Below are 72,089 nucleotides of genomic sequence, written 5' to 3' on the forward strand. Positions count from 1 at the left end.
TATATTTATATATGTGTAACTTATATTTATTTTACAACTTCATTATTTTACATTTAGTATATATTCGTAGTTTTTTCTGCCATAGAATAATAGAATATTATATTAATAAAAAACTTTTTCTCGGAAATCAAACACTTTAAAGTATAGTTTAAACACTTTGTGTTTGTAAACACATGGAACTAAGAATTTAAAATGTAATATTTTGAAAGTACACAATGAGCTAAATACAAAATTGATAATATTTAACTTAGTGTTTTTCTACTTCACATTTTTATTGTGCATGTAGGCTCATTTCCCGTTACTTTTGTTATCATCGGTACACTTCAACGACTTTAACTTGTAAGCATCCATCATCTTTGATTAGAACTTTCTTGAAATTACTCATATTCGCGTCGGAAATGTCAGGAATTTCACTTCGGGAACTTTGGTCCTTCTATTGGAGAATATTCGGGTTTTCACTTGGAGATTGCTTGGGTGTTTTTTCTTCGGGTATGTTAGGGTATTCACATCGGGTATTTTCCAGTCATTTCTTCGTGTATATTAGGGTTTTGACTTCCGCAATGTTCGGCTATTTTCGGGAGGGTGTTAAAGAGACGCATCTCTGCCGAATTTCCAGTATAGTCCGGGTTTCAAAGTGATATCTACTTTATATTTCCTGTGATATTTGTAATACACCTAAGGTCGAAGTTATCATTTATTAGCAACTACTGGAATAATTCCCGATACTTCAGCTATTCTCGGAAAATAATAAATTATTTGTATCATTGTACTTTCACTGACAGAATTTTTCAATGTATAGCCTGGCTACATTTCAAAATATGCACTTATTTATACATATTAAATATACTTCAGTGAAACTTTAAATTATATGAATAAAGGAAATTAAAGATTAGATAATTGAAGTTACTCGTTTTAGCTTAAATTCTAAAGTATCTTAATCAGAAATCTAACAAGATAAAGCAGATTCGGCAATTAAAATGTTGTCTTAAATTAGTATATATGTGGATGTTTGATTCAATTTTATCTTATTGTAGAAACAACAAAATATTTGTTTCTTTCTCTTGTAGATTTTGTATCATTACGAGTCATCTCGAGTCAGACTGAGTCAATGTCTTAGTATAGCGTAAGTAATTGTTTGATTTTTTAGACGCATCTCTATTTTGCAAAAATTTTAATTTATACTTGATTAAAATTACAATTTTTCCGTTATATATTAAATATTTTATTTACTATTACTAGCTGAACCTGCGCTCTCTACACAGCGTATCATTCGCATATGACCATAAATCTCATTCCTCACAACATCTGTACATGTCCCTTTACACACACAAGTAAAAGACGTACTGATTTAAAAAAAAGCCAACGGGTAGCATAATGGGAGGCTTCTCGATTATTTTTTCTCAATATCTCGCACCGTTTGTAAGATTTGAGTCTATTTCCGGTTGGAGTTTCTAATTCATGTATGACGAGTGTTTTCTTTTTTCTTGCATGCAGTATCTAATAAGGAAATACATTACATACACAATTAATTATAGTGTCAGTTATATATGGTGTTCATTGGCAAAACACTCTAAAAAGAAAGGTTCATCTTAGACTGGGGATGTGGTTACCCTTCCTTTTCCATTATTATTTGGCCATGAAACAAACTCCTGAGACATATACAACCCCTATATACAAAAATGTCGTGTTGGAATGTGTAATGCACAGGATGTGATGTTTGAGTGTTTTTTTTTTAAATTTCAACACTTCGAATGTACGTGTAAAAATGTAATAAAGAAATAGTGGCAACATTTTTTAAATATTTAATTAGAAATGTACAATTTACATAAAATTTTTAATCGATCAGTGAAAATGTCATCCTTCTAGTGCCTGTAGTTTCCGAAATCTCATTGTCGAAAGGATCGACCACAAACATATAAACGTCCACAACATATAGTTTAAAAGAACTCGGAAGGTGGAAGCACAATTCACGTGTTGATTTTAGAAAGGCTTATTAAAATACAAAAGCTTTGAACAGTAATTTTAAAACATAAACTTTATTAAAATGATGTATTGAACTAATTTATTTAAAGTACACATACTCAAACATTATGTTTGTCTCTGTTAAACTTGAAATCACACATAACCATAAAAGAAAGATTTGAAAGCCAAAGTTATAGGTTGGAGCTCAGTCGCTTTTAATTGCTGTTGTAGCACTTTAATAGATAGATAGTTCTAATTATTGTTCAATTATTTTGTTATTACCATTACGAATTTAACAAATATTTTCATTAATATAGCATATATTATCCGCTTATCATTTTTCTTATATATATATATATATATATATATATATATATATATATATATATATATATATATATATATATATATATATATATGATTAATTTATTCTTTCAGATGGATGGATCTATACCAATTGGATTTCGTAGAGTATCGAAACCACTTTCACGCTGAAAAGTATTTTTTCAGGTGAAATTGTGACACGATGTCATGCCACTGGTGTTAGAAATGAGAGTCGTAAATATTATAAATTGCGGCTTGCGTTATATATACACTACTATGAAGCTCAAGAAGTGTTACTGAACAGTTGTAAGACCGCGAAAGATATCATTGATCTCTATGAAGCTATTTTTTAAACATGTAGATATAGGGGAACAGGCACGCGAAAAGGTAATGCAGTTGATATCGGATTATAACATTTCTGGTTTATCTCTATCCGACTTTGTTGAATATATGAAGGACACTGAATTCGTCTAGTACTACACCACACACAGTATTGTTTGGTACGATTCCATCAACATCTTCACAGTACGGTACTGGTGGTAAACAATCTGATTTTCATGTTGTCAGAAGTACATCTAAGCACCACTCCTACGTTGGTTTACAAGGAAAGGAAGTAACTATTAGGCCTGATGCTGAACGAATCAAAGACCTAGAAAAGCACATACGAAATCTATTTGATTTCGTTATTGATACTACACTTAGAGGCGTTGATAATGACAGGTATATAGGCATAACTATTGAAAGTTCTGTTTGTAATCCGAACAAATCCATAAACATGACATGGTGTCCAAAAGCGGAATTGATCCCTGTTGTTATTTTCTCGATAGTGGAGAACACGTTAACAGTAATGAAGAGTTTCTTTTCGCAGATGTGGTTAGATTTAAGGTACATATCGTTGGCCATAGTAAAGGAAGAGGACGAACCCTTGGTATTAAGAAAACACTAATTATACTTTCCTAGAACAAAGCGCGATTCCTATGGAAAAAAGGTGTGTACTGTCTTCCCAAATGCATTATTCTTGTGAAGACTAAAGCCGATCGTAATTGCCAGTAATTATATCGTCTTAAGACAAACGCTAAACTATTTTTGAAACAAGCAGTAAAGTTATGTTCCACTTTAAATATAGACATTGTAAATAAGAATGGATGTACTTTGGATGACAAGTTAGGATTCAAAGTCATCTGTTACCAGAATACTAAATTATTGTCTACGAGAAAAATGCTATGACACGTGATTTTAAAGTCTTATATCCAGGAAACCATGCTAAAAAGCAAATTTACATTTTATATGATGATCAGCACTATCAGCTGATTACGAACATCAGATCACTCTTAGAGAAATAAGGATACTACTGTCACTGTTTAAAAGCTTATCATCTTGTACAAGTTCACAAATGTATATTCAAGTGCACTTACTGTGAGAAATACCATGAATATGAAACGCGAATGTACGATTGCCACAGATTCTTTTCTACTGAAGAATGCTATACAAAAAAATGTAATTGGGAATTGGAAGAGTGTTTGTGACAATGTCAAAGTTTGTATTGAATGTTGTGTTTTATATGATCTTCGGCGACGAAAACCTGTACACTAATGTGATGAACGATTTTGTAAGACATGTTATAAAAACGTCAAGTGGGATCACGTATGTCTCGTTCAAAAAGGAACACTAACTCTTGTATCTACATTTGTGTATATTATATTTGAATTAGAGATTATATTAGTCGATAAGAATGATCAAGATGAACAAAAACACATTGTTACTTTAGTATATGTAATACATATTTGTTCAGATTGGAAGAATAAATCCTGAGATGACCCGTGTCGAAAATGCAGAGACAAAGATGGAAACTACGAGTTTTACTTTAAAAACTTGGAAGACTTTATAAGTCACGTGCTCATGGATCGACCCACCTTTAAATCAACCATAGTGTGACAGTATGAAACAATGTGTTCATGCCAGAAATAGCATGAATGGTTTTAAAATGAAGTATGAGATGAATGCGTACTTATACCTTAACTCTAGCTCACTGCGAGCATCTTACACACCAATGTATTCTCCACCAATAAAGTTATTGGAATGAAAACAAAAAAGTACAAATTTAAGCGACGAGAATGAATAATAAAGCATGGGGATGAAAGTAGAGCTAGTTATAAGTCTAAGATATGTAAGATATAAAATGTTAAGTTGTCCTGTTTGTGATATATAAGACAAGGCTTATCCTTACGACAGAATGAAGTTCGACGTGAGCTGCGACGGTCTCTTCTCCTCTGTCTGAATAGATCTGACCAACATTTACGAAAATTATAAGATTTTATTGCTTTCGAGTGCAACCGGTTGTTGTCCTCACTTCGTAATATTTTTCTGATGAAAATCGAAATTGAGCTCGATGACGACACAAAGTAATGGTTACGATATATGGAACTTACCAGAGGTAAAAAAATCGAATATTCCGTGAATGGATTGGAAAAACGATGTAGTAAATACAAAGTCGATGGGTACGAGAGTAAACCAATTTGTTATATTAATGTAGTTTGAGTAAAATTTGTTATATTAATGTTCGTCATACAAGTGTTGTTTCATCTTCAAATCATCGTGCAACCACACAGAATCGATGTGGATCCACGATCACAAAAATCAAGTACTTGAAGAAACGAAAATTTAATGTTATTGGAATATGGGAATGTGAATGGGATGCCAAGGTAAAATCAAGCAAAACAATACAAAATTTTAGTAGAGACTAATGTCATGGTCTTGTTGATAATTTTGTCCCTAAGGAAAGTTTTCACGATGGTCGTGTAGAATGCTAAAAGGCACTGCATGAATGTAATGATGAGGGAATTATTTCTTACCTAGATATTAAAGGTCTTTACCCCACATAAACATCTCCCAATAGGTAAAACAAAAATTCACAAAGGGACATTTTTTCCAGAAGTTGAAAAATCCATAGTCTCGTAAAATGTACTGTTCTCCCACCCTCCTATTTATATTTTCCAATCTTCCCTTACACATGGAATGGAAGATCGTTATTTGGTCTATGTCAATCGTGAATGCAGGAAAGTAATATTGACGAATTTACACATTGTTAAAGCGATCGCGCCATTAGAAGTACGTTTTGTACCTCCGAATTATATATGGCAATGAAATGCGGATATAAAATTCAAAGCCTAAAATAAATTTGGGAATTCGAGCTTATGGGATCTGAAGTTGGCCATTTAAATAGTTTGCTTCGCAGTTATGTAAATACATTCATTCAAATGAAGCAGAATGCTTCTATTTTCCTGCCGAATGCAGTACAAAAGAGAAACAAGAAAAGTACATTGAAGAATATTTTACAGATGAAGAAATACAACTAAATTATGAGAACATAGAGTACAATTCCGTATTAAGATTTTGAATTTGCTATGGAAAATAGGAGCAAAAAACATGTATTTCACAACCTGCAGTCGTCGATACTCCTGCAAAAATTTATGACGTATCTATATACACCACATAATGAGGTGCAGTCAGTAATTGCCATAGGAGAGAGGCATTTTATTGTAACGTATTAAGACAGAGAAAATATAAACACCCAACAAATTTTCGAATGTTATGCTTGCAGCATTCATAACATCATGGGCGAGGCTTAAACTTCACTACCTTCTGACCATCGTCGTACCTGCCAACGTACTGTTCTGTGACACAGATTGTATTATATTTGTTCAACACAACATGAAAAATCTAAGCTTTCGATAGGGTCTTACTTAAGACAGTTAACAAACAATGTTCCAGAAGGTTGGGTAATAGATGTCTTTATAGGACGTGAAGAAAAGAATTATGCATAGAGAATGAAAAAATCAAACTGGGGAGTTCGATTATGTGTATGAAATTAGAGGAATTACTTCAGATTCCAGGGCACATCAAATAATTACCTTTGATCATTATTATAATTTAGTAAAGAAACAAATTGAAAGTAAAACATTATTGAATGCATGTATGATTACTCGTAAGCCTTGATTTACTATAGTTACAAGACCTGAAACTAAGCAACAAGAGACGACGGTTAAATCCACACAGTAAAACACACTATAGAACATTACTCTTTGGATACCGAAGTTCAAGTCTTGATCAATGAGTCACAATGCATTTATGAATGAGAATTTTGATCCATAAAGAATGAAAATATAATTTTACACATGAGAAAAAAGAAAGCGTTTGTGATAATCTTACATGTTGATTCCGTGCATAATACATTACAAAATTACCTGAACATTGATATATATTAAAATACGTAAGATAATTAATATTATTGTTACTCTATTGTTCATCATTATATGTATATACATATGTTGATTACGGAATTTATGTACCATAAACTGTACTCATAATGGTAAATGACAAACACATATTCTCTCGTACAACAGTAATTACTGATATATATTTAATAAATATATACAATGCTATGTAGGTGTCACTGTATGAATAACTAGATATGTAACTCCTTTTTCACTTTCTAACGATATAATTTCAATAAAAATTGTACCTTGTAATTTTTTATTTATTTCAACCTTATAGATAAAGCAAAACCATCATATCCATTTAAAACATCATATTCTAAGTCTGTATATAAATGAAAAAAAAATATTCATAAAAACTATATTTATACAGAAGGTTAACATCGCGCTAATTAGTTGTGGATTTACGTAAAGATCGTACAAAATACGATATTTTCTACCAGTTACGAAAAAAAGAATCAATGTTTCGTATATACAAATCAATTTCATATATAAATATGAGAGTACAAAGCGATTAAAATAATCAAGTTTGACCTTGGAATTGTTCTCAAATAAGAATGTTTACCTGACGGCACATCCGGAAAGGGGAAGTAATCATTATCCTTACGGTATTACCAATGCAATAGTATACAAAACGTAATAACAACTTTAATTTAAATAAAGTTTACGTAATGCGTACTCGCCGAAATTAATGACAGTCCGACAATGATATTACACGCGCTGAATGCTAAGTTACATGCAAGTAATTAGAGTGTATATCTTCAAGGTTATTATAAATACAAAAAATTACTGTAATGAAACTGTTAGTACAAAACAACTAAATATTTTCAATGTTACATACGCAAAAATCAAGACTGAATTAATGAGACTACAGCCCGGTTTGTTGGCGGCCCTAAGACATTTCCACTCTAGCATGTGCTTTCTGGTAGCATAAAATTACAATTAACACTGATTTACGATTGAAGATTTATTAGGCTATTTCCGTCCAATAAAATAATTGTTGTAGTCTATAAGGTGTAAACATCCCACATAAACCTACCCTGCCAATTTGAGCGAATTATTCCGTTATCCCTTTTCTAAAAACAAATGTTAAAGAACCCTACAATATGGGTTTACCCCACGAGTTGGTATCATTCGATCGAGTGTTAGTGGTGGTAGTTGCTTCGAATACAAAACGAGTAATGCGTTTGAGGTATTACATTAGTGTGACACTTGTCATATAGGCTAGATGCTAAAAAGGGAGATTCAACTCCAACCAATCGATCAATGAGCGTCGTAAGCCATTAGTAATCTTCATACATTAATGGATAGAAAACCTAGAATAATTGAACCTAGAATGATTGAAACCGTAGTGATAATGAAAAGTCATTTATAAAGTAAGCTGTCTTGCCGTAAATCTCCGTGGGTTGTAATATTAGGACTTTTATTCTTATTCAGACACCTAAATTAAGTACTTCATTTTTAAAAATAGAAAATCTCTTCTACATGAAAACTTATATGAACTTTCCGTTTTTAATGATTATCCTCCCGGTTTCTCAGCAATTTACTTATTACACTTATAGGTACTGCTTTATGACGTCTCCTCATTATATTTATTGGTTGTACCTAAGTATCTTCCACTTCCTTGCAATTCTTTTCCTTTTCCGTTTCCGTCTATGTCCATTTCATTACTTTTCTTTGGAAATAGTTTTTGTTTCACTTCTAAAACAATCTCAGACGGTCATTTTTTACTTTTTCCTTTCTGACGAGGAAGGAGGAAAAGTATGGCGATCCTGAAAAAAATCGAGAACTCAAACGATTTACATCTTAACGAAAATATTATTTTTTATATTCGCTTGTACGTCTGTTCGCTAAATTTTCTTTATATTACAGTTGGTTACTGAAGCAATCGAGAAACACGATTTTCTCAGAAAAGGCTCCAACATTTTTTTAATGTTTCATAAATCAATATTTAACCCTTTTAAATTATGACCTTTTTCAGGTATTTTATAGACATTTGTTCAAATCAGCTATTGTATCAAGAGTATTTATCGTAGGAAAGGGTTTATACCTCTTTTGTTTCTAATGAACCAGCGTTTCCAACTGTATCCATCAAAGATTCTTAATGTGTACTAAATGTGGTAAATTTCGGCTCAAACTGGGAAAAATGGACTTTCTGAAAAAATCATTTTTTTTTATCGCGAATATCTTCCCTTTAGTACAGGACACGATCATGCCAATGCTACTAAAATTACTTCATTTTGAGGAGAATGAGGTACAAGGAGTAGTCCTGGGATGGGTAGTTTTAATGCTACAGCCGATTTACATATTTTAACTTTATAATACATTTTAGTCAATTTCTATGCTATCAGCTTCATCATCAAGACTGTTCGTTGTGAGAACATGAATTGTACATCGTTCTGTTCGACGTAAAGCAGTCTTTCAAACGTTCCTATCCACATGTGTGTTCCTGTAACATAGTGGAGAAAATTTCTGAAAAAAAGGAAACATTTGTTTAAAAAATCCATTTTTCAGCGATTTTGGGCCCGTATTACTGCCCAAAAAAATCTGAAACATACTACATACCATATGTAATTACTTTACGAAGTTTCAGTCTTATATGTTAAAAACTAAGAGAGAGAAAAATATTACCCGATGTGCAACCAATAGCAACTATCCTCTATATGAGAAATGGAAAACAGACTTTTATATAAAAATTTCCTGTCCCATTCCGGGTTATCGTAGAAACATGATTGGTACGCCGTTTTCTTTGGTGGAACGCATCAGTATGGTGGTGGCACTAGGGCTTGTTTCTTGACCTACGGCTCATGCGCAAGGTGTACCGGTTCCTGTCCCGATTCCTGTTCCGACTTAAGTTCCAATACCTGTTCCCGTACCCCCGGAGAAGACTACGCACAACAAGTAGCCTTTTACACCGGACTACGCATGCGCAGAAAGATTACAGTTCGAATTACAGCAAACAGCAGGATTGAACATAGTAGAATGACCATGACATTGCCTGTAGTGTCTTTCAAACATTATATAACATCAATCAGGTATTCGCTGTCTTTTACGAACACTTTTTTAATGTAAAAAGACTAGAGCAACCTAGTAGAGCAGAGATTAAAGTAAATAAGAGCATTCAACAATATAGCATAAGTCTGGTTAGTCACACACATACACACACACACACACACACACACACACATATATATATATATATATATATATATATATATATATATATATATATATATATAATGTACGGAGAACTTAATCCTGATCCAGTAAAAAAAATGAAATGAAATCTTTGAGTTTTACGTCCCACGGTTATGCCGGTTAGGCTAAAGGAGACGGTGATAATGAGTAATGAATGAAATGGTGGAATGAAGCAAGTGGGAGGAAACGGGAGAACCAGTAACCAAAAATACCCACACACACACCTGATTACTCATGCGCAGTTAAATTAAATTTCCAATGTAGTAGACACTTCACGCATGCGCAGAGAAAGTAGAGTTCCGTTCCCGACTCCTGTTAAAGTTGCGGTGCCGATACAACACAGTAGCAGCAGGAGCAGAATACCCACATAGAAGAGCTAATAAAAGAGAATGATCAACTTTTGTACCCGTATGTAACATTACCCAGACAGCATGCTTGCTCGCCGCAAGCTTGCCTGTAGCTTTCATTTGATATGATTTCGTTTTCACATATACATAAAAGCTTATTTTTGCTTAGCGCAAGCTGCAGTGCGGGCAACCCAAACTTCACTTGCGAGACGCTTTTCTTTAAGTTGAAGTGAAAAGCCAGCGTGCGTTCGGTGTTCAGTTGTTCTAAAAAAGAACGCGAAACTGTCCTCTTAACTTACGGCGAGGTAGTGAGCCGCGAGATTGTTAGCTAGCGTCGTTTTAGCATTCACCTTGAATAAAGGACAAAACTTTATTATTTTAAAAAAATGTGCCATCTAGTTCTCTAGTGCCACGTACCTATAATGTCACTTCTTACTTACTCATATTTCCGTAACCATGAGGCATAACGAATTGTGGTATTTATGTTAAAAGCATGAATCTAAACATAAATGGCAACAGATTTGAGGGTACTTAGATCGCGAAAGAATGCAGAACTTTTGAAGATATTTTAATATGAACTTACAGCATAAACTGTATCTGAATACTTAGTTTAAAGCATAAACATTTTTCTGCGTTTTTATATAAGAAGATAGAAATTTTAAGTACTCGCAGCTAACAGAACAAGATATTGGATATTGGTAAGAAGCAACGTCACCTGATGTTTATCACAACAAAACCGTTATGTTTATTTATATTATTATTTTCGTACAATCGGATCAGATTCACAGATGTTTTCACGGCTTGTGAATTTGCTTCAGTTAATGGAAAGGTGAAGGAACATTTATATGTCATAGACGTTTTTGATGTGTTCAAGGATTGTTGCATGGATTTAGTTAGACGACCGATATATACCCATTTCTTACATTTTTATGTTTTGTCTAAATTCGCTTGACGCAAGCTCCATATGGCTTGTTTGGCGTCTCTTTTGCTTGCAATAAGCTTAATAAGGCATGCCATTGATAAGTCACGCTTATACTTGAGATAATTTGACTCGCGTTTCACTTGTGAAGACAAACTTGCCGCAAGCCATGCCCTGATGTCACTAACTACCTTACCGCAAATTGGCTTGCATAGTAGAGCTTGCGGTCAGCCAAATGAACTGCAAAGGCAATTTTCCCGATAGCTTGCAGCAAGTTTAAACTCGTATCTGGATAGAACAATTTAACCCTTACATGCATAGATGCTTATAACGTAACGGCACATTTTCGCTTGGGCCGTATTTTCCAGCCCCCAAAACATCCTTCTCTTTTCTAATCCCTATTTAACAGGGCATATATTCTAGCACATACGTAGCATAGCAGAGGTGTACTTGTGCTCTTTAAAGACCGTCAAAATTTAAGATTTCAAAGTCCTGTTTGGCAACAAGTGACAGATTTTGGACTCTCGAAATCGTGCTCGTCGAATATGACATCAGTATTAGTTTGGTGGTCAAATTCGAAATCTCAAAAATCGTGACCGGAAGTGGGGTTTTAAGGATAAAGACGACCTCGTCCCGACTCGGCGGTTTCAGATTCGTCAACAGAGTATATGGCATCCATATTAATCAGGTGGTGTCGAATTCGAAATAGCAAGTCTCAAAAACAGTGATCACAAGTAGGGTTTTATGGATCAATGTGACCACGGAGCGACTCTGTGGTTTCAAATTAGTAGTCAACACACCGAGTTACATACAAGAAAATGTTTTTTCAAAGTTCAATTTGGCAACGATTCACAGCAGCTCTCACTCTCTCCCACACCACACACTTCGTTTAAGAAGCACTTGGTGGCAGGTGTACAGTTTTCATTCCTGTGCCAGTTTCGCTTGAACACAGGAGTAGACTACGCAACGAGCTGGCAGAAATTACACGCATGTGTAAACTTTTCCGGTTCATGTTCCAGTTCCGATTCCTGTCCTAGTTCTGATTCCGATTACTGTTCCAACTCAAATTTAAATAGGGGCCGCGGTGGCTCAGTGGTAGAGCGTTCACCTCTGGTGATGGGCTTCCGGGTTCGATCCCAGCCCCCGCCAAGTCAACTTTGTGGTGGAGAAACACCGAGTGCGTGGATTTTCTCGGGGTTTTCCCGTTTCCTCCCACTTTCTTTATTCCACCATTTCATTCATTACCCATCCTCACCGTCTCCTTTAGCCTAACCGACATAACCGTGGGACGTTAAACTCAAAGATTTCAAAGATTTCAAATTTAAATACCAGTTCCGGTTCTGTATACACAACACAGGAGTATCAGCAGACTACGAACAATTAAGTACGATTATTACATGGCAGGGGTGTTTCTGCAGCACCATTATACACGATATGACCTCTTTTTCATCCCCTAAACAACATAGTATCCTTCACTCTGTGTGTTTGGTGGACTGCTCCCAGCTGGTCAAAACTCTGAAGCCAGTCTTCCTGTTACGGGTCGTAAGCCTCACGTGGAAACAATATTGCATCCGCCATACTCCCCGGACATTGCTTCTGTTCCCTTACTTGTAGCCACCAGTTCAAATACCATCCTTGGGATTTAATACATAGTCCTCCACACCGCTGTAACCGTTACAAAAAGAGTATGACCTATTATATACTTTACACAAGAAAAGCATAACAGCAACTCGTAGAGAGCGCTATGAACTCTTATTGAACACACAAAAATTATACTCAGTCTAGAAATGCATTAATTTCACAGACTACAAAAGCTATAGCATATTTCGCAACACATGTTCCTCTAGAAAGGCTGTGACGTTGGCGGCTGCGTTGTTTCTAAATGACATTCAATATCTAGCCGAATTCCTCATTTTTGGTGCGGAAAAAGGCTATGCAAAACTTGACTCTATTTATTAAAACCAACAACATTATAACTGTTATATTCAGCTCTCTCTATCACACTCACACACATGGTTTACAGAGCACTTTGTGGCATTTATACAGTTTCCATTCCTGTGCCAGTTCCGGTTCCGCTTGAAGACAGGAGCAGACTACGAAATTAGTTACATTTTACGGGCGCTTTTCATTCCTAAAACAGCTGCAATTGTTCAGTGGTTTGTTCTCAGATAAACCATTCTTATTTAACTTATTTGACATAAGTGTGGAACGTAAAACTTTAAAATTGCATTTTACCTAACAGACACACACACACGTGGTTAATGAGGTAATTAGCGACGTTCGTTCAGTTGCAAATCCGCTTCCAGTGTCAGTTCCGGTTCCGATTACACAGGAGCAGACTATGAACATATTTATATTGCCAAAAAAGAAATAAAAAAAGACGAATACAAAAAAGAGCTATTTTAACAACATTTAATATAATAGAGCTAGTAAAAGACAATGACTTATTTTGAAACCTTTCTGTAAGAATACTGTGACCAATTTTTAAACCCTATGTAACATAGGAAAAATAGAACTTTAAAATTGTATTTTAGTTCTCCCTCCACACACACTTATATGGTTTATGCAGCCGTATATGCAGTTCCGACTCCGGTTTAAGTACCACTTCCGGATCGAATTACACATCGGTAGACTGCGAAAATATTCACCATAACAGACTATTACTAAAAGCTATTACGTCCCTACTAACTTACATGTAGAGATTTTTATAAGGCTATGGTATATTTTAGTAGTAGAAAATGGATCGATCTGGAACATATGAGTACAACTCAGGAGCCCCTGGGAAATCGAACACCTTGAACCGTGAACCCACGGTCTTTTATGACCTTCATTTTAGGGGTGTATTGGTTCCCTTTTATGACCTCCATTTTAGGGGTGAATTCGTTCCCTTTTATGAGCATATTTTCCACCCGTAATTGAACATAGCAGATAACACATAAGATTACGAACACATAGAAGAGCATAAGACTACGTAACATAGCAAGGGTGTATTCGTTCCCTTTTCTTATCACTTTTTCCACCTCTATTTGAACATAGCACATATTACATAAGACTATGTAACATAGCAGAGCTAATTCAAGAGTATGGGTCATTTTTCAACCCCTATTTTAACATAGCAGAGAATACATAATGTTTATTCCCTTTTATGATCACATTCTCAACCTCTACTTGAAAATAACAGAGAATACATGGAGACTACGAACACATAGCAGAGCATAAGACTACGTAACCCCTATTTTAACATAGCAGTTGGCCTATTTTTCCACCTCTATTTGTACTCGTTCTCTTTTCCAACCCAAAACTACTCCAACCCTTGTTTTAACACATAAGAGCAGAAATTACATAAGACTATGTAACATAGCAGGGGTGTATTCATTCCAACCCTTATTTTAACATAACAGAAATAGCAGACAATGAGCAGAGATTGCAATCGAACACCCACGGTCTACAGATAGTCATTTTAGATGGTGTATTCATTCTCTTTAATGACAATTTTTTCCACCCCTAATTGAAGTTACATAGCACAGCAGATAATACATAAGACTTCGTAACATAGCAGGGATGTATTCGTTTCCTTTTATGAGCACTTTTAGTGGTGTATTCATTCTCTTTCATGATTACTTTTTCAACCCCTATTTTAACATTTTAACATAGCAGAAATTTATGAACACATTCTCCACCCCTTTTTTAACGTAGCACTGATTTCGTTCAAAACCCCTAATTTAACATAGCCTAAATGACACAAGCATTTCCTCAAACTACTAACCATCGTGAACAAAGGTCAAACTCAAAAACGAAACAACATATCGAAGTGCTGTTTCCATATTTAGCAATTGGTCATCAACTAGTATATGTTAAAAAAGTACTGACCATCGAGGTCAAAGTTCAAAATATTTAAAACCTAATTACTCGAAAACGAAACAACATATCGAGGTGCTGTTTCTACATTTAGTAATAGGTCATTAACTAGTACATGTTAAAAAAGTACTGACCATCGAGGTCAAAGTTCAAAATATTTAAAACCTAATTACTCGAAAACGAAACAACATATCGAGGTGCTGTTTCTACATTTAGTAATTGGTCATCAACTACTACAAGTTCCAAAAATAATGACCATCGAGGTCAAAGGTCAAAGTACTTAAAACCTAATAACACGAAAATGGATCCACATATTGAGGTTCTGTTTCCACATTTAGTAATTGGTCATCAACTACTACAAGTTGCAAAAATTGTGACTCTAAAATAATAATATTTTTTTCAAATTTAATTATCCATTTTTTCACACTCTCTCTTTATGTCTACGTAATTGAAAACGATCGTTTCTACTACTACTGTATTTACCCATATGGAACTGACTCAAAATTATCTATTCGTTTTCTTTTACTAGCTTTAACCTGATAAATTCTAAGATATGGATAAAGTTAACAGATGCTTATTGGGTCAATTTCCAAGTAAAGTTGCGGGATAAAACAGATGATCGAGGGAATCGAATTTCTATCCAGAAGGGGAATACAAATATTAATCTTGCTGCTCTTGGTCTAAAATGCACGCCGAAGACCGTAGAAGAAAGAATACGTTCTCTAAAGCATAACGGGTTTACTGAATCGACGCCCTACTAGTGGATTTCTAATGCTTGATTCTCTTAAGTCTTCTCTAAATAAGCATAAGGAGAGAGTAGTATTTTTTCGCCATAGTGGTTTAATCCGTATATATTCGAAAATTAAAGTCGCAATAATGCCATATTTTTTATTTTTTAATCTATGGACTAATTGATCTACTCGCAGCAGCATTGAAAAACAAATGGACCACTCAAATTTGTTCCTTCGTTACAAAAGGCACATAAAATGGTCTCTCTTTGCTTTTCCTTCGTTTATTTGTAGAGCACAAAAAAGTAGAACATAGAAATTCGGTTTTTAATAAGCCGGAAAATCTGAATAGGTTTCTTTATTTGAGCAATACAGAAGATAAAACTAAATGGGTCACACAGAGTTATACCTTTGTATATTTGAGTACTACAAAATTAAATAAAATGGCCTTTCTTCGTTTTCTTCTGTAGAACATCCAAATTTATTCCTTCGTTTATTTTAGTAGTACTAAATGTACATAAATACTGAGCTATTTAAATTTTATTCATTCTTCAATTTTTTCTGCTTAGTACAAAACTGAATTGGTAACCCAAATTTATTCCTCCTTCGTTTCTTGTCGCTGGTACAAAAGTATATATGCCACTCAAATTTCCTCCATTTTTGTTGGTACATAAGAAAATAGTCCATCCAAATTTTATTCCTTCTTCACTTCTTTTGCTCGGTACAAAACTAAATATTCTACCCAAATTTATTCCTTCATTTATTTTTCTCGGTAGACAAATAAACAAAATGTATATAAATTCTGAGCTAGTTAAAATGGTCTTTTTTCGCTTTTTCTGGTTAGTAGAATTTTATTATTTCGTTTATTTGAGTAGTACAAAATGGTATAAAATACTCAGCTAGCTAAAATGGTTCTTCTTTGCTTGGTATAAAAACTAGAACACCCAAATTTGTTCTTTCGTTCATTGGACTAGTACTAGTACTGCCACTCAAATTTATTCCATCGTTTGTTTAAATATTACGAAAAGGTACAGAAATTCTCAGTTAGTTAAAATGGGCCTTCTTCGCTTTTTCTGGTTAGTACAATTTTGTTCTTTCGTCTATTTGAGGAGTACAAAATGGTATAAAATGATCCTCTGGTTGCTACAAAATTAAATAGCTCACTGATGTTTATACCTTCGTTTATTAGAGTAGTATAAAATGGTATAAAATTCTGAGACTGTTAAAAATGATCCTTCTTGGATTTTTTTCTCGTTGGTAAAAAAGGAAATAGGACACCCAAATAAATGTATTATTTTTAAGTGGCACAAAAAGTATAGAACGCTGATCATTCTTTGCCTTTTCTGGTCAGCTCAAATTTATACCTTTGTTTCCTTTTTTCTGCTTTATACAAAACTAAATAATCCATCCAAATATATTTTTTCGTTTATTTGAGTGTTACAAAATGATATAAAATTCTGAGTAAGTTAAAATGGTCCATGTTCGGTTTCTCAAATTTATCCCTTCGTTTGCTTAAATAGTAAAATATGGCCTGGAAATGAGATTTCTCGTTGGTAAAATACTAAATAGGCCACTCAAATGTGTTTGAGTAGCTCAAATGGTATATCAAGCTGAGCTGAACTTTTTCTGGTTATTACAAATTTATTCCTTTGTTTATTTGTTTAGCATAAGGCATAAAAAGGCATAAAAATCTAAGCCTATTATAAACGGTTCTTATTTGCTTTTCTCTCGTTGCTACAAAAGAAAATAGGACATCCGTATGCATATATTTATTGCTTTAAATGGCACAAAATGGTATAAAGATCTGAGTTAGTTAAAATGGTCCTTCTTCGCTTTTTCTGGTTAGTACAAATTTATTCCTTCGTTTATTGGAGTAGTACAAAATGGTATAAAAGTCTGAGTTAGTTAAAATGGTCCTTCTTCGTTTTTTCTGGTTAGCACAAATATATTCTTTCGTTTATTTGAGTATTACAAAATGATATAAAATTCTGAGCTAGATAAAATGGCATTTCTCGCTGGTACAAAATTGAATATGTCATTCAAATTTATTCCTTCGTTTGTTTAAATAGTATAAGATGATATAAAATTCTCAGCTAGTTAATATGGCATATCTTTGCTTTCTTTCTTGTTAGTCGAAAAATAAATACTCCATCCACATTAATTTTTGCGTTTATTTGAATAGCCCAAAAAGGTACAGAAATTCTGCGCTAGTTAAAATTGTGCTTCTTTGATTTCTTTCCCATTAATACAAAAGTGAATAAGCCACTCAAATTTATTCCTTCTTCACTTTTTTCTGCTTGGTACAAAATTGAATAGATCACACAAATTTACTAATTGAGGAAATATCACCTCAATACGTTGCTCCGTTTAAGAGTTATTCGGGTTTAAATATTTAAACTTTGACCTCGATGGTCATTATTTTTGGAGCTTGTTGTAGTTGGAGACCAATTACTAAATGTGGAAACACCATCTCAACATGTGGCTCCGTTTACGAGTTTGACCTTTGACCTCGATGGTCAGTACTTTTTAGCATGTACTAGTTGATCACCTATTACTAGATTTGGAAACACCACCTCAATATGTTGCTCCATTTAAGAGTTATTCGGGTTTAAATATTTGACCTTTGACCTCGATAGTCAGTACTTTTTTAACATGTACTAGTTGATGACCTCTTGCTAAATGTGGAAACAGTACATCAGTATGTAGATCCATTTTCGAGTTATTAGAGTTTAAGTATTTTGAACTTTGACCTCGATGGCCACTAGTTTTGCAACTTGTAGTAGTAGATGACCAATTACTAAATGTGGAAACAGCACCTCGATATGTTGTTTCGTTTTTGAGTTTGACCTTTGTTCACTATGGTTAGTAGTTTGACGACATGCTTGTGTCATTTATGCTATGTTAAATTAGGGGTTTTGAACGAAATCGGTTAAAATAAGGGTGGAGAATATGTTCATAAATTTCTGCTATGTTAAAATGGTCTAATAGGGGTTGTAAAAGTAATCATGAAAGAGAACGAATACACCCCGAAAAGTGCTCATAAAAGGAAAAGAATACATCCCTGCTATATTACGTAGTCTTATGTATTATCTGCTCTGCTATGTAATTTCAATTAGGGGTGAAAAAAATTGTCATTAAAGAGAATGAATACACCATCTAAAATGACTATCTGTAGACCGTGGGTGTTCGATTGTAATCTTTGCTCATTGTCTGCTATTTCTGTTATGTTAGGGTCGGAATGAATACACCTCTGCTATGTTACATAGTAAAATGTAATTTCTGCTCTTATGTGTTAAAATAAGGGTTGGAATAGTTTTGGGTTGGAAAAGAGAACGAGTACAAATAGATGTGGAAAAATAGGCCAACTGCTATGTTAAAATAGGGGTTGAAACGTAGTCTTATGAAATCTATCCTATGTTCAATTAGGGGGAAAATATGCACATAAAAGGGAACGAGTATACCCCTAAAAATGTTCATAAAAGGAAACGAATACATCCCTGTTATGTTACGTAGTCTTATGCTCTGCTATGTGTTCGTAGTTTCCATGTATTCTCTGCTATGTTCAAATAGGGGTTGAGAAAGTGATCATAAAAGGAAATGAATAGTATGTATTCTCTGCTATGTTAAAATAGGGGTTGAAAAATGACCCATACTCTTGTATTAGCTCTGCTATGTTACATGGTCTTATGTAAAATGTACTATGTTCAAATAGGGGTAAAAACGTTATCAGAAAAGGGAAGGAATACACCCTTGCTATGTTACCTAGTCTTATGCTCTTCTATGTGTTCGTAATCTTATGTGCTATCTGCTATGTTAAAATAGGGGTTGGAAAATATGCTCATAAAAGGGAACGAGTACACCCTTGCTATGTTACGTAGTCTCTGCTATGTGTTGTCTGGTCTTCTATGTGTTCGTAATCTTATGTGTTATCTGCTATCTTCAATGAGGGGTGCAAAATATGCTCATAAAAGGGAACGAGTTCACCCCTAAAATGGAGGTCATAAAAGGGAACGAATACACCCCTAAAAGTGCTCATAAAAGGGAACAAATACACCCCTAAAATGGAGTTCGTAAAAGACCGTGAGTTCACGGCTCAAGGTGCTCGATTTTCCACTGGCTCCTGAGTGGTTCTCATATGTTCCAGATCGATCCATTTTCTACTAATATTTTTGCAATTCCTGTTCAACATACCAGAAGTTACATAACCGTGTCCGCAAACTTTTTCCAGCTTGAGGTGGATTTTCTGGTACAACTGGAGAACGGCATTTTGTGCTGTGTTGTAGATATTTTTGTATTTTGCACATAAAGAAAGAGGACACTTAATTTTGTTGCTTTTCAGGTGCTCCGCGGAGCCTACCCTCATTGTGCAGTTTAAGACTATCGTATTTTGGGATTGCCGCAGTGTCCCCGAGGAAGTACAGGGTGGGTACAAAGTCCCTTTCAACAGACCACTGCGTGCGATTTGGGAAACACGGTAGCTCAGTGATAGAGCACTTACTTTTTAGTGTGTTGTATCTTTCATTGGACTCTTTACCAAGTAAGTTTGTGCTGGACAACATTATGCCCCTCCGCTTATTCCATTGGTCCCTGCAGTTACGAATGTTTCAGGTACGCGTGTGTTGCCAACCCTGAACTGGAAATACTTCTTCATACACACTTCAAGGGTTAAGAGGGAATGTCACTTATGTATTTACGCAATAATTAATTGAAATCCACTACTTATTTTTTATTTTTAAAATCAATGTACTAATTGAGCTTCTTGTTGCAATTTCGTAAGAAGAACAAGAAATAGTTACTAAATTTCATTTGAAAATGGTGCCTAAATTAGTGTCCAATAAATTATTTTCATATCTATTTTATAACGAATCTGAAAACAAAATATCAATATATTCCCGAGTTACGTTTGTCCTCGAACTGACCATTTTTACATATTCTATCTCCCAACGTAATAAGAAAATTGAAAACAATGGGTATACTTATCTAGGTTAAATTATTTAAGCTATCCTTACCTCAACCAATATATTATACTGAAATCCCGTTCAGTTTTGTGCGTCTTTTAGTATTTTCACAAGCTAAGAATTAAATATTTTTAAAATTAATAAACTAATTTAACTTCTCACTGCAAGTTCCTGAAAGAGAAAAACCGTTACTAAATTTGATTCCATACTGCTACCGAAATTAATGTCCAAAAAATTATTTTCGTACCTATTTAATAGCGAAACTGAATATTTCAATATTTTCGCGAGTAGACTAATATTTGTCCTCGGGGTGATCATTTTTTTTGACATATTCTATGTGCCAACCTTAATATCAAAATTATTTAGTGTATACTTATCTGAAGGAAGATATGTTGCTGCAAGTGCTGTTTTTAATACCCTCCCAAGCTAAGAATCAAATATTTAAAATTAATTAGTTTTTGTTGATTTTTAAAATTATGGTACAAATTAAGCTTCTCACAGCAAGGTCGTAAAAATAACAAAAGTTACTAAATTTCGTTCGAAAATGTTGCTGAAATTGGTGGCTAAGAAACTATTTTCATACCTATTTAACAGCGAATTTGAAAATAAAATTTCGAAAGGTCACAAAATTATATTTGACTACAAGCTGACCACTATTTTACGCGTGCATGCAAATTACATAGCTCCCTCACAACATTGCCAACGTCTCGACTCATGGAAGGTCAGTGAAATTCTTTTGAAGTAATACTAAAGCATTTGTTTTGACAGAAATGGGTATTGTTATTATAGCATCCAATCATTCTAATGATAAGTGCCCAAGGAAGATAAAATCTCCAGTGTTCCCATCGTTTGAGTTCACGTTGACCACTTGGAACATCGATATGTCACCTAAGACATCAAAAAGGGTTCCTATCATCACCGACGACCTTCTGTCGACGTTCTAGAAGGCCATGAATTTCATTCTGAAGAAGTATTTGAAATGGCGTTTCCAAGGAATAGAACGGGTGCAATGTCCAGGCAGTATGACAGATGCTATTTTGTTACCACGTATGGATTAGCGTTGTCTCGTAACAGGAGGACTTAGTATAGCGTTTTGTATTAATGCTAGAATATACGGTAATAGGAAAAACATGGAGGAACGAAAGAGGCTCTTATTTTATTTTTTTTGGAATCCAAAATAATAAATTAGGAGCAATAATTTTCTTTCAATTTTTCTCGAAAACTACACATCTCTTACTTCGTAAGGAGTCGAACGAAGGATCACACGCACCAAAGGTAAGCGCTCTATCACTGAGCTACCGTAGCTCCGAATTCCCACGCAGTGCTCTGTTGAAAGGGTCTTTGTACCCACCTTGTACTTCATCGGAGAAGCTGCCACAATCCCAAAAACTGATAGTCTTAATCTGCAGAATGAGGGTGTGCTCTGCGGAGCACTTCAAAAACTACAAAATTGATTATATCGAAATTGTGAGTGTCCTCTCTCTTTACGTACAAAATTCAATAAAATCTACAACACAGCACAAATTGCAGCTCTCTCGTTGTAGCAGAAAGCTCGCTTCTAGCTGGAAAACGTTTGCGGCCACGGTTATGTAATTTCTGGTACGTTAAATAGAAATTGCAAAAATATACCATCCTTATAAAAATCCCTACATGTGAGGTTGTAGGGACGTAATAATTTTAGTAATAGTCTGTTTTATAGACATGAGCTCTTAGTAATAGTCTGTTGTAATTTTCGTTATGTTGAATATGTTCGCAGTCTGCTCATGTGTAATTGGAGCCGGAACTGGCACTGGAACCGAAATTGGAACTGCACATACGGCTCTAACTGATCAGTAAACCATGCCAATGGGTGTGTGTGGGGGGGGGGGGTGAGCTAAAATGCAACTTTAAAGTACTATTTTTCCTATGTTACATAGGGGTTTAAAAATTGGTCATAGTATTTCTTACGGAGAGGTTTAAAAATAAATCATTCTCTTTTATTAGCAATACCATGGCACATAGGGTTAAAAACAGTACTAGCAGTCTTTGGTATTTGTCTTTTATAATTTTTTATAATCGACATATATAACATGTCGTCCCTTTTCGGCATTAATGCAGTAAGCGACATTTTGAAAATTTTACAGGAGAGCCGAAAAACTGAAATTTAGGTGTTTTTTCTTGAATAACTTTTTTGTTTTCTGGACTATTTTCGTAAGAAAAATACAGCTAATATAATTAAACAAGCTCCGTCAAATAGGACAGTGACGTATATAATACCTTAAAAATATTCACTTGTTTTCGCTCTTAATTCATTTTTGCTTACAAAATTTTTAACAAATCAATGCTTCAAACGACATTCATTCAAATGTACTAATGCATTAAGGCACAAGGTGTCAGAGTGAGATTGAGTTAAGCGACATTTAGGGGAAAAATAAATGGTAATAAATTGCTGATTCGTTAATTGAAGAATGATACTTGTATACTGATCGGTAAAATACTGAACGCTTCTTAAAATAATACTACTTAAAATAAATTTGGCAAGAAAATGCTTTGGATTTGTCTATGTCTCCTTTATATGTAAAAATTAATCTAATCTTCTGAATAGTTAAGTTAATAATAACTTACACTATTATTTAGTTTTCTCCTATATTTTTTAACGTTTTTTAATTTGTTAAAGCTTAGAATATATCAAATTATTACTGATTTGTTAAGCTTACTGATACAATGAAAATTTGCATCATTCATTTACTAAATAAATGCAAATTGTCGAAATTTCACTAAACTGTAATTTTATCAATTTTTAACTATTGCAAGAAAAATTAAAATGATGACAACGTGTTTCAATCCTGAATTTTTTCTTCATCTTCATCTGTCTCACGGAGGGTATCTTGTGCTTCTCCCGTGTGTGGCAACTGCTGGTAGAACCCGTGTAGATGCTTTGGTAGAATATTTTGATTACACAATTTGACAACATCCTGGTACTTAGCCTTACTGATAGGGATGACTGCTGCTAAAAGTCTGCTTGACTGCTTTTGTCCTTGTGGGCGAAGTTTCAGTGTAAGATACACTGCGTCCTTATTCATTGAATACTTAACTTAGGCAAATTCACTATTTTTTGAAAAAAATTACAACTCTCATTTTTGACAGCAAGAAAGGTTTCCCTGACTCATGTTTCGTAGCACTAAAGATTTGGGCTGCCAATGTTGACCAATTTCTAAAAGAACCATGCTTCCATAATTCATGGATGTTGCTTTGTTGTAGCCATTCTCATGACGGTAATCCAATCGGATGAACTTTCAATTTCTTTGATTATGAGATGCTTTCTCAATTTGGCTATGCACATTGTCCAGAGGCATATATGTGTGACCCGGTACCAACTAATTGATATGAATTCGTTCTAAGTTTTTGCATTTTTCAAGTTCATATTTCAACATGGCCAAAATATTTCTATTTTTATTCTGACCGGCACAGTTATCGCAATACAGGATTACAGTTGAAACATTACCCCGTTCGTCCACTACATCTTTATATCTCGAAAAGATGGAAGCGATTTCATTCTAACCTCGATTACCTTCGCTCTCACCCCATACATAACTGTTCTGCTTTTTTATTCATATATAGAGAGATTGTATACGGAATACTTTCGCCTGTAGTACAAAAGCATTGAATCGCCATGAATTACACTCAAAACTTTCTGCAAATCCAAACTCGCGACAAGTGTTCCTTCCTGACTACCACCCACTCTGCTGTTTTTTGAAACGAGCCTTAGTTGCTTCTTCATCTTCAATATGTCGGGTGTAATCAGTCTTCTCTTCTTGGGTTACGTTTGTCTTGTTGGTAAAGACGATACATTTCTGACATTTGTACATTTTGTGTCTATGAAACCCAAGGTTGAATTTTGAGTTAAATATATAACGAAAAACTCTTTCACTCACAGGAATATTTTCTTCTTCGTTCATTCCACGTGAGTAAATCGTATAGAGATAAGTGACGTTTTTAGAACCTCGGGAAGATATAGTCGTGTCGTGTCGTTTTATTTCTATAGCAGTGGGAAGGCACTTCAGGAAGTCTTTGAATGAATTCAACAACGATGTTCACATCTCGCTCGGATGTCACATTGGGGCGAACTGAGTGGCGCCCTCGACCATCAGGTTTTGCTGAGCCTTCTGTGGATTGTATAACAGTGTAATCCACAAACCTTTGTGAGGTATCTAATGTTGAGAGCAAGAATTGAAGACAAACTCTTCTATAGCCTTCACCTTCGTTAATAACATACCGAAAAGATTGTGCCCGTGTGCTCTCACCGTGAATCATCCTTCTTTTCACTGGAACTTGTCTGGTTGCTCTTAAGATCCAATTCCTATGATCATTCGACTTTAAAGACCAAAAGTGTCTAAATAAGGATTGGCGCCAGCCCTCCGTAATATCAGAACACTTATTTGGGCAAGACTTGCATTTGTTTGGTTGTACAGTATTTGTTTCTTCTCCATTCTTGCTTGCCTGTTTCTGTTGTAAGCTTGGCTGTTTTGCTTTAATCTTTTTTCTCTCTTTTAGAATAATTTTCTTTTTAATTTTCAATTCCTTTTCCCCTACGATGTTCGTTTCTGGTGTAAAAGTAATATTTCTACTTACAATCTTCCTCCGTTTCCTAGCATGACTTTCCTCATTGCAACCATCACCTGAATTCGACTATCCAGCTGAATTTCTTGAAACCCTTTTTCTCTTAACATAAAATATACCTAGGTATATTCATCTGATGAGGTTGGTGTTTTGTTTGGGTTGCAATCAATCTACTGAGTTTTCGGAAGGGAAAGCCTGGTTAAATATATCATCGTCAGAGAAATAGTCTAAACAGCTCAGTCCCAAATTTGTTCTTTTTCTCAAATTCCGTTTCTGAGCGAAATAATGTTCATCTGTTTCTCGATTCTTTTTTAAAGTTCCCTCTTCATTCGGGTTTAGGGTCTCATCCTATACTGCTGTCTCCTTATGTTTGTTTGGGTTTTTCTTCCCTTCTTCAGTCTTCTCCTCATCCTGGTTTAGTGTCTCTTCCACTGCTACTGTCTCCTGAAGCTTGTTTGGGTTTTCCTTCCCTTCTTCATTCTTTTCCTCATTGTGGTTTAAAGTCTACTCCACTGCTACTGTCTCCTGATATTTGTTTGGGTTTTTCTTCCCTTCTTCAGCCTTCTTCTCCTCCGGGTTTAAGGTATCTTCTACTGTTACTATCTTTTGATACTTGCTTGGGTTTTTCTTCCTTTCTTCAGCCTTCTTCTCATCCGGGTATAGGGTATCTTCCACTGCTAGTCTCTTTTGAAGCTGGTTTGGGTTTTTGTTCTCTTCTTCAGCCTTCTTCCCGTTAGACTTTAGGGTATCTTCCCCTGCTACTTCTCATACTTGTTTGGATTTTCCTTTCCTTCTTCAGGCTTGTTAACATCCGGTGTCTAGGGTATCTTCTACAGCTACTTTCTTCTGATGCTTGTTTGGGTTTTTCTTCCCTTCTTCAGTCTTGTTCTCATCCGGGTTTAGGGTATCTTCCACTGCTGCTCTCTTCTGATGCTTTTTTGGGTTTTCCTTCCTTTCTTCAGCCCCAATTTTCATGATCTCACTCTTCAATCAATTAACTATATTGGAATATGTCCCGTTTGGTACCCTCGGCTTCATGACTTGTTTTTCAACTTGTTGTTTGGTTCGAATTAAAATCTTCCTCCCACGAGAAAACTAAAAGCAGAAAATAGCAAAAAAAATGAACCAACCTAAATGTGATAAAAGTAATATTTATTGTAAGTGGAGTGCAAAGTAATAGTTTTAAAAGCTTTGACTAATAGTACCTCCTGCCTACTAAATGAAGCTGGCTTTTGAAGCTGGCAGAAATATTACATCCATTAAATAAATCAGGTAGCTTTGATTTCCATTGACCTAAAAGGTCAGCTATAAGTATTAGTAAGTGTAAGTCGAAGCTTTAGCAAAATATTACTCTGCTATTTTAATCACGCTCTTTGAAATCGGTTTAATTTTTATATAATTAACACTGACAATTTATTACCTGGCCGGATGGGTAGGGGCAACTTGCCTGCCTGCAAAACAACATTGGAAAGGTCGAACGTGAGCACGAACCTTGTTCGAGCCAGTCATCCAAACTGAAAATCTCCGTGATATTTCTCAGTCTTAACAGGCGAACGCCGGGACGGCACTTCTGTAAGGCCAGAGCCGCTGGCTTTCCACATCCTTGCCCTCTATTCTTCTTCGGCCTGACCCTTAGTTTCCTAAAGGCCACAACTAATTGACATTGCTAATTAGTTGCTAAAAGCAACCTTTCTTAACAGCTAGATTTTATATGCATATAATGATCAATACAATAGAAATAACCGCCATCAAATATCATAACGCGTAACTTCCACATCATGAGCAGGTAATATAGAAGACGCGCACGGTACCGAACATAATAGAATGCAGCTGATGCCCGTTATGAGCAATCAAAATTATGTGAGTAAAATTTTACTAGCGCAAACTGTTGGGGCACAAATGACTGCTGCCAGTACACCTGAGACAGTTGTACTTGTGGGATATTCAAGCGCTACAGTGTCAAGGTTTTACCAACATTGCTCATGACATCCACCAAGTGATCACACTTTGATCAGGTACGTGCGGTGGGCAGAAAATGAACAACAAATAGCACTATGGTATCTCACCACAGGCGTATGTCAATGGAGAAATTGAAGCATCAGTACAATGTGGGCCAATAAATCCTACAAATTTCAACCATGATCATGTGACATACCTTACATCGGTTAGGGTAATATAGCCGTAGACCAACGCTATTACAATAACACAGAAATAACTTACGGCTGGCATGAACAATAGCAAAGGGATCATTGGACTATGGTCAACGAAGGAAGGTTATCTGCAGTGGTAAGTCTGCTTTTCACTGAACCCTGTCGATGATATTGTTGGAAACAGCATGAGTATACGTCTCCGGGTTGCAGCATGGTAATTCAATAGGACGGTAATGGTGATGTTTTTTGTCTGGGTCTGGGAAGCGACGCACAAGTATTTCTTACTCGATTAAACTTTGCATGGCCCAAACCTCCAAGTCGAAGAAAGCAGCGCCATATTCTAGCAGGAGAACGGAAGATGTCATAATGGTTGGAAGAACATGAAAATGAGTTTTCAATACTACCCTGATATCCAAAATTGCCAGACTTAACCCTATTAAGCATGTATGGAACATGCTGTGAGGTTCTGTGGAATGTGCTGCACATCGTCCAAATGTGCACCACTTGCAGGAACTGCTGCAGCATAGATGGCTTGGACTGAAACTGAAGAATACAAGGAGTATACCTTGAGGCATAGGCGCCGACTTTGGAGGCCAGGGCACTTTGGTCCTCCTAATATGTAAAGGTTGGGTCCTCGCCCCCCATATAATTCAGTTCAGGAAGAATTACCCAGAGGAGCAAGAATTTCTGTCGTAAATTACGTCGTTCCAATTCAATATTAGGAACAACCTTCTTATTCGATAAAAATCACCGTTTTCAAATCGGCGGTTATGCCTTTCTTGTGTAAAATCTACAATAGGTCATAGTCTTTTTATAACGGTTACAGCGTTCTGGAGGACCATGTATTAAGTGGCAAGGACGGTATTTGAATTGGCGGCTCCAAGTAAGGGAACAGATGCAATATTGTTTCCACGTGTGGTTTACGACCGTTGCCCGTAACAGGAAGACTGGCTTCAGAGTTTTGACCAGCTGGGAGCAGCCCACCAAACACACAGAGTGAAGGAGTACTACGTTGTTTAGGGAATTAAAAAAAGGTCATAGTCGTGTATAATGGTGCTGCTAAAACACCCCTGCCATGTAATAATCGTACTTCAATGTTCGTAGTCTGCTGCCACTCCTGTGTTGTGTATATAGAATTGGAACTGGTACTAGAACTTCAGTTGGAACAGTAATCGGAACCGGATCTAGCACATGAATCGGAAGTGGAATATGAACCGGAACAGTTTACTCATGCTTGTAATTTCTATTAAATTGAAACTGTGCATACGCCACAAAGTGCTCCGTAAACCAAGTGTGTTGTGCGCGAGAAAGCGAGAGCTGTTGTGACTCGTTCAAAAATAGAACTTAGAAAGAATAATTTCTTTTATGTAGCTCTGTGCGTTGACTACGAATTCAAAACAACAGAGTTGAAGCAAGGTCATGTTGATCCGTAAACCCCCACTTCCGGAAACGGTTTTTGAGATTTCAAAATAGACATCACCCAATTAATTTGGATGCCATATACGCTGATGACGAATCAGAGACCGCTGAGTCGGTACAAGGTCATCTTCACCCATAAAACCCCTCTTCCAGTCACGATATCTGAGATTTCGAATTTGACACCACCAAATTAATACCGATGTCATATTCGACGAGCACGATTTCGAGAGTCCTAAATCTGTCACTCGTTGCCAAATAAGACTTTGAGTCCTAAATTTTGACTGTCTGAAAAGAAAACAAATATACCTCTGCTATGCTACGTATGTGCTAGAATATATGCTCTGTTAAATAGGGATTGGAAAAGAGAAGGAGGCTTTGGGAGCTGGACAATACGGCCCATGCGAAAGGACCATTGAATTTCGTGTACTAGAAGAGAGAGGATACATTGTCAATCGCAACCGTCGTGGAGGGTGAGAAGGTCAAAAGGCAACGGTATGTGCTTCGCGCATCAGGACCTCAAATTCACAGATTGAACTGTGAAATTTTTATCAGTGTATTTCCTGAACGAGAACCATGATCGTAAAGACGAAAAGGAGTGACCTTGAAACTGTGAAGCAACTTGGAGAGGAGTGGGGTTGAAGAAAACTGGAATAATGATGCAGAAATAAAATATATCGGACGGTGCTTTTGAGAGAGAAACTCTGCAGCAATTTCATTTACTTGAATGTGCTGTTATGTGCTTTAAAATGTGCTTTTCTGTCTTGTTATTGTCGCAACTTAACAGATTTAGATGCGTGGCAATAGATTTTCTGATTGACATTTGGGGTCCGTGGTGGCTCAGTGATAGAGCGTTCACCTCTGGTGCTTGGGGTCCCGGGTTCGATCCCAGCCGCCGCCAAGTGAATTTTGTGGTGGACAAACCTCATGTGCTTGGGTTTCCTAGGAGTTCTCCCGTTTCCTCCCACTTTCTTCATTCCACTATTTTATTCATTACTCTTCATCACCGTCTCCTTTAGCCTAACCGACATAGGCGTCGGTAGTAAATCTCACGAGATTTCATTTCATTTCATTTCTTGTATTGACATTTTGACCAGTTGCCCGTTTGCACAGAGTTATCGTAGAGAGTTGAGATTTGTTCTGTCTTTTTTTTATTTAACAATAGCTTTCATACAAAATGCTACTTGACCCGTTCCAATTGCAAATTTTGAGTTGGACCCAACCTGAACCCCTGCGAATGCCCCAGGGACACAATTTTTCATTCAAAAACTGTCTGCTCAAAGATACCGTTGCCAACTGAGGAGAAATTTCACAGTAGTGTCAACCTACATTCGTGGGCTCATTAGTATTGTCACTTCCATTAATTTCAAGTACGAAAAGAGGTAGTTAAAAAGGAATAAAAGTACGGATAGAAAGAATTGAACCAAATCTTTCTGATTTTAAGAAAAAGTAAAATTTTACTTCCATCTCCTTTGTTTCTTTTCTCTATCTGAACCAAAGAAAAATATTTTACTCAAAAAAGGAAAGAGAGCGGAAAACTTGTTGCAGCTAAACACGAGATTCAAACAACTTGCGTCCCCGCAGGGAATCGAACACAGGACCCTTTGATACAAGGTGGTGAGCGTAACCACTCATCCACGGGGGCACTCTGAATAAAAAAGCAGTAATAATTTTAGGGGATGGTCTGAGGGATGTTTTTTCAAGTACTTTAGTTTCATTAGTTTTATTATTATTATTATTATTATTATTTAAACGAGCTACAGTTATAATCCATATCTTTCCAAAATTATTAACTTATTTGTGTTAAATATAAACGCTAAGCCTAAAACTTCTTAGCCAAACACTGATTCATGAAGTGTTTCTTGTAACATTAAAGTTCGATTATTAATTATATATAGGCCTATGTATTCCTCGTCGGGAAGGAAATTTCAGCGAGAATTGCTGCAGTACGCATTTCTAATTTCGTTTATCTTTCGTATATTGAAATTTCTTTGAGAGTTCATAACTGACTGTGATTTCTGTTGGATTTAATAATAACATTGGTTTCAGAAACTACACCAGGAAATAGGTGACAGTTTGGTGCGGTAGTTGGGGCCAATAGCTTACCTACTATATAGTCAATTGTAGCGCTAGATGACTCATGTCAGATTCCTGACGAAATTCTTCTCTTTTGTGTCTGGTATTGTGCAGTGTGTGGCGAAGTGTGGTCTCTGAACATTCGGCATTTTCTTGATTGTGTTCATTTACTTACTGTGCTGTTCTGGGAACAAAATGGCGCGTGTCTGTTTGTGCATAAGTGCGTGAGTGTGTGTTAATATATCAAAATTGAAAAAATAGAGCCATCACCTCTTTTATGCGTAAGAGTGGCCAAGTGTTGAAGAACAAAGAAAGGGCTATTGTTATGAACGTGTTTAATTATTTAAAGCATAAAACCCGGGTAAAAGTATAAGTTGGGTCACAAGTGAAACTCATTACATTCTCAAGCAGGTAATTCAGAACCCGATTTGCCGAACTTTCAAAGATCCACGTTGCACGTACTTCTAAAAGAGCTTGATTTTTTTTTTTATGAGAAAAGAAAGAGTAAGGCCATGCTTATAGAAAGAGAGGATATTGTGTCGTTGCGCCACATGTATCTATTACAAATAAGAAAATTTCGAAATCAAAATAAAAACATAGTATACATGGACGAATCATGGCTAAATATTGGGATAGCCTTGAATAAGGAATGGAGAGACAGAACAATTAAAACAGCAAGACAAGCTTTTCTGTATGTACTTTCTTGCGGACTTAAACATCCAATACGTCGTGGGCCGCGATATGCCTTGGTTCAAACTGGCAACGAACAGGGTTTCATAGCTGGGGAAAATTGGTTTTCTTGTGTTAGAGAAACACGGTTGACGCTCATGATGAAATGGATGGAGATACTGGATCAGTTATCGTAATGGACAATGTATCGTATCATAGTCACCGTAAGAAGCCGCTACCAACCAAATCTTGGAAGAAAGACGACATGTGGCAGTCGTTAAGCTTACATAACATTGAGTGTGATGAGGATATGTTTAAAAAAGACTTGATGCATCTAATAAACATAATCAAGTCCTAAATATGAAAAATATAAGACTGACGAATGAGCTAAAGAATAAGACAGACTGTTCTCTGATTACCCCCTTATTACTGTGAGCTCACCCCTATTGTACTCGTGTGGTCTTAGGTAAAACACTACGTTAGGGCAAATAATACAACATTCAAAGTTAAAGACGTTGAAATTTTAATTCATAAACCGCTTGAGCGTGTAAAAACAGAAAATTGGCAGAACTATGCCAGACATGTGATAAACATAGAAAGTGACATGTGGAAAGCAGATGAGCTGCGAGATAATGTTGAGCCGTTGATTACTGATTTAGGTGAAGTTTCCTCTGAAGAAGAATCGTCTGAAATCTTCGATGACGATGATGATATGGGAGGAATTGATTCTTTAGATTCCGATTGATTCAATGAAGTAAATTGCTTATTATTTATTTATTTATTTATTTATTTATTAATCGTTGTTGTGTAGAATTCTTTCTTACTACGTGAGTTGCAAACATCAGTCGGCAGTATAATAGAAGCCCGATATGTTCTGTATTTGTTTCTAATGCTCAACTTGGCATCTCTGTTCCCGTGAGACCAACAGTCCACTCTCAAGTCTGGACAAGCTATAGAAACTAAGACAAATTTCGTACAGTATGGAACCAAAACCTGTTGTCGTGGACACTCACGTCAAGGCCAATTGAATATGTATGGGATCACCTGCATATACGAATTCTAATCCCACGTTTTAAAAAAAAATCATGAAATACGATATTCACCTTAGCAACTACCACCAATTCGATCAAACGACACATTTCATATTGTCTGCTCCCATGGACACTTACATTCTTGGCAGGAGGGGTGGGCTGGTGGTCCAAAATAGCTACAAAATACATGACTTGAAAACGAAGAAGGGGAAAACGTTTGCTTCATGTTGTTTCTACAGACATTAGCCGTCCAAGAGCATACTACCTAACTGGAGCATAGCAAAATGCTAGTCCGGCCTTTTTAGGCCGGACCTAATGGTCAAAGTTCAGAACCTTATGGCTGAAGGTAGAAGACAACAGACTGATTATATTCAGGAAAAATTTCAAAGCTACCGAGCAGTGGCGTATCCAGAATGAGTGCAACCCACGATATTTGTAAACGTTGTTAAAATAAGGCCTTATAATGCGGATTTATTCAAACGTTTTCCGCGGGATGACCTACTATTTTTTCAATTTTTATTATTTATTGATCAGGTAGGACTCCAGTAAAAAGGTACGTATGATTACAGTCTAAGGTGTGATTCGATATTCTGCAAGTATTTATTTATTTATTTATTTATTGTGAAACGATAAAATGGAAAAGCATTTTACAAGCGTAAAACTGTTCTAGATGTGAGTATTAACAAAAAGTATGAATAAATTGAAATACTCCACAAAAATAAATTGAAATCTCTTCAATTATAGTCCATAATTAGGTATGGTTAAGGCAGTGAATTTGAGATTTTTTGTGTGTGATCAGCAGGTTGGCTTCAATAATCTCAAATACTGGAAATAAATACCAATAATTTTGTTTATTTTCTTTATATATAAAATTCTCATCTTTCAGTCATTAACAAAACAGAGATCATAGTTCAAACTGTCACTATGGCATTACATTTTGTTATATAAGGAAATGAAAAATTACATATATATATATTTATACTTAAAACTGTCGAAGATAGTATAGCAAATATTATGAACAGTTTTATAATAGAATGAAGCAATAGTTTATTATAAAATAAACTTCAATGAAATGCAGGATATTTGAAGTTAGCAAAAATATTTGCCACCACATGCTGAAATACAAGTTTCTTGAACCGATAGGGACACTTCACCTTGAAATATACACTTTTAATTAGATTCTCGTTAGAACCTGAATTGTGTTAAAAACTTCAAACCTTGAAGAACGCAACAAAAGTTTGAACGCTCACTATTATTATATTGTCGTTATAAATTCACTAGCGATAAATCTCGGGAATGGCTCATTGAACCAATTACTGTATCCCGATCTTTTTATATAAACCAACAAATCTAAAGCCCGATTTTTGATCAAAAAATATTTTCTCTTTCGCTTATATTTCAGGAAGAATATATGACGGCAACATTTCATTAGCAAATGTAGCAACTGATCAAAGTAAAGAAGGTTAAAAAATAGCCTACTTTGCTTGTTTGAGCCTATGTTTGGTAGAAATTAGTACATCAAGTTTTTTGCTTTGTTTTGTTATGTTTGTGAATAGCTCGGAAGATTTTAACAGAATTATTATTATAATATTTATGTTTGTCCAGCTTTCTACGAAAAAAGGTTTTTATGTAGAAAATGGTCTGCAGAGCTCTTTCTACAATATGTGTTATTAGTTGTAGTAGTTGATTTGATTTTAGCATTAAATTCAACACTGAAACTCTACGAGACATGAACTTCCAGCTTAACGTGGAATCCGAAGCACATTTTCTCCTGCCGAGAATCAAACTCTGTTTTTTAAAAAAAAGTTTCTGACCACAGTCAGATTTTACCCTGTACGGTTAGAACACACCATATTATTTACTGGTATTAGGAGTCAGTAATGAAACTAGTTACAAATTTCGTGACCTGGAAGCTATCACACTCGCTTCCCGGTATGACCGGAAAACACCTTGGGATGACGAATCGTCGTCATACACACGGCGAATTTGTATGATGCTGTTATACTAATTAAACATAACACCTTTTTTATGTCAATAAATAACTTAAATAAATAAGTAACAAAATAGTAACAATACTATAAATCTGTATCTACATAGTATATAAATGAAAAATACGGTTTTTCTCATATCGAAAAATGGCTGAAGAGTTTGAAATGAATTTTCTTAACATAATTAAAACTTACCTTGCACTACGTTGTTGTGGAATAGCTCGGGAGAGTAATACTCCAGAAATAGTGACTAAATACACTTCATGATTGGTATGGTTTAATCGTGTCCTGCTGCGTAATAGAAATATAAAGGAAATCAAACGCTTGTTGCTGTCTTTCATTGTTACAATGCTTGCTAGAGCAATATTCTGGAAACGAGAATCCCCTTTGACGTGGGTTTTTAACAATTTTTAACTACAATAAAATGAAAATAATACCCAAAAACGGTTTGGGTACAAGACCTCGCGGCCAGAATCTCGCGGCGACAACCTCGCGGACCAAAACCCCGCCTGGCCAAAACTTCGCCGCCCAAAACGTCGCGGACCTAAATCTCGCTGGGCCAAAACCTCGCCTGGTCAAAACCTCGCCACCCAAAACCTCGGGGGCCAAAATCTCGCCGGGCCAAAACCTCGCGCCTCGAAATATCGCCATACCCAAAATCTCGCCTGACCAAAATGTAAATGTTCCAGCAGATAGATGATAAGGACGACGGTATAAAAGACGCTGTTTCAGAAGAAGTATCACGGGTATTTGCCAAGTCCCGCGATACCATATGAAAATTCTATTTCTGTATTAGAGGATTTCAATGTGAAGGTAGGGTGACAGGATGTTTTTAAACTGGTAATAGGGAAAGAAAGTCTGCATAAGGAAAGTAATGTCAACTAACGAGATTAGTTTCATGAACTTTGGAACATCCAAAAACTATGAAACTATTAACAAAAATCTAATAATATTTATGAAAGTATGAAATAATATATGAGTTTTTACGAAGTCCCTTGATTATGTCCTATAGGTTAAAGGAGACGTAGATGACCAGGATGAAGGAAATGATCGAATAAAGAAAGTGAGAGGAAACGGGAATATCCCGAGAAAGCCCACGCACACGATGTTTTGTATTTTCTTCTTCTTCTTTTTCTTTTTCTTCTTCTTCATCTTCTTCTTCTTATTATTATTATTTGTAATGTGGAATTGCATATTAAGTAACACATTGGGTAAATTTTAAAGAAAATTTTCATTCCCGGCGAGGTTTTGGCCCTGTGAGATTTTGCCCCGCGAGGTTTTGGGCGGTGAGGTTTTGGCCACGCGAGGTTTTGGCGGCGAGGTTTCGGCCACGCGAGGTTTTGGCCTGGCGAGATTTTGTCCCGCGAGGTTTTGGGCGGCGAGGTTTTGGCTACGCGAGGTTTTGGCCCGGCGATATTTTGTCCCGCGAGGTTTTGGTCGGCGAGATTTTGGGCGGCGATGTTTCATCCGCGAGATTTTGTCCGTATCCCCCCAAAAACGATTTACTTACATTGTGCAGATAAGTAGTAGTAGTAGAGAATCGAGGATATATATTTTCCCTTGAAAGTGAAAAAATAACTTCCAACCCTGTTGACAGATTAGGTATTTTGGCACGTGTCCAGACAAGTTGTTTGCTACGCGACGTTATGTGTTCAGGAACACTGCTGGTGATCGACTAGATAAGTCTTAAGTTCCGCTATGAAGAAAAATAGAAAGAAAAGGAAAGAAAAAAGTAGTGATTATTTCGTTGGGAGAACAAAATAAAATAGTTTATCTGCTCCGTGACATTAAGTGTTTGAAAACCAACGCTGTTCTGAATATATATTTTCTAGTTTCCCTAAAAAAATAAAGGGAAGCTTTAATTGTTATATATAGGAAGAGATTAAGAAAAATATATCTCATGTATCACACAGATAACGAAATAAAAGAGCATATTTACATACGCTTTGGCGATAAATGCTTTATAGTTCTTCCGAATATTTTTCCTAATTCCCATAGAAGAAAAGGAATAACGAGAATTGTTACTTCGCATAGAAAAGAAACATAAATATAATTATACTTATTGAACAAAATTAATAAAATAACATATATTTAGTTAGTCTTGGCAATTCGAATGCTTAGAACGTAAATGTTTGTATTTCTTTTTCTTTCCGCTCATGAACATCTCACATTTTCAAATTATATTCGTCTTGAACAAAATACTCATTTAAGACTGTATATCTTTGTTACACTTTCGGCTATGTAAGATAGTCTTCCTCAGACGCATGATGAAAGAAATATCCAATTCTGATAGCTTAAATATAATCTGAATGCAAAACACTCCTACTTTCTCAAAACGTAAACTTTTAATTTTCACTTACAAGTATATTTTTAATTAGATGAAATCACTTTCTCCCTTTGCTCAATAGTTATGAAACTTTCAATTAGGCTTTTGTCACTTACACATTTTATTCACTATTGTCCTACTGTTGTTCTCCATTGTACACCTGTTCAATTAGCTTGTTTTGACCATTTACTTCTTCCTTTCTATTTTTTCTATCATCTTTTGCTATAATTCATGTATCACAAGTCCACTAGAACAATCCATCAATTTTCCTTTCCATATTTGTTAATCCACTGATCTTCTTTCCACTTTCTTATCACACTCCTTTCCTCCCTTTCTAATCCTTTTATTCCTCCCTGATCTATCTCAATTCCTGCTTCTTTAATGTGTTTATATATTGCTTTGTTCTCTCTTTTTAGTCTAGCATCGTCCTTATGTTGTTTGCATCGATTGTCGATTAGGCATCGTCCTTTGCCTAATCTCTTTCCTTTTCCTCTATATACTTCATGTCACACTCTTACAATTAACCTGGTACACTACCCCTTCCTCTTCTGATGGTATCTACTTATCTTTCTTCTTTCTTTACTCTCTCGCTAAGTCTATTATCCTCTATCCTCCCTTCCTGTTTTAGTCTCTTCCCTCCTCAACAAGTTATTCAGTATCTCTGTTTTCTCGCCTAAAGTTTCAATAGCAAACCATTTCTTTCACTCTCTCTCAGTCTCCTCCTATTTTCTTCCTCTTTTTCTTTCTTTTAAATAATATCGATGCCCCTTTAATAACTGTCACAGTATTTATATGTCTTCTTTCCTTCTTTCCTCTTCACTATCTATTATTTCTGTCCTGTTTTCATGTTCTATATAAAATTCTTCTTAGTCACCCTGTCTACGTTACTTCTCTTGAGGCAGTGTTTTGCATACTTTCCTGTACCACCACGTCTCGAATTTTCCTCCTATTTTCTATATAGTCATGTCCAGGAAGTTTCTTCCTTCCTTCTTCTACCACCAATTATAGCCTAATCCCTTTTTCTTCAACAAATTGCTTCAAATGTTTCTTAGTGCCTTTCCATATTCCATGGCAATCATCTCCATATCTACAAAACATTATAAGATATCATCCTTCTTCTTTCACTTTCTATTCCCAACTGTTCATTACAATCTCTGCTAGTACCGGACTCAGTCTCAAACCTATCTCTCTCCTCTTCTCCAATTTTTCAGGGATCGTGCATACCCCATTCTCCCATATCAGCTTTAGGGCCTTCAACACTTTCTCAATTTTATATTTTCTTAAGATCTTATTTTACAATTCTTATTCTATTGTTTTTAAAACGTATGCCTCCTTGATGCTCGGAAACATCGCCTTTACATCAACATTTAACAATATAGTTCTTTCTTTTCTATCTCCCACTAGTTCTAGGAAACTTTTACCTCTCTTGTCCTTTTCACTTTACTACTCTTTTGACCTTCACTTGTCTCTTGTGAAACCTGCTTTATTTCTTCTTTCATTCGTTCAAAACTGTTGTTCCTACAATTCATCACCAGTCTTAATTTTATTTATTTTTCACATTTTAGGAAAATATTGCATATTCGTTATTCTCCCTGTTTTATTTATTAATTTCTTGAAACCTTGTTTTTGTTCCTCCCCAATTATTTTCTTTCTTATATCATCTTTCACATCTTTATCTACCACTACTTCATACGTGTCATCACATAGTTCTTCTAATTTATTTTTGTACCATTCGTTCTCCATTACCACTGTCTCTTTTTGAGAAAATAGACGTGTCTTGCATTCAGATTGTATATAAGCTGTCGAAATTGAATATTTTTCTCATAATGTGTCTGAGGAAGGTTATGTTACATAGCAAAAACTGCAACACAAATATATGTATATAACTTGGTCAGTCGAGTTTTATTAGCTAACTCAAATTTTCCAACGTAGCAATGAATAAAATATCATTCAGTAAATATAAAATTCTTATAATATTGAAACAAATAGCGTGTCCACGCAAAATGATTATCTATCACCGCATTTATTCCACGAGGCATGGAATCAATTAGTGGCGAACATAAGTCAGGTCTTCTATGGAAGCTTTCTTATACCTCTCGAACATGGTTCTTCAGGGCTTCAACAGTTTTCTTACATCTCGATTCTAAATTCTGCACCATTAATGCCAACAAATTTTTTTTTTTGCGGTTAAGATCCGGGGATTTAGCTGGCCAATCTATAAAGAAATATCAGGACGTTTAGTTTTTCTCGAAGTGTGGACATTGCTGTCATCTTGGACGTAATTAATGAGAGGCATTTCGTATTCCGAATATAAAGAACTGACGGTTGGTGAAATGTGTAGATCTAATATTTCCACGTATTCTTCGGAATCAATCCTGGGCGATATGTCTACTAGTTCTCCAACTCCTACTGTTGATATCCAACCACAGAATGCAACGCCATTTCTTCCACGTTTGCCGTCTTTAGGATATGCTCTTGTGACTGACAAGTGCAATTTTGGCTCCACAGAGAAAGTCTTTCATTTTGGGCGGAGTAGAACACTTTCTTGTCTGTCCAAATCAGTATATCCCAGAAATTTTTTTCTAGCTGGCAGATACTGCAACGAAAAGGGCATTCCTGAGGCAAAGTGTTCTACAATCAATTCTTCTTTTGCGGCACTGATGTTACGATGGATTTTCGTTTCGTGTAATCGTTTCCTTAATGTAACTGTTGATATGTTCAAATGCAAGTCTCTCGGCAATAAACTATACGGCCTTTCATTGCTTCTGAAGTATAAAACATGGTCTATTAAGCCGTAGTTCACCCTCTCTGTATTAAATTAAAATAAGTCCCATGAACAGACTAACATCCCTTATGGTCATATCAGCAAATTAGAGCAATCCATATGACGTTACACCTTTTCTTAGTGAATGTGTCATGATTACCAGGATGAGGTTTGGTAATGCACTAAAGCACAATCTAACACGTCAACAACATATCTCTGATGGTCAAACTGGAAATAAATTACCATTTTACTTTTATTCATATGTCTCTCTTAAGTATACTTCAACAAAGTAGAGCTTACATCTTACTGTAATTTCTTCTTACAGCTGTTATGATTTTTGACATCTTTATTTACTACCGGTATGCCGTACTGGCCCAATTTGATCATTGTATACTCTTCCTGATATAATGACTGCTGTAAAGAAATATCTTAATGTGCGTTGCTTATTAACCTGTAGATTCTATATTACAGTATATAGTTAGTTAGTTGATTTGTAGTTTAACGCCCCCTTCAAAACTGATTATATGATACGTGGATCTACAGCTTAACGTGGTATGTGAACAATATAAGCTTCAACCGAGAATCGAACCTCGGTCTCTCGTGCTAAGTGCACAACCTAATCATTCTATTTTATATGTTCTCTGCTAACATGGCAAAATTTCAAACCAGTCTGTACTTCAAAATATCTTGTATAGGTTTTGTTTATTTTGCTGCTATTAGTAGAATACTTAAGGCCTACCAAGTATTTTTTTCTCTCCAGCAAGGTGGTGTAGCAGTTACAATTCTAGGCAAATGATAAGGATGGCCACACAGTGAATGATTTTCTTTATTTGTACATATTTTTTGACACAGCACCTATGACCTTTAGACCGTCACATACGACGAATTACGTCTTTCGGGAGCGTATACTTCTGGGAAGGGGGAAGGAAGGAACTAATGGGAAGGGGAGTAAACTGCTTGGTATGTTAGATATCATCCCTGCATTTGCCTGGTATGAATAAGATAAACCGAAGAAAAGCCTGACTCAGAATGGCTGGCTTGAAGGAGCTGCCACACCTTTTCTACCCAGTGTCGCCTGCCCATATAACAGACAGTGGATGAAATATATAATATCGCCTTGTCTTGCTCCTCTTTCCAGGAATAAAGTTTAAGAGTCGGAGCTTAATCAAGCCAAGGTCGAGTATATCACTGATTATTGCTTTAAAATAAAAATGTATCAGAAAAGTGTATCAAAAATGGCTCGTCCAATATAGACGATTAGTCTGTCAACAGTTAACTTGTTTTTTAATTTATATAATGTGTAGAAGGAAGAAAAGTGGCGCCAAACATAGTAAAATATTTGTAACACATTAAAGATTGTAATTAAATGGAAAATGAAGTAAAGGTTGTTTAAAGATAAAAAAATAATAAAAAGGAGAGCAAAGCTCCCAACAACTTTGTAATATGGCGTCCATCTTAACTCCCCAAATATATATTGTTTCGCAACATTTCAATGAGCAGTTTCGTAGCAGCATTTTATGAGATCTGATTCTTGATTGTTTAATGGATGATGAAGACAATTCGGACATTCTCCTTCTGAAATGTTGCAAAATATTTATCGTTTATTGTGTGGGCAGCATATATTCAACTACTATTTTTTATCCCGGTTTTTACTACTTCCATTGAGACTTAATCTCACTTACAAAGAATTTGTGTTCCAAACTCACCTTCATAAACGGAAATAATGAAACTTGTTGAATTAAACGCTTTAAACAGTATTGCTGGAAATTTCACAAACAGCAATTAAGCAAAAGATGAGTAGGATATCTTACCTTACACATAGTGATGCGCACGAGTCGAAACATGTCTCGAATCTCGACTCAACTCAAGTCGAGACACACTTTGTGAAATTCGAGACAAACGCATTTCTCGACTCGAATTTTTGAGTACAAACACGAGTCGAGTCGGGACTGCTCGTAAAATTCTCAATACTTTCTTCAAAATAATATTAAAAATTATAGGAAAGTTTTCTTTAGATTCGAGTCGAGTCGAGAATTTTATGAGCAGTCCCGACTCGACTCGAATCTAAAGAAAACCTTTTTATAACTTTTAATATTATTTTGAAGAAAGTATTCACCTTGAAACAGCCTTGAAACCAATTCCATCATTTATTACTTTAGAACGGTAAAGAACACATACACGTAATAGTTAATCTAATTATTCTATTCACACCTAATTACTTGTGAATAGATTTGTAGGAGGCAGCTAGGGGAAATACTCCGTCCCCGGCTATTCCCCATGGCACTAATTTAATTGGTGTTGTCTCAGCCTGGGAAAAATATTTTGCAACTCTCTAGAAAATTTCCCTAAAAATTTCCTACATTTAACAACACTAAACATTGATCTACGGCTTTTCTGCAAAATTATACTTACACTAAAGAATTACATGGAATTCTATGAATTCCAGTTCCATCTAAACAGAAGTGCAGCATATGAAATTATATTTCTCGCGAATAGTCTTGCAGGAAATATCCACATTTCGTTTTCTATTTGTAACAGGCGGAGCACATACACGAGGTTTGTGGAGCAGATTGCGCCAGTGATGTGTGTTTTGGGAAGGGGGGGACATACATTTATAATCAAATGGAAAAATTACAAGTTTAATTATACCATAATTTTACTTTAAAGAACGCCAAATGCATAGCAGAACGAATGTATTCTTTTAGCTTGTAAAAATAAAATGATGGCTGAACGTGGAAGTGAAGAGACTGACTATGTTCAGGAACAATGGATGGCGTAGAAACGATGTCAGGAACACCCGTCATTTGTAAAATTTGTTAAAATAAGGCCTTAGATTGCGGTTGTATTCAAACTCTTTCCGGTAGTGGACTCTCGCACTCAACCCAAATGAATGTTAAGCCAGCGTTCACACCAAAATGAAATCCATCTACGCCCTTGCTAGCAATTCAGGTATTCTCTGTCACATAAGAAAATGTGTGTTTTCCGCGGGATAACCAGCAGAAAGCATATAAATAATACGAATAGCACCATACAAAATGGGCTTGTATATAACGACGTTAAGTTGCGTGCAGGTTTATTTCGGTCATACCGAGACATGAATGTGATTGCTTCCAGGTCACGAAATTCGTAGCTTGTTTCATCACTTCTTCTTATTATCAGTATAATAATAGGGTTTGTTCTAACCGTACATGGAAACAACTTACTGTGGTAAGATTTCATTTTTCAAAAACATAGTTTGATTCTCGGCATGAGCTGTTAAGCTGGAAGTATCATCTCGTATAGCTTGTAACGTATATTAGCGTTTTCGTCGAAGAAAAAAAAAAGATTTTTGATGGAATTAAAATATTGTATATTGAATGTAAAGGTAGGAGTTAAGTAATACGGCTTCTACTCGTAAGACGCCCTTCCACTTCAGTTTTAAGTGCTAGTTACGAGGAGTTACCTCGAATGTCAAGAGATGGCAGCACTAGAAAGCAGCAGCTTGCTTGGTGAGAGCGTTCGGTGACTCGCTCACTTGAAGATTAGAAAGGGTAAGGGATAGTTGTTGAGAGTATTATGGAATTAATCTAAATTTTGTTTGGTATGGGACAACCTAAAAATTCTACTTTGTAAACGCGTTTTGGACTTATTTAACGATTGGCCTAATGTTCTATGAAGTCAATAGCTTTGAATAGTGTGTTAAAAGAATATCTTAAATAATTGTATATGCGTGGAATTTTTTTGCTGGTTTGGTAAGTAGAGTGCTATATTGTACCTATTTGAAGAACTGGGCTTGAACTTGGTACTGTGTTGGGGAATGAAGGGAGGACGAATTATTTAACCTCTTTTGGCAGTGGAAGGAGATTTGAAATTTATTCGCCCTCTCATTATTTTCCGGAACAGTGCATAAGATCCCCAATTCTTAGGTTTAGATCTCATTATATTTGGTTCGGATCTCCCATGCCGGGTTCGGATCCCAATAATCATTTAGTATGGCAGAGCTTAAACTTTTACAGAGCGCAATTTTTAAAGTGGGATTTTTCATAGATGAATATACGAGTTAAGACAAGAGTGGACGTATTACTGGTAATTCCTAACCTAACAGAGAAATATTGTAAGTTTTGGGAAAGAGAAAAGCAAAAATTTAATACTTGGAAACAGCTTGTCAATGAGTACCGTATAGTGGTTAATTTCAGTATTTTAAATACAGTAAATTGTGTACGGGAAAATTTGGATCTTCAGAAGTAATAATAATTTTTCGGGTAAATTAATGCCTTACTATTTGAACAAATATTGAATATTTGGGAAGTTCATGTTAATCTTTCGAGTTATTACTTGTTTAAATGTTTTTGAAGAAGTTGGGTATTTAAAACGATTTACTTCGGGTTTTGGATATTTCTTGTTATTGTTGGATATATATTTTGTTTTTTAATAAATTGTTTCAGTTGAAATTTGAGAGTTTACCTATATTTCCTAGTCTAAAAGTAAGCCTAATGGCTACCAGAAAAAAGAAAAAACTATAATTATTTTTCAGTGTTTTTACTCTGCAATGCCAAAACAAGAATCGGGGAACGGCTACCCCGTCACGTGTGCTTGTGATTGATTTGTATGCAGGTAGAGGAAGGAATTGTGTCTGGTTGTTAGGCAAGGTTTGACTTTTACCTGTAGACAAGTTAATCGCGGGACCATGGTTGTATGTGTATGCATACAACGTTACAAGCTTCGCTGTTGAATTTGATGCTAACATCAAAGAAACTACTACAACTAATAACACATATTGTAGAGAGAGCTCTGTATACCATTTTCTTCATAATAAACCTAATTTTATTATTTATTTATTAATTTATGATTTCTTTTACGTGGCGAAGATAAGGCTCTGCAGCCTTCTCCGAGCACTTAACCATGTGCATACATTACGTGTTTTTTTTTAAAAAAAAAGCACCAATATATAGAAAATATGAACAATTACAATAAGAAAAGTACTGAAACACAATAAAAAGAATATACTACTTAAATAAGAAAAAATGGTTAAACACTTCAAAAACAAAAATTGAAAATAATATACAATAATAATATACCAGAGGAAACAAAAATAACATGGAGAAAACCTAAGTTGCATATTGCCTATAGCGGTAAAAGAAGTATGGATGTATAAGCTGCACAAATTATCCTTATATCCTCCGTTACCTTTACTAGTGCAGTGCATGTGCTATGATTACTTCGAAAACCAGATTGAAATATATCCAATAAATTATTTGCTGTTAAGTATTCGCGAATTTGACCATTTACAATATATTCAAAAACTTTTGAAAACACGGGAAGGACACTGATAGGACGATAGTCTGCAATATTATCAGCGTTGTTCTTTTTTGGATGTGGGCGAACCTTAGCGTGTTTCCATACTGTGGGAAAAGTATCTGCGGCAAGAGAGTAATTAAAAATGTCAGTGATAGGATTAAGTACATGCGGTAGGATTTTCCTGATCATGGTTATTGAAATATCATCTGTACCAGTGGCTTTAGATTTAATTCTTTGGATCGCTTTTAATACATGTGCAGGCTGTACGTGAGAAAACGAGAACAGAGAGTTAATTTCCGAAGCTACAATATTATTCATTGTTTGCAGTTTCATGGAGGCTGGTATCATGGCTTTGACAGGAAAAAAATGTTCAATTCATCTGGCGTATAGTTAACTGCGTTCTTGGCAATGTTTCTCCCAACACCTCGTATCAAACAGAACAAACATAAATGTATTGTAACAAGAATTATGTTAAAATCTTCCGAAATATTCACAAACCTAACAAAACAAAGCAAACATTTGATGTAGGAAGTTCCACCTAGTGCTCTCAAACGGGTCGGGTTGACCCGACCCGACCCGTGACCTGACCCTTCGCTTCGGGTCAGCTCGAGTCGAGTTACAGGTCGAGTCGGTCAACTGGGATCGGGTTGTCGGGTCGGGTCAGCTCGGGTCGGGTTGTCGGATCAGGCCACTCGGGTCGGATTGTTGGGTCGGGTTAATCGTGTCGGGTTATCAGGTTGGGTTATTAGGGTCGGGTCGTGCGGTCGGGTCAATCGGGTTAGCTCGGGCAGGGTTATCGGGTCGGGTAGGGTCAGTCAACTGAGTTTAGGTTGAGCCTAATCTCGGCTGGAGTCGAAAGCTGCTGTTTTTCACTAGCTGCCTAATTAAAAATAACAATTTTCAATTGAGTTTATAGAAGCCATAAATCTATTTTGAACACTTGCAGCTAGTGTTTCTATGATAAGTGCTTATGTTTGTACTTGTGTGTACTTTAATTTTTAAATGTGGAAGATTGATTTTACCAATCGATTTAATATTAATATCTACTTCAATATGGAGTCTGGATTTAGAACAAAACTAAGCAAGGCCAAAAGAAAGATCGGATATGGACGACCAAGCCCAAGCAGAGCCGCGGTAACTCAATGGTAGAGAATTCATCTCTGGTGCATGGTGTCCATGGTTCGATCCCATCTTGTGCTATGTGGGCTTTGTGGTGGAGAAACGCCGTGTAGTGTGTTTTCTCGGGGTTCTCCTGTTTCCTCCCACTTTCTTCATTCCACCATTGCCTTCATTTCTCATGGTCACCATATCCCTTAGCCTCGGTGCAGAATCGAGGGACCTTTAACTGAATATTTCATATTGTTTCACCAAGCCCAAGAACATCGATACAAGAACAAGATAAAGATTGGATATGCAAGACGAAGTGCATTGTAATCTTGCTCCTGGCCTTGTTTTGGTGATCACGAAGTAGAGATGAGCATATTTTCTGGCTTTCCGTATAGTATGAAAGACCATCATCAAAATCACACTTGGTCTTCATTTGTGCCGATGAGCCAAGAATTCTTGGCTCTTGTATAGCATGAAAGAGCGCCAAGACTACGAAATGCAAGACCAAGACCCAGGGTGATCATTTGTTGGGCTGAAAGGGAAGAAATAAAATTACTACTATATAATTAATTATCATACTGTATTTTTAAATTTTAAATTACAAAATTCATATTATGTATCTTCTTACTTGCAACTATACATACTGTAAAATACATTTTAATTACCGAGAAAGAAAAACCAAACTTGCACGGGTCCGTTAAACGATTTTCTTTTGTCTCCGCCAAAAGATTCTTGCTACTGCCTTCCGAGAAAACCCTCTGCAGTCTGAGCAGGTGAGAACACTGACCTTGAATAAAAATTTCGTCACATACAAATAAAGCAAGAAAAAAATAAAATTCTCCCACGTCGTACCTTGGTATCAGTTATAAAAAGAAATAACCAAACCTCAAAAGTGACAAATATTCATTAAGATGAATATAGAGATCCCCCGCATGATCTAGTTAATGGTTAACGTGTAAGATTTTGGTACACGTATTCCGGGTTTAATTCCCAATGGGCGTGCAATTTGGCGCTCACCCAGTGTCGTGACCATAGTCCTCTCATACGGGTCGGGTTCACTTGGCCCGACCCGACTCGGGTCTGGTCAGCTCGGGTCAGGTTACGGATCGGGTTGTCGGGTCGAGTTAGTCAGGTAGGCTCGGATCGGGTTGTCGGGTCGGGTCAGCTCGGGTTGGGTTGTTGGGTCGGGTTATTCGGGTCGGGTCAATTGTGTCAGCTCGGGTCGGGTTGTCGGGTCAGGCTACTCGGATCGGATCACGGGTCGGGTTGTCGGTTCGGGTCAGTCTTCAACCCGACCCGACCCGACCCGTTGAGAGCACTACTTCCACCAAACATTGGTTGAAGCAAGTAAAGTAGACTATTTTTTTTAATATTATTAAATTTGATCAGTTGCTACATTTGCTAACGAAATGTTGACGTTATATGTTCTCCCTGAAATATAACAAAAGGGGAAAATATCTTTTAAACAAAAATCCGTGTTTAGATTTGTTGATTTATATAATAGCATCGGGATGCAGTAATTGGTTCAATGAGCCACTCCCGAGATTTATCGCTAGTGGGTTTATAACGACAATATATAAATAATGGGAGCTCAAACTTGTGTTGCGTTCTTCAAGGTTTGATATTCTTAACATATTTCGACTTCTATCGAGAATCAAATTAAAAGTGTATATTTCAAGTTGGATTGTCCCTATTTGTTCAAGAAACTTGTATTTCAGCATGTAGTGGCAAATATTTTTGCTATCTTCAACTACTTTGCATTACATTGCAGTTTATTTCATTATAGACCTTTGCTTAATTCTATATAACAAAATGTAATGCCATAGTGACAGTTTGAACTATGATCTCTGTTTTGTTAAAGACTAAAAGATGAGAATTTTATATATAAATGGAGAAAAGAAAATTATTGATATATAGTTGCAGTAAGAAAGATGATGGAAGGCAAATGTGCTGATGACACACAGAACAGCTGAGATCCATATCCTTGACCATAGGTAATTAGGAACGATAATAGAACTTAATTCAATTTATTTTGAGGTGTAAACTTATTCCTAGTTTTTATTAATAGTCAAATCTAGAACAGTTTTACGCTTGTAAAGTTCTATCCATTTTATCGCTTCACAAGAAATACATAAATAAATACTTGCAGAATATCGAATCACATCATAAACTGTAACCATATGTATCTTTTACTGAGACTTACCTGATTAATGAAAAAATAAAAAAAACTAGTAGGAAAAAGATTGGAATGCGGGTCGCACGAACGGGAATTCCTTACGGATCCCATGAGCTACGTAATATGATGCAACATCTATGTTATAAATATATTGCAATAACCGCAAGCTTCACGCTATGAAAGAACGTTGTTTTTAGTTCTTTTTATTAAGTTTTACGATTTCTATAGTGTCTTGTTTGAACTGCAAAGAGAGAGATCATGCAGTTATCGATTTGTTAGGGACCGAGCTATTAAAACCTTTAAAACATTTAATTAAATCGCGAGGTGGTAGCAAGGAATTTGTACCGATTTCATTTTCATAGTAAGGCGCAAAAAATATTATCCCGAGGGAAACATGCATTCTCTTATGTGACAGAGAATACCTGAATTGTTAGCAAGGGCGTAGAATGGATTTCATTTCGGGGGGAACGCTGGCTAAACATTCATTTGGGTTGAGTCCGAGAGTCCACCTCCAAAAAAGAGTTTGAATGTAACCGCAATCTAAGGCCTTATTTTAACAAATTTTACAAATGACGGGTGTTCCTGACATCCTTTCTACGCCATCCATTGTTCCTGAACATAGTCAGTCTCTTCACTTCCACGTTCAGCCATCATTTTATTTTTACAAGCTAAAAGAATACATTCGTTCTGCTATGCATTTGGCGTTCTTTAAAGTAAAATTATTGTATAATTAAACTTGTGATTTTCCCATTTGAATATAAATGTATGTCCCCCCCTTCCCAAAACACACATCACTGGCGCAATCTTCTCCACAAACCTCGTGTATATGCTCCACTTGTTACAAATAGAAAACGGAATGTGGATATTTTCTGCAAGACTATTCGCGAGAAATATAATTTCATATGCTGCACTTCTGTTTAGTTGGAACTGGAATTCATAGAATTTCATGTAATTTTTAGTGTAAGTATAATTTTGCAGAAAAGCCATGGATCAATGTTTAGTGTTGCTAAAATGTAGGAAATTGGTAGTAATTGTAAAGAAATTTTTCAGAGAGGTGCAAAATATTCTTTATAGGCTGAGACAACACCAATTAAGTTAGTGCCAGGGGAGAAGGCCAGGGACGGGGAATTTCCCCTAGCTGCCGCCTACAAATAAATAAGTGCTCGTAATGAACTCATTGTGCCTGGCGTATGACTGTTTTTCTTTCTTTGTGGCTCCCTGGATGCCTGAGTAATGGTATTGCTTATTAATCCTGATGTGCATGTATCGAGTCCCGTCCATGGAAGTTGAAAATTCCAAGAGCAACAGGACTGGACTTTCATTTTTTGTTGCACTTTATCTTAACGATTATCATTATTAAGTTGTATGTTTGGCATAAGAACTACACGTCTAAGATTCATCCCAGTTTGGAGTACATTTAAATGCCATGCTGGACGTTTAAATGGTCGTTTCGTCTTTCGTATATGAAATAATATTTCTCTTCTTCTTCTGCTTTATGTTCTTCGAAAAACAATTTCGGAGGTTAAAATTTAGACGATAATGGTACAGGTAATAATTTTCTGTATGATTTTCTGTAATAATAATATGACAAATGTTTCGAATTTCCTTTAAGTTCTTGCAGGGTGTTATTAGATGATAAATAATTACAAAATCCATGGTTGAGATACATCAGAAATTAAATCTACAATTTGTGATCTTACTAGTTTATCACCTTGATGAAAACGGTACCTTTATTATCCCACTTGATATCATCTTGTTGCATTCTAAGCAGTAGTAACTCTGTTCTCTTACGATACATTTTGTAAATAGATAACAATGTTTGTTCTTCTACTTCATCCTTCTCTGATTTAGTAGACGTAATCGAAAGTGTCCCAGGTTTTTCTTGTTTTTTCATTTTTCTTCATCACTAGGACAGGAAAAATGGAAAGGGGATCCCAACTAGATTCCCTTTTCTCCAGGGCTGATGACGATGCTGATTGTATATGATTAAGAACTCGAAATGCAACTAAAATGATTTTTTTATGTTCCAATTTACTAACGGAATAATAAACTTGATAACGCACCATTCAAAATAAGAGATAATAATGCAGGTAAGAATTGACAATGTTGCATTAATAAATGTTTCTTCATCTTTTGGTTGGAGTTTCCTTTGTTGCAAGATATCGAAGCGACATCATGTATGCTTTCTTGCTTTCTGCGTCTTTATAAAAGTACATTATCTTTTAATATATTATAACGATATTCGCAAATACTGCAAGTCACTAAAGACTGCATTTGCAATATAGCTTCACGTAATATATAATTTGCTTTGCACAACATACGAAGAAGATCCTCGTGTTTTGTCTTGGAGACATATTGATAGAATGAAGAAACACAGTTTGAAACTATCATTATAAACACAACTTGAGCATCATCTTCTTCTTCTACCTCGTTGGAACGTAAACGTAATGATAAACATCATCAGGAAAGTTATTGGTTTGAAAACAAATTTCATCTGGCGTATCCTGTTTTCAATCAATCAATCAATCAATCAATATATATATATATATATCCATGTGGTAACTCTGTTGCGATGCTAAAACCTTGAATTTTTAAATACTAAGAGATAAAAACAATTCAAACTCATATCTCTGCTTCCTTTTCCTTGATGAAATTGTTTTTGTAATAAATATTACAGTAGGATTCCTATGATGAACACTGTTTATTAAGAAATAAACTATACTGCGGTTTAGTTGACACATATAATCGTCAACAATAATAAGATGAGATCCAGTTTCAGGTAAAAAGTCTTTTGATCAAGGTAATCCTTCAATAACTTGTACTTTCATTGAAATTTCGAAACGATGTATTAAACATGAGTGTTAAATTAGAGAGCAATCGTATTACAAATATTTTTTTTCACATGCACTTCATCGTGCAACAATACATGGAAAAAGGTGTTTCCAAGTCGTATCCAAGTTCAGGAGTATGCTAGTTCTGTCTTCAACCATGTATGTATATAAATGATCGTACTAACATTCTTTTGATTGAAAGAGTCTATCCATATGGTATATTATCATACAAATTTTGAATACTACGTCTTTTTATGTAACTCACATTATACACCTTAGTTTCGGACATGTAAACAATAGTATGATCTTTTCCTCGACATTTTTTCTCATTTGTAATTTTGACTTCTATGGTTGGAGACTCTTCTTCTTCTTCTTTCTCATCTTCATCATTTATTATCATTTTTTATCAGATCACAATTTAAGTGTTTTCAAGACTAATAATTTAATGAAAATCCTCGTATTTTACATAGTAGACACTCCTTATTCAAACTGGGTTCAAACATACCTTATGCGTAATTCCTGGTTGCAGCTAGTACAGATTCTGCTATATATGCATCTTTACCATATTCGATTAATTAATTGGTTAAGTCACCAGTAGGAATTTTGCTTAAAACACTTCTTGGTATAAAATGCTGAATGAGTATCAAAATGTAATACCCTTTTTTATAGCTGTTCTAAATTATTCTATAATTTCAATCTAGGTTGTGCTGTTGTGTATGCAGCAATGAAAACGTTTACTGTTGCCAGTAAAAAAGGTACTTCGTCTGTGTATCGCCAATATACACATAATATGTCATCATTTACTTCAAACACTTGATGAACATCTATATCATGTAATGGTAATTTATCATTTATTTAGTTGGATTCATTAATGATGCTTACATGTCCCATTGTCTCATATTAACCAAATATTCCCCAAATTGAATTTAACATTAACTTAAATAAACTCGTAAGTAGTGGATTACGTTTATTTTTTTTACATCAAGATGTACTCCTTCTTTTTTATAAAACTTGTATGCTCTTCTCCTTAAGCTCATCTGTTTTACACCATTCCGGCAATGCACTTGCTTCCGTTTCGCTTTTAAAAAGTTATTTATTTTTCTCAAAATAATCCATCTTCTTTTGTTTCCTCATCATATTGACCAACATCATAAGCCCAAATCTTATGAATATGCAGTACCTTTTTTCCAATGCTTTTCTGATTTCCTCTGCTGCCCAAGTACCATGTACAATTCGTTCTTCGTCACTGTGATTACAAGGTTTAATTCATCAAAAAATGTACGACAGAATGGAAACAGTAATCTGTCATTTGATTTATAAGGCAAAACAGGATGAAAAGGGTTTTGGAGGATGAAAGCTTAATTAATCCTTCTACCTGTTCAATGCTGGGAAAGGTTTAGTCCCCAATTAGTCCCGTTCGGGGCAGAATTGGAAATTTCTTAGTTTTGCATACAAACGGTTACAAACTATTATAGGCTTTGTAACACAATTTTTCTTCTTGAGACGCTTGTGCTTTATGATACAAACGTATGGCATTCACACGTCTTCTATAAAAGCGTCACAAGGATTCAATGGTGTTTTCTTTGTGTACGGGTGATTAGTATCATACTTCTTCGTCTTCTCATTTCCTGATAACTGTTTTCTAACTTCACAACCCAGTATTTCGTGAACTTCACATCCAAAATCCTTTAATTTTTGAATATCCTTCTTTGTTGCTTCATATCGAAATTCCATGGTATTAATATCTTTAGCATTATTGTATATGCGTTTATCTCGATAATTGGGGTAAGAATAAATACACTCGTGGGTAGAGCATGCTTCATATTCCCGCAAGAGTATTCTTCCTGTTTCGGCGTCTGTCCATTCAACATCTACTTTCATTGCTGCAATTCGTTTTTCCTTACTACATGCAGCATTTGTATATTTCTAGCTTCTTCTCCCCAAGAATGTACTGCTTCAGTTGAATGCAGATTTCTCCATCCATAACCATTCCTTCGGATGGTATCAACAGTTTTCCTTTAAGAAATGTCTTTGATACACCAAGTTGGCATGCACTAGCGATTGTAATACATTCAAGTAAGGGGTTTACATTCGTTTTGACTCAAATATATTCATAGTTGAAATACATGCTTGACGTAAAACGCTGACATCCTGTATACAACACTTAGGAGTTCTTCTTTCATTCTGAAGTTGTCACTCCGCTGATCAGTATGCCATTCCAGGAACTTCATCTACTTTCATCTTGTCTACTCCATAATACCTAGGGCCCGCGGTGGCTCAGTGGTAGAGCGTTCACCTCTGGTGCTTGGGGTCCCGGGTTCGATCCCAGCCCCCGCCAAGTGAACTTTGTGGTGGACAAACACCGTGTGCGTGGGTTTTCTCGGTGTTTTCCCGTTTCCTCCCACTTTCTTCATTCCACCATTTCATTCATTACTCATCTCACCGTCTCCTTTAGCCTAACCGGCATAACCGTGGGACGTAAAACTTAAAGATTTCATTTCCTTTTTTTCCATAATACCTAATGTCTGGAACCGTACATCTCGTTCTCACGTCGATTAGAAAAGTGTATCAAATAACCTTTGCCCAATTGAAAACCAAACGCACGACTTAATTTACTTAAGGGAATAGGTAGAAACCTAATGAATCTATGAAACATAAATTAAACATAACTTTCTTACAAGTCTGTCTGTATTCTTTATTATAAATTAACGAGAAAGGAGAATCTATGAAAGTTACATTACCTACTATAAAAGATTTTCACCCCATTTATGATCACTTCTAGAGTAAAATTCATCTTTTCAACCATAGTCATTATGATGAAGTGTGCATCATAAACTTTCAAGTTAATGTTCGGACGTCGTTTATGTAGATATGTTAGGATGTCTTCTATTACATTTTCTCCATATATGTTCAAATTTTCCACAAACGATACAATTATTTTTCATATTGTTATCTTCATAACAACGTTGACATTCATGTTGGCTAAGCCTGACATCAGGTATATGTTTATATGCTTGCTTGATCATCATCTACTTTAGTACATTGTGTATATACTATTATACAATCATACAATACTATTATACAATATAATATTATACAATCATAGCTTTCTTGTCCATGATAATCTTTTGATTTCTTTTTTATCTTTTCTCACTCAGTTCTATGTATCATGGTTATGGGGTACAATAGTATAACAAACGTTGCAATACGTTTCTCCACATGCGTGAGATCCTTTTTCTTTCGGGGTATAAATTTTCAAACACTGTGCACAACATTTCACAATTGAGCATAAAGGATTTCCATTTTGGTAACGAGCTGACTTGTGATAGTCACAGCATGATTAACCATAATATTTTCGATTACAATCATTGCAAGCAATGCGACCTTCTCTAAAGTCACATGGTGACGTCTGGTGACAACGGTAATACACAGCTATACAAGATTTTAAGTGTGCATGGTTTGTTTCACATTTATTATGGCAACTTTCAGAATAATAAACGCAGCTAAAGCATGCTGTCAAGCTTTCATTTAACTAGTAATGATTATCTATGAAAGGTAAATTTAAAGACGTTCTCTCGGCGTCACTCTTTGGTGCTTCAAATATAATATTACTTCCTTAAAAGCTCTTATACACTCTGATTTTATAATCATGAAAATATTCTTGAAATTAACGAATTTTAGGAATTGCACTACCATGACTGAGATCAGCATCGGCAGATTTACACAGGTCTTCAGCTTCTTTTTCTATTATATGTTTATTTGGATGTCTTACTTATCTATTGTATCCAGTTTGAGTTCTTTCTTTGTGTTTTATAACTTACGGCAACAACGATTGCATTTGCTAAATATCTTGCACCTTGGTTCTTAGTTGTTATAATACCCAGTTTTGCCTTTACATATTTATCCGTATTGAAATCTTGTTTTTTTTTTTAAAAAAAACCTTGTCCTCTTGGCATACGTATTGATGGAAGTTCACTCTACCATTCTTGTTTATAAGAAAAGAAGTATTATTTTGGAGTACGTTTTTCTTAGCTCAACAAAGTACTTCTCCTGAGAGATGTCTAGACAGTAATCAAATTGACGATGTCCTTCTCTATCATTTTTGATTGGTATTCCTACCTAATCATGTTCCTCCAAATTACGTAACAAATAATCTATTAGAGCCAGTAAACTTGTTTCAATTGCACTAAATTTTCAATTTTAAACTCTACTAGTATGTCGGTAAAAGATGGATGTATTTCTTCTTCTTCTTCTCCTGGATTAGATAATAAATCGTTAAGCCAATTCTGTAATTCATTTTCGTAAAACTTCTCTTCTGTATTCTTTTCTTTCAAATTGTAATTTTCTATTATCTGTAAGAATGTAAGCATCTCTTCCTCAGTTGCTCTCTTTTCACTGTGTTTTCTTCTTCTTGGAACCATTTCTTTATTTTCTGTATACAATGGACGCCGTTACTGTCTTCCTTTTTTTCTTTTTCATCATCTTCAGTTAAGATTCTACTTTCACTTTTATTATTTCTAGTATTAATTCAAATTTCTCTTCGGGGGCGCGATGGCTCAGCGGTAGAGCGTTCAACTCCGGTGCTTGGGGTCCCTCGTTCGATCCCAGCTAGCGCCGTGTGGACTTTGTGGTGAACAAACGCCGTGCTCGTGGGTTTTCTCGGGGTTCTCCCGTTTCCTCCCACTTTCTTCATTCCACCATTTCATTCATTTCTCATTATCACCGTCTCCTTTAGCCTAACCGGCATAACCATTGACGTAAAACTTAAAGATTTAATTTTCAAATTTCTCTTCTTCTTTTTCTTTATCTTCATAATTGGAAATAATTCGTGAAATTTTATTTATTTTAGGTAAAATTTCTATTCTTCTGCATTCTTGTCTTTCCCATTATAATCCACTTTTATTATTTATGAGAATGTTAAATTTCTTAACTATTCATAGGATGTCATTTCTTCTTCTTCTATTGTAAACATTTCTTATTTTTTTCTATACAAGCGGATGCTTTCTCTTCTTCCTCTTGTGCTATAATTTTAATATCTTAATTTTCTTATATTTCTAACAACTCTTTATCTTTCTCTTCTTCTTCTTCTGCAGTTTCGTTCATCATCACTTCCTCTCTTACTTCTTCTTCTGCTGTTTCAATTTCGTTTGCTGTATCTCTTTTTTGTTTTTATCTTGGCCACGTACAACCTGTTTGTAATGTTACTTCATTAATATTTTCATTTCTTCCTGACGAGTTCCTTTCTTCTTTGTTTCATAATCCTTCCTTTTCTTCTTCTCCCTTATGGACTGCTTCCTTCAGATCATCATCATCACTTTCTTCATCTCTACTTGATTACATAATTTATTTCCATTAGAACATCTTGCGGCCTTTTATTTCGTACGTGCTTTTCTTCTTCTTCTTCTTCGACGTCTTCAATAAAGCGTTTAGTATCTTTTAATACTTCTTGCGTACTGTTCTTGTCTTCCATGTTATTTCAGCATTTGCATATAAGTATTTAAAAAGAATATTTCCTATACGAATATAAGAATTTAAAAAATATATCAATAACGATAACGATAAGTAGAAAGGTATATACAATGGTCTCTGTTTTTTCCATTCTATCTAAAATAAAAACGAAATTCTTCTCGTTATTTCAAAATTCACTCCAAATATTTATAAAACACTCTATATGCATAGATTTCAAAATAGTTATAGAAGTCTGTATAGTAATATGGAAAAGGAAAGACAGAACTTTATGATGTCAATGAAACGAAAGTATGCCCTGAAACTAACTTACTTACATGGGACCCTTCCAGTATCACAGATGTAGTAAGCATTATTTTTATTACTGAGATAATGATGAACCTTTTTTCGTATTCATGCAATAAAAACGTGAAAGAAAGTAGTGTAAGTTCACACTCTGCTTCAAGTGCGTCTTCTGATGGACAAACACTTTGTGCGTGTTTCGTCTACTTATTCTTCCGTTTCACAATTTGAGTTTCCACTCAATTCCATGTGGTGATGTTTCATGACCCCTAAATTCATAAATGTAATTATATTAATTAGCTAGAGGAAGCAGCGACTCAATGGTAGAATGCTCACTTTTGGTGCATGACATTCCTGGTTCAATCCCAGCATGCATCAAATAGTTTAAGCAAACACCATATGCATGGGATTCTACATTTTACCATTTATTTTCTAAATATTATTACCATTTTCCTTAGTTCAAAGCATAACTGTAAAACTATTTTTACAGAGTAGCCTAATGATGAACTTCAAGTATGACTTTATTTGGAAGTCAATGCTTCTGGGAGTACCATACATCTTCTCAGCGACTACGGAAGCTATGGATTTGACACTAATGTCGCTCATTTTGAATTATCTTTCATGCCTCGAAAACTCTTTTGTTAAGTTCTTTTACTTAACTCGTGTAGGGGTAAATTTAAAAGTAAACGTGAACATGAGTCTCACCATTGAGCATACCGAAAAGTGTGGATTGGACACTAATATCTGTCATATCTGTCAGTTTGATTATTTTTACATGTGTTGGTATCTCCATCCCAGTGACCACTCTGACCCACAGCCAAACGTACTGGACGCAATCACTGTTTCACCAAAGATCTCAACGAGCAAGGAAACTGTGGATTTCACACTAATATAGGTCATTGTGGATTATTTTTACATGTCTCGATATCAGCCCCTTGATGACAACCACTCCCAGAATCGTAGATGATGAGATGATGTGACCTGAGTTTCATCACTTAGCACAGTGACCCTGAAAACTATGGATTTGAAAATAATATCGATCATTTTGAGCTCTTTTTACATGTCTTGATACCCTCCACACCTCGGACACAACCGTGACCCCGTAACAGACAAACTAATCTTAAAGGGTATTATCAAAATTAATGTCAATATAATATCTACATTCATAATTTTTGTTCATTCTTTTGATCCACCAAAAAGTCACGCAAACAGATGGAAAGACAGACATAGTGCGTATTTTATTTATATAACTTATAACGAGATACTTTGTATCGATTCATAATTGTATGATTCATAATTGTTTATCTTTCGGGCAGAAAGTGCTTTTACACAAGCACTATACATATTATAACGTTAATTAAAATAATAGAAGAAGAATGTTTTAATATAAGAAATATATATTAGTGTCTTGTTGGTTGCTATGTCGTTGTTTATATATACTTTACTTAACATGTTTGATTGCAAGACAGTTTGTGTGAACATACGTTAAAGGGGAATCAAAGAATAAATTATTTAATATTTATCATGAACTTGTAATTTCGTTAAAAGGTGATCATCTTAGTGAATATAACATCAGAAGATATTTTAAGGTATAAATGAGTATTTCCACTAGAGATATATTAACTGGACCAGGGTTAACGGCTACCTTTGGTGAGTCGTTGTAAAATTTTTGGTTTACCTCACCCGGGATTCTTGTAAATTCATATCCCGAAGTTTAAAGTAAGGGTGAATTTACCTTAATAAGAAGGTTCATGAATACTAAGCCAACCATTCTTAGAAGTGGCAGAGTAATCATAAGAAAAGTCATGATTGGTGAGACAGTAGAGAATGAAACTGTTGACGGTGTTAACAATGAGCAGAATATAGCTCCCATTACACCTGGAATGTCGACACTAGAGGACAGAATTCTAATAGCATTACAGCGACAGGAACAAAATTTAGCTCAAATGTCTGAAGAATTAAAACAAATGGTACAGCAAAAATCTGAAGAATCTAGTAGACAGTATGAAGAATTGAGTAGACGATTAGAACAAATAGATCAATCTGTAACCCAAGCTGTGAGAGACATCACGCTACAATTTGATGAGAAGTTAAAAAGATTATCTGAAGATTGCAAGGATAAGTACAATCATGTAATCCAAGAAGTCAATACTGTAAAAACAGATTTTGAAGTAATAGAATCTTCTGTTCGTCAGCAAAAGATTCAGGTGACAGATAATTCTAACCAAATACGTGCAAATACACAATTGATATCTACCATACAGGAGGAAATTAGGGCGTTACAGATTAAAGATAATGCATATAACAACGACGTTGTTACTGATCGTTTGGAGTTCCCTCATTCACAAGAGATGCCCTTGCATCCACCCGAAGCAGATCGACATGGACCTTGTGTTACTTCTTCTTCAAGTAACCCATCCGATGAGGATATTATTTTGGAAAGAATTCAACAAAGGAATATAGATGGGCGGAAAAGAGATGGTGGAACCACGCATAACACGCGGAAAAGAGATGGTGAAATCACGCATAACACAGTAGGTAGAAATTTCCATTTAACACGAAATGGTGAAAGAAATATAAAGTTAAGTGTAAAAATGAGCGAAATACGAGCTATGAGTAAGTTTAGTGGTAGCAACTGCAATGAAAATGCTACTTCTTTCCTGGAAAAATTTCAGGATGAATGCAGTATAATGTGTATAGATAAATCTCAATATATGAAACTAATCCCTCATTTATTACTCCCACCGTGTTCTTTATGGTTTAAAGCAGTACGGGAACACGTCAAAACATATGAGGAATTCAAAGCAGCTTTGATCGCAAATTATGAGAACGACCTTTTACTTGCTAACAGAGACGCTATGATTAGAAACCAACCTTTTCATCCTCGCCTACACAAATCCATTGTTGATTTTGTTGTGAACACTTACAATGAATTAAAATTGTAAATGCACTACAATCTGAATCCAGAGTGATTGCATCTGTCCGAAATCTACTACCTTTAAATTGCAACAAATTCTGCTTTCCACACAGTGCATAAGTTTCAATCATCTGCTAATGCTTGTTCAATATTACGAAAGTCAATACCAGGCACAGAATAATCAAACTGGAGTAGGTAAAATTAGAAATAATTCAGATAACCTTAGGTCAGTACCTGTCCGGAATGTAAATATCCGTAATGTAAACAATACGGAACATAACCTGAATAGAGTAAATTTAAATAATCAGAATAGGCAAAGATATGATGTAAATCCACCTAACCTAACTAATTGTGATAATAATTATTTCAGACCATTTAACCGAAGTAGGTTCCAAAACAGACGAAATGTATGGCGTAATTCTGGAAATACTGTAAACCCTATTGATAGACGTAACTGTAGTTTAAGAGATGGCACTTCGTATCATAATCAAAACAATCACGCAATTCCTGTACAAAATAATAATGCGGAACATAATCAGGATTGTGCAATACAATGTACTTTATTGGAACCATACACGAGTACGAATTTAAACTGACTGCAGCTGATGTGGTAGGGGTTAAACCCATATCAGCTATTGATTCTTATGAATATTTATCTTCAAATTTATGTGTTAATGTCAATAATGAAAACAACTATGTTTCAAGGAAATAAACCCTAAAGTTTTTGAATTGTTGAACGCTAAAACAGGTACGTCAATTGGACTTCGTAATATAGATGAGTTGAAGGTTTGGAGGCCTACCCAGTATACAAGAGAAAAATGGATGCAGCTGGTAAAAAGGTTAGTTGCACCAGACATTCTTGCTCAAATAAATAAGAATGAAGGAAACTAAGACTTCTGTTTGTGTGAAAATAAATTTAATTCCTTCTTTTCGCTCGCCCGAGCATAGGTTACATTTAATTTTTGATTTTTACTTAATTTAATTTTCTTTAATTCTCATTAACAAATATTTATTTCCAAATGATTTTAAAAACAAAGGTTATTTATATTATATTGATTTGTGTTGGAACTTTATTGTCAAAGATTATATTCAGTCATCTAACGTAATTATTATATAATTCGCTCTGGAAAGACTAACCATTTTTAACATGTTCGTTTTTAATAATGCATGAAACTATTGGTCATTGTAATTTATGTTTTAGAAGGTAATTATCTCTTATGCTTTTGATTTCGCATCCTTCGTTAATTGTATTAGTAAGCGACGACTTTTTAATGATAAAAGATAAATAATAGTGGAATGAAAGTTTTATTATAAATGTATTTATATGAGGTAACTGAACGAAGTTATATATATGAAGGGCGATCAAAATGTAAAGAACACAACTATTATCATGTTATTATTATAAACGGACCAGTGGTTCTTAAATATAAAAGTCAAGCTTCCATGTAACTTTTATATTTAGTCCCTTTATCGAGCGACATTTTATATAACGAGATACTTTGTATCGATTCATAATTGTATGATTCATAATTGTTTATCTTTCGGGCAGAAAGTGCTTTTACACAAGCACTATACATATTAAAACGTTAATTAAAATAATAGAAGAAGAATGTTTTAATATAAGAAATATATATTATTGTCTTGTTGGTTGCTATGTCGTTGTTTATATATACTTTACTTAACATGTTTGATTGCAAGACAGTTTGTGTGAACATACGTTAAAGAGGAATCAAAGAATAAATTATTTAATATTTATCATGAACTTGTAATTTCGTTAAAAGGTGATCATCTTAGTGAATATAACATCAGAAGATATTTTAAGGTATAAATGAGTATTGCCACTAGAGATATACTTATATTAACTGGACCAGGGTTAACGGCTACCTTTGGTGAGTCGTTGTAAACTTGAACTTGAATTTTCAATTGAGTTCAGAGTGCCAAAAACAATGGTTTTGACACTCTAATATTGATCATTTTGTGATGATTATGAATCATTTTTACATGTGTAGATACACCCAACCCCCAGGGAACTAACCTCAATCACAATCAAATGCACTGAATGCTATTGGAGTTTCCGCATTAGTCTCAGCGACCACGAAAACTATGAATTTGACATTTATATCGATCGTTTTGGATTAAGGTACCGATGCCCATATTTTGATTACTTTTGATTCACCCGTCTGGTCCCTAGACCTCATGCAAACAGACAGACAGGCAGACTCTTTTATTTTATCTATATTACGTACGTAGAGGGGCACGATTGTTCAATTTTAGAACACTCGTCTTTGGTACGTGAGCTGCCAGAAACAAACACTGCGTGTGTGGGAAGATTTCCCAAAAACCATTCAGCTTCATAAGATCTATACTTTGATATCAAACCTATAGCACACACACACACATACATATATTGATTCATATTATTATTTTTTAAGATACAAGTACCTCGTCTTTTCGTTTAGCGTTCATCTGGTCTCAGACATCCATCCAGTCTTTCACACACAAGCTTAGAACAGATTATTTTTTCAATAGAATATGAAACAAAAACATAACACCACAATAACCAGATGCTCATTAACTTTGTATTTCATTCTTGGAACTACGCAACCTTTGTATGTACAGTGTATCTTTTTTGTCGCTGAATTCAACGTCACTCATTAATTTGGAAAGATATTTATCTTTCTGTACTGTACAACAAAGAGAAGGAGCATTTTTCATGAACAAATATAAGTTCATTATTTTTGATACATGTCTAGATGAGTCGTTTGTACGATTTCAGTTTAGGTATTATTATGATATAACTTAAGTTTAATCTTGAAAGCTAGTTTAATTTTAGGCTTATCTATTTTAATATACAGATACAGAAACTAATCCTCTTACAACTATAGTGGAATGAGCACACAGAAACACATTTATCAATTAAGACTAATTCATGCATTTCCTATGCAAGCTTCAAATAAACACACGCACACACATCACATGAACAAATACCTCCAACTAGAAAATGTGAGGTTGACTAAATATGTCGTATCAAGAATTGGGGCATTATTCATTGGAACCTTAGAACTAAGCATTTTCACATGTACTTCAGGCAAAAAAGTGACTGAAAAATTACTCTAAGCTATATTCAATTTCCAACCCCGTCTTCAAATAATAAATACCGTATCGGCATCACACATTAGTCACAACCAATTTCTTGTGTGAACTCAAGGACATATTCTCTTCTAATTACGTCTTCGAAATATTTCATTCCAATATACGAACTCTCATCCTACGTCTTCATATAAACATCACATAATTTGATAGGGTGTTTCCTGCAAAAAAAAAAAAAAAAAAGACTTTGAAATCTACCCATAACAACATTCATTTTTCCTAAGGAGACCTGTTTCGAAAAATATCTAATCACTTCTTCAAAGTAATAAGTAATACTGGCGTCATCATATACTATAGTATTCTAAATTTCGATGATGTAGTTCTTCAAATAACAACTTTCACGTGGACTGGTCAACTTCAATACCTATAGGGGAGTGGTATATACAAAATCTTATCCTACGTCTATAAGGTATTATGAAATGCTATTTGCCTTTGGCAACTAACACTAAGACCAAATCTATGAATCTGAGAATCATTATCATCAGTTCTTCAATACCAATTTTGGCGTGGAACCCAATATCCATTTTTTATGATAGCTTCGATCATTTAATATCTCAGCCTTAGTTCATAGTAAACGATGGGCGAAGTCCAAAATAAATACACAATATACAACTCTTCACCCAAGAACTGATAAATAACCATTGTACATAGCAACTACCAATTTTCACAAGAAAAGGAAAAATCATGTTTCATCTTCTTTATACATATCCCGACAGGCTATGGACGGGTCATAGCACGTAGCAACATGCTGATTTAGGCAGGGACTAATTGCCAAAGATCGAAACCTACCCAAGTGACCCAACTCTACTGTTAGCTTCAAACAGGGTTATGTTAAAGTCAGGGTTGAGAAATAGGACAGTAGTGACGTACACTTCTTAAACAGGTATTAACAAACAGGTATAAAAAAGTTTAAACAAACAGGTATAAATGAATGACATAAAAATTGATGTCCACGATATTAGCACGATCTCGCTATACTATGATTCAATATAAACATTACATAAAATCAAATGTAACAAACATAAAAGAGACATTATATTCTGATTGTGTCCTCAGTATTTATTCTGGAGAAACCTGCTAGAAATTACATCATGTAAGTGAATGCGTTGTTACAAGTGTTTTTCTCTTTCACGTAATATTAATTTGTTAGCACCTAACAGCCTGAAGAAATTGTAGAGAAGTAAGAAATTTGAAATATCCGTACCTAGATTATTTACCTCTAGTAGGCTCAATTTCATTTCACTGATGTAGACTGAAATTAAATTCATGTTATTTGTAAGAGTAAATGGTATGGACGGTACTGTAAGTTATTATAAAAATTATATTTAAAATTATACGTACATTATTTTTACAATTTACGAACAAGCAATGAAATATGATACGCATTCAAAGTTTAGGAACGAAACAGATTTTCGTCGACCTCAATAATACATATGTCATAAAATTGGGACAAAACGAGTTCTGGGCTCACTTTTAACATGGGATTAATGCATATTCTTGTAAATATTGTATTTTTTATTGCAGTATACAGAATATTATAACTCTACATAAAAATGTATAATTCAAACCGGTTCTTTTTTTCTATGATGTTATACCTAAAAGGGGAGTAAGTAACTTAATGTCAACTACAACTTTCAGTGCTCTGTATACTATTTGAAATATTATCTTAACCCTAGGAACACTAAGGTATTTTTGGGTTACATGGAACAACCAACGGCACACAACAGAAATGTCATTTATTTTCACGGAATATAATTTATCTTATCTGATAGGAAAATGCGATATCTAAGACATAATGTAATTTATTTCCTATTATTGCTAGGTTTCTAAGTAAGTGTTGCCAACTATATGTCTGTAATTTTTTGTTACCGTTTTTATTTTTGTTTATATCACTTACTATGACTTATTTATTTATTTGTGTAGAAAAACTATATAACTGATAAATAGCAACTTAGTACCTTGTATCTTGTATACAAAGACGGATTTTAAAAGCATTTGGTGTTAGTTCAGTAGAGTGGGGTACAAGAGTAGGATATAGTTCAATATTCCAATGAATTCAGGATTAATGTTCCAAAATTCCAATCCGGTTATCGTTGCAATGGCGAAATTATTTTAAATTTTGTCCCAGAGGAAAGAGCGATACAATGAGGGACGTCATTGAACACTATAGTGGACGTTACGAGAGATTCAGTGTTGCCAACACTACATAAGTCACGTTTTTCTCTAGTAGCACAAATTCAGATTGGTACACCTACGGAATGAACATGTAAAACGTAAGAAAACAAGCTACGACTTGTCTGTCAGGTTTGTAAAGTAACAACACTCCAACATCATGAATATTAGAAGTGACTCATTGCAAGAAGCGTACCACTGCTTTCATTCATTCCATTTGCATTACAAAATAACACATTCAAATCACTGTCTTTTGCATCAAAATCCGACACGGTTATGTAGACCTTGCTATATTTGAGCTCACTACCTTCTATGTCAGATTCATTTAAAAGTTCTTTAAGTTCTCAATTGAGCTTTGACGAAGAGCACGATTTGCCATTTTTCCAATGAAGCTGCATATTCCCACATACAGTCACACTCACAGAATAACGAACTGACAATATCCTATGAAATATGCGTCTTCATTTAGTGTTGCAGGTTGTTGCTTGTAGATTTTATGATTTAAAATACTTGATAACACCAGAGATGCTGCAGCATAGTTCATTCCAGTCTGTATTGGAACTTGATTCTCTCTCTGTCTCTTGCTTTCTTATATATATATATATATATATATATATATATATATATATATATATGTGTGTGTGTGTGTGTGTGATTATAATATAAGCAGATATATTTAGGTGTTAGCAGGTTTGAAGGAATAAACTAATAGAAAATAAAATATTTCAGTGCTAAAAGAATAATAAGAAAAATTTACAAACTCTTTTTAAATGTGCAGTTGGCAACACTGCACAATAATAATAGCTCAGAGTGCCACTGCATGTTGTAGTACCAAATTTGTTTCAAAGAAAATGAAATAAATAGAAAAAACACTGGAATATAACAATTAGCGCATGCGGTGAATACCCCACTCTATTTATATATAAAGAAAATAAAACACTACCAACTGACCAAGTACGTCTATAATTGAATTGGGTCAAGTTTGACATATTTTTTAAGAGTTTTAATGCAGTTAGAAATGTTACAAATGTAACAAACATAATTAGTGAACCTACGAGGCTCCCCTTGGTGTTCGTAGTGTAAATGTGCTTTTTAAACGTTGTAGTTCATCTGTTGCTAATTTCAGTCATTAATTGGTTAACTTGTCGCAAGAAATCTAGAATTAAGCGAAAATGTCTAAATAAATTGAAAACTAGATCCCCAATTTTAAGTTGTAACTGACAGAAATACTTAACACTTATATCAATACAACTTACATTTTTCTTTTTTTCACATATTGTACACCACAACAGTGATCTTTAGTCAGTGTTACTGATAAAATGCATAGTGTAAGCTTGATAAATAAATCCATAGTTACTATTATAGTTATAAACATAGTTATAAACACTGAACTAAACGTTATTCTGCTTTTTGCTACTATTTCCGTACCAATTGATAATAAAACATAGGATCACATACTTACAGGGACAGTTATCTGTGAGACATGACAGAGTAAATGTAGTTGTAAATTTTTTAATCTTGAGACATAATTTTCAAAATAACATATTTTTCTCATGTTTACTGCAAAACAAACAATTTCATAATTTAGCCGAATATTTCATTTTCGTTTTAAACGTTTATGCAATGTGAAATTTTTATTGATTAATAATATCTCCTTAATGTGCCTGATTCTTATATAATAATCATGCTATTAAAGTGGAAATACAAAACATAAAAAAGGTTCATGTATCGGAAGCAACGAATGTGTCACCGGATATAGTTGAAATATGATACGATTTTTACACAAGTGTCACTATTTTCAAGAAAATGTTACTAATTAGTAACATTTTTATGTTCGAAATTCGTAATATGCCTAAGCAGGTATCTAGAATTGCATTGTGATATCATCCTTTACTTCGTAATTATTGTGAAGTGTTTCAAATTTATTATACTATTACGTATACCTTATTCCGAAAGAATGAGCACATATATTTTTACAATTTTGAGCTAAGCTTTTTCAACTTCCACCTTGGATATCTTCGTAAACAGTAACATAATAGTTTCATGACCACAAGCGAATGCTATCGAGAAATATATGCATATATGTTTATTTCATTTTCTTTAAGTGAAACGACAAGTTGTGAATTCTTATTAAGACTACAATAACAGCATTCATTTGAATACCTAATGATACAGTAGTTCGAAACTATGTGCTAATATTGTAAAGGCCTGGAAAAGAAACCGGAAATTTTGAGTAAAATGTCATCTTACGTCTTTTCCCCGAGCTTGAAATTTTAAGAAAAATGGAAATTTTCGAATATTTTAGTATTTTATGCTTTTAAAATGAAAACTATTTTATATTTACTAGATTGCAGTTAAGATCGTTGAGTACTTACATTTCTTGTAATAGAATAGGGATTTACAGATCTACCTATACATTTATTAATTGTAATTTTTTATTTTCTACTCTCACGATATATAGTTAATCAAGAAAAAATTTTCCCTTTTGGGTGAAAATTTCTGCCATTATATTCATAGTGATCTTGAAGCATGATTTGTCGTGGGTCATACATTGTATTACATCCATTGGATATGTGATTAATAGTCAGGATTTCTCATCTGTCAATCTACAGGATTTGAAGGCGTGTGGTCTGGATTTATGGTTTTCCTCTTTTCCTCTTTCGGTCAATAACTTTGGCAAGCTCACAATATATTTCCCTTGTCGGCAGTTATAAATTTCAGTAGTGGCTTTTCTTTGTTGCACTATTGAAATGATTTATAGAATCTAGCAATGTTCATCAGAAATGAAATGTTTCATGTTGTTAATTGTGTTTCCAAATAGTTCAATATTAATACTTATATATGTGGTGATATTCTAATTATATAACAACCGGTTCTCTTTTCCTCTCTATACACACGTACACACACACACACACACACACACACACATATATATATATATATATATATATATATATATATATATATATATATATATATATATATACATATATATATATATAAACTCGTATATATATGAGAGGTATAGTAGACGGGTAGGTAGACAGGAAGATATAATTCACTTGTGGCGTGTAGCGACATACACAGCATATAAATGGTGTGACGAAATTACGGTACACTTCGAATATCTTCTAAATGATTTATCCAAGATAGATGCTTGTCAAAAATTATTTAAAATACCTTAATACAGCACGCGTTATTAGTACTTAAATGAGTATCCCGATACCTCAATTTCCTTTTAGATTTCTTTTCGCCGCTAACGGAGGATGGTAAAACATTGATATTTATATAGTTCGCATATTAGTTCTGGTACTTATTATCAGCGACCTCAGTAGTCATTAGACATCGTGAGAAAGCAGAATGGGGTGCTCTGCGGAACTCACGGACTTCTAACCTGGTCAGGTGATTGGGTGTTATTTGTGTCAGAAGTCTATACGCTAGATTTCCAAGCTCCTAAAGATCCCCAGGTCCACTGTGTCTGATGTGATAGTGAAGTGGAAACGTGAAGGGAAACGCACAGCACAGAAGCGTCTCTGTTGACTGACAGAGACCGTCGACAGTAGAAGAGGGTCGTAAAGTGTGATAGGCAAACATCTATTCAGACCATTACACAGGAGTTTCAAACAGCATCATTATCAACTCCCAGTACTGTGACAGTTAAGCGTGATGTGAGAAGACTTCGATTTCATGGTCGAGCTTCTGCTCATAAGCCACACATCACGCAAGTAAATGCCAAACGACGCCTCGCTTGGTGTAAGGAGCGTAAACATTGGACCATTGAACAGTGAAAAAATGTTGTGTGGAGTGAAGAATCACGGTACACAATGTGGCGATCCGATGGCAGGGTGTGGGTATGGCGAATGCCCAGGGAACGTAATATGTCAGTGTGTCTAGTGACAACAGTAAAACTCGGAGGGGATGGTGTTATATGTGGTCATGTTTTTGTTGCAGGGAGCTTGCACCCCTTGTTGTTTTTCGTGGCACTCTCACAGTGCAGGCATACGTTGATCTTTTAAGCACCATCTTGTTTCTCACTGTTGAAGTGCAATTCGGGATGGCGATTGCATCTTTCCACACGATCGAGCATCTGTTCATACTGGACGATCTATGCTGGAGTGGTTACTTACCTGTAACATCCCTCGAATGGACTGGCCTGCACAGCTTCCTGAGTTGATTCCTATAGAATACCTTTGGGATGTTTTGGAACGCCGACTTCGTGCTAGACCTCACCAACTTACATCGATACCTCTCCTCAGTTCAACCCTCCGTGAAGAATGGTCTACCATTCCACAAAAATCCTTCCAGTACCTGATTGAAAGTATGCCTGTCAGAGTGGAAGCTGTCATCAAGGATAAGGGTGGGCCAACACCATATTGAATTCCAGCAGTACCGATGAAGGGCGCCACTAACTTATAAGTAATTTTCATCCAGGTTTCCGGATACCTTTGATCACGTAGTATATATATGTGTGTAGTATATATATATATATGTGTGTGTGTGTGTGTGTAGGTTTATGTCGATGTCGGTATAACAACCGGTTCGCAAGAACCGGTACAAACTTCTGAAAAGCACCACTGTATATATACAATATTTCATACTTACTAATTTTGAAATTTAAATGTATTGTCTGGAGAAGGCTCGAATATTCTTTTTTTTCTGTATAATCCTTGACCTGCTATTAGAGCCTCAAACTACATGAACATATTTTCGAGTGTACACTGTATTCATATAACGCAGTTGTTTCTGGTAGGGAGTGATATAGTTAGAGTTTCAGTAATAATACTAAAATTGTGTAAACTGGGCGCGTGTTAGCAAGGCAATGGTATATATGTGAATTTGTAGATATAAGAATACTCTATTAACATAACTATGAATATGTGTGCCTCAAGATGTATTTCTTGTAATATATCGGCTGATGATACGACGTGTTTTCCTCGCCCACTATGTGTGTTTTTTTTTCTTATTTTATTCCCAGATCATTTAACAAATCTCGGAAACATGTGTTATCATCATTTGAGCAACATAGATAATGAAGACGTGTGAACCAGATAAATTCAATGATTTTATTTCTTGAAACACGATTACCATCCAATCTCTGCGAGGGGTTTGATGAATAATGTTCTTTCCAATTGGCGTTAGTCAATAAGATTCGAAATTCCCTGGACACAGGTGATACCCATGTACATACCTATTTACCCTGAAAATAAATAAATTGAATATGCTCAATGAGAAATCCCTTTCGTGATAAACATTACCTGATTTGCGACAATATAGACTTTTTTATGTCTTTTTAACTTTGTTAAAGTCTTAGACTTAAATGTGTGATCATTTACCTTAGGACTGTACGAAGAATGCTGAATACAAGCATTTTAATGGACACTCAAACTAGCGCGAGGTGAATGTTATAAATCTTACTCTGTGAGCGTTAAAGACTCATGTGAAAAAATTATATCCGTGAACAGTGATTTGACTACATAAAGCTCATGTTTTCCGTGGTACTAAAGGAGAAATTTTCCTCCTAAACTAGATGGTGGATGATAGCCTTCCAGCTACTTTCAGTAGTTCAAATTTTATTTTTTTATTATTTTGAACTTTTTTATGGTTTCACCCAATTTACTATGTTTTGTATCCAAGTCGGCTCGAATGCATTCATACTAATACAATTCTGCTTTGTATTGTAATCGACTACTAAGAATACCATTTTCTCTATTAAAGTTCTAATGTGTAGAATTCGAATACAAAAATATGTTTAAATAATGTTGTTGTTCAGTTAATAGAAATATTTTCAACTTACGAAAGTTGATGTAAGAAGCAATATTTTCATAAAATGATTCGTGAACTATGAATTGAAGTTTTGATGATAATTGAATTTTTAGTTCCTAGCGAAGTTTTTTCTTGTCTCTCTTTCTTGCTTCCTTTCTTACTAATTGTAACAAAATATTTAGCCAAACTGTAGTTAGTGTTTTTCTTTCTTGAAGAAAATTTAAATAACTCACCTAATATACCTAAATGTTTTGTTCTTTTGTGGAGTGAATGGTAGTAAGATTGAGATTTAGTCTTTATCGATTTAACAAAAACACCTGAAGTTGGATACATCAGATGTCTGGGTTGGCAACGGTCAAGCGACGGCCGCAGTTTCTTGCTGTTGTCGGTGGTGCGTTAGAGCAAACTCCACTCTAGGTCTGGATCAGTAGAACTACAGTGCGCAGTGATAGCGATGGTATAAAATAGACGACCTATCTGATTACCGAGGAGACTGTTTGCTTAAGCCAGTTCTATGGGCACTGAAATAATCTTTACAATGCTTATAGTATACTTTTTCACTGTTATTCCTTACTTCTTTAATTTATTTGATAAATTGTTTATCTTGGAGCCATCAAAAAAGTCTAAAGTATGTAATCCTACGAAAATGTACCGGTTACGAAAAAGATCTTCATATAATATTTTTATTATTTATGTTGGTCAAATGTTTCTCTTCGTTTCCAATGGAGGTGAATAAATGGACACTGGTGACGATAGCTAACGAACTTTGGAAAAATTCTATTGAGGACTTAAGATAAATCACAATTTTGCGGTATTGAGTTCTGGATACAATTTTAAAATTTTGGTTTTCTCAATTTCCAATACTTATTTAAACTCAGAAAAGAGAGTACAAATTATGTACACGAAATAAATCTGCTTATGAACCATATCTGTGAAGAAAAATATGATTTTCATCGACTCAACTAGGTCTGAGTAAAACCAATCTGGCGGCTTTGCTTCTATCTGGGTCAGTGCAATATGTGTTAACATGTGTTTAGTTGAAACAGTTTAAAATCAGATTTTTCTTTTCCTGTTATTTTACACAAAAGTCTATAGGTTTATCCTGCTACAATAGCTCAAAAGCTGTCAATAATTATCCCGTTGACTGTTCTTTATCTCATTTATTTCTTTCCCATTTTTATTAATCTTTTCTCTTTCATGTCTCACCTTCAATTTTTACCTTTCAATGTTTCTCTATGTACTATCCTTTCTTATAAACTATTCTTTGAAAAGTTATTGCAGCTTTGTCAATCTTCTTCTTCTCTCTTTATATTCGCTTTACCATACTTTCTTATTTTCTAATTTAACATGTAGTTGTGCCA

Source organism: Thermobia domestica, chromosome 4 (genome assembly GCF_964235325.1).
Source record: "Thermobia domestica chromosome 4, izTheDome1.hap1.1, whole genome shotgun sequence".
Taxonomy (NCBI): domain Eukaryota; kingdom Metazoa; phylum Arthropoda; class Insecta; order Zygentoma; family Lepismatidae; genus Thermobia; species Thermobia domestica.